At 37.5% G+C, this 65,404-nt stretch overlaps 2 protein-coding genes across 2 annotated transcripts in view; both read left to right on the forward strand.

Annotated features, from left to right (window-relative positions):
* Positions 1 to 7,166, forward strand: part of LOC108681982 (insulin-like growth factor-binding protein complex acid labile subunit) — a 44,449-nt gene extending 37,283 nt beyond the window's left edge. Inside the window, exon 2 of the mRNA XM_018171069.2 lies at positions 2,070 to 7,166. Coding sequence (XP_018026558.1) covers positions 2,083 to 4,278 — 2,196 coding nt within the window. The 5' untranslated portion in view covers positions 2,070 to 2,082 and the 3' untranslated portion in view covers positions 4,279 to 7,166. The remainder of the gene's footprint in view (positions 1 to 2,069) is intronic.
* Positions 7,167 to 23,763: 16,597 nt separating this feature from the next.
* On the forward strand, positions 23,764 to 60,689 carry LOC108681983 (phospholipid-transporting ATPase IF). Its single transcript, XM_047881793.1, has 31 exons — positions 23,764 to 23,845; positions 26,007 to 26,129; positions 28,858 to 28,947; positions 30,589 to 30,753; positions 30,974 to 31,039; positions 33,046 to 33,198; positions 33,887 to 33,967; positions 34,398 to 34,536; positions 35,498 to 35,579; positions 36,057 to 36,223; positions 36,352 to 36,821; positions 37,454 to 37,484; positions 37,869 to 37,984; positions 38,805 to 38,957; positions 39,395 to 39,588; positions 40,416 to 40,519; positions 41,192 to 41,337; positions 43,307 to 43,396; positions 46,728 to 46,874; positions 48,047 to 48,189; positions 52,692 to 52,784; positions 52,953 to 53,022; positions 53,282 to 53,384; positions 53,881 to 54,086; positions 54,436 to 54,508; positions 54,654 to 54,710; positions 54,747 to 54,944; positions 56,124 to 56,272; positions 56,797 to 56,900; positions 58,403 to 58,523; positions 59,090 to 60,689. Exons 1-31 carry the CDS (start codon positions 23,822 to 23,824, stop codon positions 59,156 to 59,158), a joined length of 3,927 nt encoding a protein of 1,308 aa, XP_047737749.1. The 5' UTR covers positions 23,764 to 23,821; the 3' UTR covers positions 59,159 to 60,689.
* The last annotated feature ends 4,715 nt before the right edge of the window (positions 60,690 to 65,404 follow it).

The following is a 65,404-nucleotide window of genomic DNA, read 5'->3' on the forward strand; positions in this document are numbered from 1 at the left end:
TGAATCAACAAATTAAATATAAAATTTTAGTTTTTGTTTGAATTTCCTGAAATTTACTAGTTATATCTAAAAATTTGAGGTCACCTAAACAGAAGTAACTTAAATCTTAGTTGCAAAACCCGCAGAGTTGCAACATCACTTGTCGATTTGGCATCGTATTAATGTTTTTTCGATTTTTATTTAGGAATCAGTTACAAACTGCCATAAATTTAATTTGGCGTGAAAAATTTGCTTTTTTGCCTAATTCTAGTTGAAAGGATGAGTAATTGTATCATAAAAATACACGCAAACAACTCTCGGAAAATCAGCGTGTCAGTCGAAGCCTCGCTTATAATGAAAACAATATAAATTTTGGCTCAATCAATGCAATTGAGAGATATTTGTGGAATAAGATTAGGGTTCGCATGCGTAGTTTTAGTAATTTTTATTTTCGCGGTATTTTAAACACATCGACTCATACTCTTCATTTTGAAACACAATTACGGAGTGGAGCCATTACAATTACACGAGTCTATTTCACTACGCATGCAAGCCAACATTCAGTCAGGTAAAATAAATTTGCATAGATAAAGCTTCGTTGGCATCAAAATGGGTGCTCGGTTCATCCCATGCATAATAAATGCGGACTTCCTCTACACGTGCGCGATTTTTCCGTAACAAACGAGTATCTCTTGAACACAAGTTGGAGTAGGTAGAAAATTGCCTAAATATGTCAAATTTTTAAAAAGCAGTTTAGTTTTAATGTCGAAATTGATATAAACATGCTGTTACTAGTTATATATTACTTTTTCCTGAAAAAAATAGAGTAAAACGTATTTTTATTGTACTATTTCATAGCCTACATAGCGCTAAATTAGTCCTATTGATATTTTCTTTCTATTTTAAAATATTAGGAAAGTGATCATATAGGAATAAATTAAATTCTAATTACACCCACGACGTATATTTGCATGCCAATCGTTCTCGTCATGGGCAATCAAAAACAGGAAACTCGTCTTATTTTTCGGACATAATTTTTCGTGGACTTGCAGTTATGGTTCGTCAATCTTCCGAAACTTTATATTAAAGAATGCCCTGGAGGAGCCCCACAGATATTAGGAAAAATCTGCCTCTAGTTTTAATTAAAATAGTTTGGGCGATTCGATTTCGATATTATGGGATCACTCGAACCCTTAGCTAGAAAATTCAGTTTTTATTCTATTCATATGAGCGATGCACTAAATATTTAGATTAAGGATGCCCTCGGAATATCAAGGATACTGCAGGAATATTCTGCCGATACAGTCAATTGTTGGAGGAAATGTGTCAAGGGAAAGAAAGAAATAAATAATGAGGAAATCTCAATAAAACCAACAAGATTAAAAAGTTTCCTTGAATGCTAGTGATGATAAAATAACAAATATTTGGGTAACGAAATGAAATGAGAATTAATAGTGCATGTCAGGCATACCACAATGAATATCTTAGATGCTGGTCTGACTTGCACCCTGGATATCTGAGATACCATAAAATATCTCCTTTCTTTGGTTTCTCCGGAAAAGATAAAACCTCAGACGTCAGAGATCCTTTTTCCAAGGAGAATAGCAGCAAAACGCTGGTTTTTCCCGCCTCAAGTAAAGCCTTCGCTAGAGTTCTCTCCGGTAACACTCTTGTGGGAAGTTTTGTCTTGCGCTGATGGATGAAGTCAACTTTTCTTTGTTATCGATATTGGGCCCATTTTTTCTGCCTTCGATCAGCGTCTGTTTTCCTTGAAGTTATATAAAATGTATTGAGTGGCTATCGATATAAGAGAATAAAAAATGCCCAAACTTACCCGTAAAAATAATTAACGTATTGTTAGAACAAACTAGGTTGCTGCTGTCAGGGCAACGTTCATTTAATTTCTTTTCGGACTCCGGCCTGTGTCCCATATGTTACGAAATTTACTCTGTTAGCTAAATATATTTTTGCATTGCAATCTTTATTAGCCATGAATTGAAACAATGGAATGTCTATTTAGGGCTATAACAAATTCTGATAAATACCAAAACCATGTTCGTTGATATAACAAATGCCCATTTTCTTTCCAGACCCGTCTCCGAAATGGCAAGATTTTTCTCGGGATTGTCGCCTCCGAAGCAACTGCTCACATCATTTGTGCTCCTGCTGCTATGCGCCGGACAAACTTTGTCTGTAAAAGAAGACCGACAATGTCCAGGAGTCTGCAGATGCTCGACAAACGAGCATGGCAAGCAAAGAACACTTTGCGAGACCGGAGGTCTGGTAGACCTGATACCCGTAGCTCAAATCGCACCAAACACCCAAGTCTTGATAGTAATGGGGTCTGAACACCTGCCGAATAACTTGAGTCTTGGCCCAATATTCAAGGAGCTCAAGGATCTCGAAGAAATTCATCTCACTTGGTCCGGGATTCCATCAGTTGGTGAACACAGTTTCTGGGGGATGAACAAGTTGAAGGTGTTGAATATATCCCACAACTCTCTCACTTCCATCGTCGACACTAATTTTCGAGGAGCCAACTCTCTTCTTCGCTTAGACTTGAGTCACAATGAAATCGAATCCGTGCCATCAGCGGTATTCAGACACATCAAGTACCTGAGGTACCTCTCACTGTCGAGCAATATTATACCTAAACTAGTACCTAGAATCTTCTTTGGACTTTCACGTCTTAGAGAAATGGACCTCTCGTACAATCCACTGGGCGACCTCCAACCAGAATTATTCAGTGACGTACCTGTATTAGAAAAGTTTTCGTGCGCAGGTTGCGGATTGATGTCAATTAGCGGTTCTCTTTTGAGTATGATGTCTCACCTAACGTACCTGAACCTTCAAAACAACCGATTGACTCAGATCCCGCACAAAATATCATTACTTCCCAGCCTTAACGTTCTTTTGTTGGACGGAAATCACATCTCGTTCGTTGAGACAGCTGCGATATCGGGGTCACCGATGAACGAATTATACTTGAGCAACAACCACATCGTTCGAGTCGAGTCACAAGCTTTCGCCAACTCCAGTATTTCAATCTTAGATTTATCCTATAACCGTTTGTCCAGCATCGCCCCTGAAAACTTTGACAACTCCATCGACCAAATAAGTGACTTGAGACTATCAGGCAACTCACTACGCATTGAAGACCTGCTGGAGATTCTTCCCATGGCTGAAAACCTTCGTCGCCTTAGTCTAGGTGACATAGGTCTTACCCTTGTACCAGCCGGCCTGATGCTGCACAGTTACTCTCTTCACTATTTGAATATGTCAGCAAACTACCTATCCGTACTCCCATACGACCTGTTCACTTCTTCACCAAATTTAGTGGAACTCGACATTTCGTTCAACGACTTTCGTGGTCTGTCAGAGGAAGTTTTGACTGCGATCGGGCGGGCTAAAAAGCTCAGAAGAATTGGTCTGAAGGGAAATCCGTGGTACTGCGATCAGTGTCATATCACGCCGCTTATGAGATGGCTCCAGAATTCTCCGGATCAAGAATCAAACTGCGATGATCCGAGGGTTTGGTCGTGTTTGACGTGCGTTGGACCAAAGACATTCATGGGAGTGAGCCCTAGTTTATTGCCAGAAGGAGACTTGCCCGAATGTGCCCGACTGGGGGAAATTGCCGACTCTGTCAACTCGCACGCCCCGGGACGCTCCATAGTCCCATCATCATTCTCTGACAACCCGGCCGACCCTCAGAGTCCATTGAATCGAAAAACTTTACAGAATTTCACAACTATCTTCAAAGAAAAGCTTCCCATTTTCGTGATCTGCTTGTGTACTTTCATTGGTGTTATTTTGTGTGTGGTGATAAGTGGCGTAATTTTCTATAGCCGACACTCCGCTTTCTACTACACCAACGAAAAAGAGCTCGAAAACACGAGCTATTTTGTCTCATCTGAGACACTGAAGTCACCGCGCTGGAGAACAAGTCGTTCAAACGGAAAAAATGGCTGCAGTGACGCTCTCGGTAACGGGTCAAACGCCCTCGGGACCGGATACAACGGGTATGAAGTCTTCAACGGCCCCGGCAACGGCTCCTATACGTCAAATAACCTTCATCGTCCCACCAGAAACAACAACACTAAAATTCCAGAGCGTCCCGCGGTTCAACAGGACACAGTGGCCATAGCCACCATTGAAGAGCTTGCGGATATCGCTGGCTCTTCGGAACTCGTTGACTCGAGATGGCCATCTTCTTCACTCCCGCCGCCGCCACCGCCGCTTGCTGCCGCCACCGGGATTACCATATTGGAATCTGAGCCCCGGCCTGGCAAAGCGTAGATAACGCGCCAATTGTTGCAAAATGCCACGCGTTTAAACGATCTCGAGGAAGTGGGATATCTGACTGCGGTCGTCGTGGCTTGCCATGTCGTGGAGAAGCTCGAGGAAAATTGCTTTTGTGATGGCACAATTGAAGCTTGGAAATTCTATTCAAATGCCATAGAATTTTGATGTGAACATATCTAGATGTAGTGTGGTTCTGCATGGAATCTATCATAAAAAGATGTTTAAAACGAGATTGAAAAGCGGTGTGATTTTGAAGTGAAAAAATTAGATTTATTTCTCGGAAAAGTACATCAAAAGAGCATTTTTTGCATGAATTTATTGAGAATTTTAATTTTTTTAGAAACAACTTTTTATGTTTCACTTTATACGCACCGGAAGATGTGAGTGTGAATTTATTGTATTTTTATAAGTGGAATAAAAAGTTGCAGCGAATTTCTAGATGAGTATGCAAATCGATATCACGCGGGAGAATTGAAAAAATAAACAAGTTTGGATTGGTTGATCGGAAACAGATAACAATTTTCGTCCAATTTCCTTTCAGAAAAATTCCTGCTTCATTAAATTTGGCACTTTTTCAGAAATTTGATACCGTCTACGTAGAAATAAGAAGTATTTTGTTCAACGAAACTTAGACAATATGAGGATGAATTCGGTTCAACCATCCATAGCTTTAATCATCTAGTTACTCGTCTAGTGACGATCAACATAGACAATAAGAGAAAAAAGTCCGTATACATAAGTTTTAAAAACATATATTTTCTTCCTCTTTGTGCCAATTTGATGCTATATTGATAAGTACAGTTTACAATTAGCACAGCGGTATGAGGTAGTTTAATATATTCATATGAGCTTTACTTGACATCAAATGCTTTTATTTAACGCTAATGCCATCATTCCATTACTTAAATTCTATGACCTTTTGCGCTGAAACAAAATTCGATCTGAATTCAAATTATCGAACAAAATAAATGTTGAGTATCACCCAAATTCGAGTGAGTTACATTTCAAAGTTGAAGGCACATGATGCGTAGAGTTTTCTTAGTGAAGAATACAGAGTGTTGAATAAATAGAAGCCCCATCGTCTGTCCATTTTAATTCAAAGTTGCCTGTGAAAACTCGAATAAGTAATTCAGTAAACACACATGATATTCAGTATAAGTAATTCAGTATCATGTGTGTTTCGAAGTATTCTGCGGGCGGTGTAATATCCTGCGTGTTGCCGTATTCATGTGTAATTCAGGACAAAGTATTGTTGCTTCTAGTACAAAATTCTGTGTGCTGCAGAATGATGAATAAATTAACTAGATATTTTTTGAATCTATTAGTCTGTTGTTGTACAGATTATCAGTGTACGATGACCGTTGTAACTAACGACCATTCGGAAACCTAATAAATATTTTATAGCTGAAAATATTGAGCACGAGGCTGGTTATTGTAAAAGAAAACTCCAGTATATTCTGTGAAATAACTCAGTTTTTTGTTAGGCTTTAGACAAAATAGAAATTATGTGTGGTGGGTTCATTGTATTCATGAGTCCTGAGATAAACGATAATACTAGTTTTATGACGAGTAAAATAAGTTTAGTTACTAAAATAGATACTGAGCTGACTAATAGAATTAGTCACGAATAAGTGCCAAAATTTGTGCTGGAACTAGAATGATATTAAGTAGAGCTCGTAGTTTTAGGTGGCGTGCTTGACAGATTATGATTTATATTGTTGATGTCCGGGTACTTTAAGAGACCCAGGGGCTCTAGAAAAATAAAGCATCTATGAGACCTAGCGGCTCTGAAAAAATTTGTCCAATCGGAGAAAAGTAAAACAGATTGGATAAATTTGAATTATATGAACCTGGGTTAGGGTGGTCTAAGAAAAATGGGTGCTCTTTGAACCTGGGTTTCCCAATTTCACATGAAATTTTGTAGTGTTATTCTTAACTTAAATTGGTAATTTCTGGAGCTGGCTGGCGACCAAATCATGGATTTGTATGTATCGTTTAAGGGTTGATGCTCCAATAATTGGAGTCTGGATAGATTCAGGATATAGATAGGATAGATTCAGGATAGAGATAGGATAGATTCAGGATAGAGATAGGATAGATTCAGGATGTTGTCGGGATGTAATATGAATGAAGTCAAGATGCAGTCTGGCTTAAGTCTTGCTGGAGTCAATTTGGAGTCAGGCTAGAAGTTTGCATTCGGTCCAGTAGGTCCAGCGTCGTGAGTGCAGTGAGGCTCGCAGCTCAAGCCCAGATCCTTAATTGTGCAGCGCATTAAAATGTTATTGCGCCTCAATTGTGCAGCGCATTAAAATGTTATTGCGCCTCAATTGTGCAGCGCATTAAAATGTTATTGCGCCTCAATACGATATATCTGATGGCCAAGCGACCATGCCAACGCAATATTGGGGCGTTCATATTGAATCTTATTGACTTATATTGCCTAGAGCAACCAATCAATTGTTGAACAAAATTTAGAATAATTCATTGGCTTCAATATTGCAGGACATTGATTGGTATTGCGTAAGACAGCTCATAACATATTGACTTCAAAATGCATTGCCTAAAAATTTAATTTTGTTCATTGCTATTGCGTGGTAAAGATAAACTTTAGAAAAAAACGATATTTCTATGATAAAATGGATGGTAATACGCCGCCTCATAGACTGGGTAAAAAGAAACATATGCATAAGATTTTTACCAACATAAAAAAAATTAGGCCGAACTGCCATGTTGCAGCCGTAAGCTTCACAAGACAATAAACAATAGATTTCTGTAAGTCTGATGATTCTGGTCAGAAATAATGCCAAATTTATGTATTCTTAAATAGCTTAAGCTTTCAGTCTACGAGATATTAAAACATTTTAATAAATTAATTTGGTCTTGAGGTATTGTTTTATTTAAACATTGCAATTAGAACAGGTCTTGAAATGGAGGAAGAGTTATCAAAAAAATTATAAGCCAAGAAAACGCCAAGTAAATCCGTTACGTCCTGAACGAAAACTTTCTGTGAAAATGTAAATAATTTACCTGAATTTTTCTTTGCTCCTGAATTCTTGGCAAACTTTTGCGATTTAGACACTAATGATACGAGAACTGGTCTTATAACGGAAGAACTGGCCGAAACTCTGAGTAATGTGTCAAAGCTTCGAGGAATACTTCAAAACTTCATGGAATAGGTCAAAACTTTAAAGAATAGGGCAAGGTATCAAGGAATAGGTCAAAACTTCAAGGAATCGGTCATGACTCCAAGGAATAGGTCAAGACCTATAGGAATAGGTCAAGACCTATAGGAATAGGTCAAGGCTCTAAGGAATAGGTCAATGCTCCAAAGAATAGGTCAATACTTCAAGGAATAGGTCAATGCTTCAAGGAATAGGTCAATGCTTCATGAAACAGGTCAAGACTTCATGGAACAGGTAAAGACTTCATGGAATAGGTCAAGATCTCAAATAGTAAGCCAAGACTTCGAAGAAATAGGTCAAGGCTTTAAGGAACAGGGGCAAAACTTTGCGGAATAATTCTAGCCTTTGAAGAACTCGCTCAGAATTAGCAACAGAATTCGAAGCGGAACCAGAAGTTCGGGACGGAGTTCTCAGAGTGTCGGAGATTCGCAGGGATCGGCACTCGGTCTCGCAGGAACTCCCAGCCAAAGGGAATCTCGATCCTACATCCGAAGGATCTGAGCGGCAATCCTTAGATCGGTCTTCGTCTGAGAGACGAGGACGATAAAGTGTGACGTGATGGGGGAGGGAATGAGGGGCAAGGCAGGGGGTCGAGGTAAGTGACTCCCAACCAACCTTACCTCCCCATTTCAAATGTTTATCATTATTATATTCAAAATTTTACCATATTTTTCATTATTCACTGTATTTTCACATTACTTTGAAGTTTTTCTTTCATTGCTGGTACCTTCGAAAGTTGCAAGCAAGTCATGCCAATGTCTTACTACTCCGGCAAATTTAAGCTGCCTATTTTATAACTCTAAATCCCCTCCTTTTCACCATTTTCCCCCTTTACCTCACCATGCACCCTTCCCTAAAACGAACGAAGATTTAACTAGTTTTTGCATTGTCCGGTATTTCTTTTATTGTTTCATTTTCTTTGTTTACTTTTTTATACCATTTTATCTTTCTCTCGGGATCACAGGGCCAATCAATCGAGACGACCGGATTAAGGTCAACCGGACAAGTAAATCTTGTGAAAACTAAGCCGATTTTTTCACTCTATCGGTCGGATAGATTCGACCTTTATCGAGCAATTGATGGCTGTAAATCTAATGTCTTAGAACGTTCCCTAGTAAACTCGTAAATTAATCAGAAATAATACTATATATGATTTTTCATCGTTCATTTACAGGAACAAAAATATATATACCAGATGACTAAGTGAAAAACTTCGCAAACATCGCATAAAACGTAAAGATTACGTAATAATAAAATAAAAAGATGACACCATAATCGATGGATAAATAAATTTTTTCAGTAAAAAGCACAAATAAAAGTTGCCAGATGTTGGTTTAGGACCATCAGCAGTTATACAAAAGAAACTTGTAAAATTTGTAACCGCGAAAGATTTTTCAGAGGATATAAATACAGCGCCATATCATATCAGATGGCTGTTTACGCAAACAAAATCGAAGAAGTTCAGAGAAGTCCTAGACAAGAAAAAATATGAAAAAATAAAGAAAAATTTTAAAGCGACTAATGGATTGAATTATTTGTCTTCACAGGCCAACGTTGAAAAAATTCTATGAAAATTACCATAATCCACTTTGCAATCTACAAAAAGTATCAACTTACATTAAATATTCTTAAAAAAAAGATAAGCGCGTCCCTAAAACTCACCTGCCACCACATAAAAAATGTGCCGATGTAGAGTGACATGCTTCACTGTTGAAAAAAACTTGAATATATAGAAAACCTGGGATTAGGAAAAAAGTTATAAAACAAGATGTCCTAAAGAACCATTGCCAATTTTACTGCCTATTATAGTAAAAGCCGTCAGAAGGCTTCATTTTAACTTATATTCAATTATAAAAGATTTCACTCATAAAAGATGGTTGTATTTACAGGGGTTGCGAAATTTGATCGAAGCATTAAAATCTTGTCAAGCATCACAATATCACAAAGTCAACTATATATACTATTGTTCTTATGACAATCACACGTTTCTCGTATTTGCTGTCCTTCAAGGGTTTACTAGTCGTCTATTCAACGCATATTCATTACCTAACATTTATTAAGGCGGGGTACGAAAGTAAACCCTCAATGAAGGAGATAACGTCTGACGTAAAAAGCAATCAGTCGAACCCGCTTCAACAGTAAAATTTATATATATGAATAATTATTTAGTAATGATTCCACAGTACATTTCTTTGGATGATGAGAGCCGAGATAGCGCATCAAAAGAAAATTTTGAACGTCCCAAATGGAAACGACGAACTAACGTCCCGAATGGAAACGGTAAACTAACGTCCAAAATGGAAACGATTAACTGACGTTCCGAATTGAAACGGTAAACTAACATCTCAAATTCAAACGATGAACTAACATCCCGAATGAAGGCGATTAACTGACGTCCCAAATAGTAAATACGAACAAACGTCCCAAATGGAAACGGTAAACTAACGTCCCAAATGGAAACGCAAACGTCCAGCATTAAATCCTATTCTGTTGGTCATATCTTCCGTCCAAAGACGCGTTGTGCGATATCCGTGCATCGCAGCAGCGGCGGAACATTGTCTCGAGGCTATACAGCTGCTGAGCTACATCGTTACCAGGCTATACAGCTGCTGAGCTACATTGTTACCAGACTATACAGCTGCTGAGCTACATTGTTACCAGGCTATACAGCTGCTGAGCTACATTGTTACCAGGCTATACAGCTGCTGGGCTACATTGTTACCAGACTATACAGCTGCTGAGCTACATTGTTACCAGGCTATACAGCTGCTAAGCTACATTGTTACCAGACTATACAGCTGCTGAGCTACATTGTTACCATACTATACAGCTGCTGGGCTACATTGTTACCAGACTATACAGCTGCTGGGCTACATTGTTACCAGACTATACAGCTGCTGGGCTACATTGTTACCAGACTATACAGCTGCTGGGCTATATTGTTACCAGGCTATACAGCTGTGTGCTACAGGGAAGCTCTCCCAGCCCAAGCTATTAACTTCATTTGAACTCCTGTTACGCCGGCCCTCGGGTGCGAATGTTAGTGAGGAGTGAAGAACACGCCTACTGAATATCATGAGGGAATAAATTGCATAGTTATTTGTATTGAGTGTTTACTTCTTTGGTTCGCTTGGGTTAGAGAAATTAAGGATGAAAAATATTCCTCAGTACTCACTGCAGTGAGTGACTGAGAGCGCATTTTCTCGTCTGTCCGTCCGTGAAATCACGGACAGATGGACAGACGGACGGACGGACATGACGAGCGCAATAGCGCATTTTTTCCATAAATGAGAAAATGCGCTAAAAATTGAAATTTTTCCGTATGAGAGGAAAGCGAAGTACGAAACAATGAAGAATCGGACAATAGTGAACGGAAACTTATTACCAAGTTAAAGCAATATAAATTTTTTTAAAGTTGTCTGCGATATTTATGAAAGATACATGATTAAAAAAATATTTTTAAAATAGATGTTCAAGTAAATTAAGAGGAAAATGATTGAAAGTGAAAGGGAATCGTATTTTCACTCAAATGCTTGACCTCTGAAATATTCACAAATATATCAAAATAAACTAGACGTTCACATTCATCAAATCAAGAGAAGAGCTTCCAACGCGTCACTCGACTCTCTCACAAAAAGAAATCTTTTGCACGGGAAATAGCCATAATGAAGAATTTCCTCAAAGAATTAGCCATGAGAAAAATATATTTTACCTGTTATTATTTTATGACATTAACAATTTTTGAACAGATTTTCATAGGCGGCAATTGTACCGGAGTAACTAAGACATGTGGGACTACAGTGCTGTGACCGCGCAGCATAAGTATAGTCAAGAGACATAGATCGTCTCTGTGTCAGATACGTGTCGGCTTGTTACTGGAAATACAAATCTCTGCTTGTGTCTGTGTTTGTATCCTGGCTGAGCCATACAGCAATATAATCGATTTATTTTTTTGATGAAAGTAAATTAATGGACACAAAAGAACAGTTTTCTTTCATAACATGAACACGTTATTAAAAATGAAAAAGAATTAAAATTCTTTGAAATTTTCCAAGAAGGTGAAGATTTCATAGAGAGGAATCTATCAAACTTCCGATCATAAATTCTATCAGTCAAACTTTACAGAAAATAATCATACCGCGTATATATTCCAGGCTGTAAAAAGACGCATTGATATGCTATACTGTTTCCTAAAATTACGCTTCTTCCTTTTCGGGAAAACACGAAGGGTATTGCAAACTTCAATAAATTTAATGCCTTCGAAACGTGAAGGTGAGGAAGATGCATGGGTCACTGAAGTATTTTGCAAGGCAAAAGTTTTTCCGCGAATCCCATCCGAATGGAAGAATCGAACGAGACCAAAAAAACTCGCAAAAATCCCAAGACATGCAAAGCATTTCTTTGTGAAGGCCAGGAAGATGCATGCGTTATTTAGGCACATTGGTAGCGCTCTTGAGTCTCTTAAGGCAGCTCTTAGCAGTGATTGGATGAGCATCTAGAGGCCTTATGACCACTTAGCGCAGTCATCCAGAGAAAACTGTGCACAACACCGGGCAGCTTGCAAGTGTTCAGCCTCCGTCATACTCACGACTTCCTAGAAATATGACGACTATTTCTTACGTCTGAGACGCCGAAAACTTCTTACGACTCACGCGTAAATGCATTCCTACGTCTCACACACAGACGATTTCTTACGACTTCTGCGCTAATGAATTCTTACGACGAGTGTTCGTTCCCCAATTTAGAAGCACTAATTGCACACTTCTGGTCTACAACACTTCTCTGTATATACTTTGACTGACATTGGGTGGAAACTTTATAGCATAAACAATCATTTGGTATTTTTAATGACAAAGGGTTGTCCTACGACAAGCGATCATTAAGCTTTTTTACAGTCGAAATTGTCTTGTACGATGAGCATTTATTTACGCTTGGTTTAATTTGTCATGACAAGATTCCTTACCCTATGTTTATACCCTAAAAAGATTCGAACACCTAATTAATTTTCGAGTTAATTATCACTGGAATACAAATTACTGTTCGCTAAGCAGTAGTTTACTGTTTGCTACGCAGTAATTTACTGTTTACTACGCAGTAGTTTACTGTTTGTACGCAGTAGTTTACTGTTCGCTACGCAGTAGTTTACTGTTCGCTACACAGTAGTTTACTGTTTCCTCCGCACTAGTTTACAGTTCACTACGCAGTAGTTTACTGTTCACTACACAGTAGTTTACTATTCGCTACGCAGTAGCTAACTATTTGCTACTACGGATAATTCTGTTACATTGTAACTCTTTACATCGCATTTCATGGAGCCTAGCACCCCACATGTCGACATGGAGGCAAATGACGCCTGACAAGCGTTGCGCCGAGTCTTGTGACTGATGACTGCAACATACATGCCTCATATCACGACCATGTGGTGGTGGGGGCAATCCTAGAATGTGGATGGCGGAGGAAATCTTTGATATGCCGAGCAAATGACATGAGCAATCTTTGATTAACCGGGTGAATGTAAAAAGCAACCTTTGATTTGCCGAGTGAATGATGAATTCAATCTTCAATTCAATTTACTGTGTGAATGACAAGAGCAGTTTTTTATAAACCTAGTGAATGACAAAAACAACCTGATATTCCGTGTGAATGTAAAAAAATAATCTCTGATTTACCGTGTGAATGTTAAAAGCAATCTTCGGTATACCGTGTGTACGATTGATATCATTATTCAATCAACAACTTTAAACCAATGTTTAATGATATACATGCATAGCAAAACATTCCAACATGACAAGAGCCGTACATTTAAATATTCATTTAATCTACAACGGTCCAAAATATGTAATAATTAATCTTTTTTTAAATGCTTGTACAAAATTTGTAAATTACATGTACTCCACTAATTTTACCCAATTATACTCACCGAATTCCCCTTTCTACTTTAATATATCACGTGATTATTGCTGCTCCACAAACACGATAAGTCTCACTTATTACAATATTGCTTGCAATATTGTAATTACAATATTGCTTGCCTGTCACTCACCGCTGAACGATGGGTGACAGGCAACCTTTATTTGAACTACTTTATTTGTCATCAAAACATCAATCTTTACGCCGAAAATTTAGCGTAAACTTTATACACGTCTTGTGTCGTCTCTAACTTTGTCTTCATTTCTCTAGCGCAGCTTGCTAATGAATATGAATGGATCTCCTCCGGAGTATAAGGAATAAAAATGAATTAGTTTGAATGAATTTGATTGACATCATTCAGTGAATTTGGAATAAACAATGAAATTTTATGAATGGAAATGAATGGATATCCTGCAGTGAATTTTGAATGAAAAACGAAAAAAAATTTATGAGGAATGTGTGTCGTTACATACATATATAATTCACTAAATAATGAGATTATACAATAAAAAATGAATCAATCTGAGTATATATATGTACGGATTTCCTTCCAATGAAAGGAGGAGTAAAATGTGTATTATTGCTCGTAATGAATGAACCCTGACATTAAATAAAAACGTCTCATTTATTTAAAATGAGAATAAACAGGAATAAACTAACGTTTATAAATTAAAAAAATAAACAGAGCCACTAATATTGGACCGAAGGCATCAGGCCATAGTTTAAAATTTAATTATGAATTAGATATTTAGAGCGAATATCTAATATAATTAGGGCAAATATTCTGCACAGGCGATATTAACCCAAACTCAAACGAAAAGCATAGAACAGAATTAATGAATTTGTTTAAAAACATGGGTATCATTATTTGGAATAAATTCTATATTATTACCCAGTATCATTTAATTAATGCTTAGGCAAATTAATGTAGCAATTCATCACTTAACAAAACAATAAAAAAAATTGCCTAGGCATGAAAGTGATGTGATCCACTTCAACAAAAAAAATGTGCTCAAAACCATACATAACCCCATTCATACGTCATTTTATGATGCCGATAAATTAACTACCGCTGAACAACATTTCTCTACTTACACGCATTGCCTTCCATGTATCAATAACTAATACGATTACCCGGCATTTCTCAGACAAATGTGACAATGAATGGAATATCCATTCAATGTCATAAATATAAGTGCATGAGAAATAAAAGTAGAGAACTGCGGATAAACTCTTCATAGTTTTATATACAAAATAATTGGAAACGGAGAATTTAATTAAAATTCTCATAAGTGGATAGCAAGATTTTATCTCATCATGAATTTATGACACTTGACGGCATTTATATGTCAGTAAAATTCAAATAAAAGACAATCGTAACAAAATGCATATAAAATGAATTCCGTTGAGAAGATCAATAACACACGACAGAATCAACTCAATGCGCTCAATAACCTGATTAGATGAGTGGCAATATCTGAAGTCTGAAGCTACTCACTAATTAAGCTTCGTTGAGCGCCATTATGATGGGTCGGATGAATAGACGCTTGAGATTAAATGGATTCGTGCGAATAAATGGATTCGAGCGATTAAATGGACTCGTGCGATTAAATGGACTCGTGCGATTAAATGGACTCGTGCGATTAAATGGACTCGTGCGATTAAATGGACTCGTACGATTAAACGGACTCGTGCGATTGAACGGACTCGTGCGATTAAATGGACTCGTGCGATTAAATGTACTTGAGCGATCAAGTCTATCAAGTACTTCATTGATATTTTTTTCACTGCAGTATCCGATTTGGGTTCAGTTTGTTGCTCAGTAATGAATTTAATTTTGTATTCCTTTTCCCGAATATTTACTTAAGGCAATTCTTCTCGCCATTCTAAATTCAGCTGACAATTCCAGTGTCTAAGCATCACTCAAAGCAGCAGCTTAGGAAGCTAATTTCTTCCATATTCATCTACCCGTTCAAAAGGTAAGTCATGCCCAATTTTTGCTCAGTGATGCGTAAATGCTGCAGCGGAAAATAGTGAGATGCAAACTCATTAGCAAAGCTCTTAGTATTCCTTTGGTCCGTGTGCACCACTCGAACTCCATCCATCCTACAAACTTTCTACATGAATACCAAAGCAGGGCGCAATTTGCATGCTTCTCAGCCCTGAGCTCAGTACTGAGCACAAGAAATTCACAGCGCGTATAAATGCTATGGATTATTTAACCCTTTAGCGCGCAAGTTATTATAGATGGCCACTTTAAGTCCCCTTCTAAATAGACCCACATTAGCCTCCAGTTCGCGCTATGTTGTCGATTTATGTTAATGAATTTTGTCGATTTATGTTAATGCTATGTTATCATGTCGCAGCAATTACAAATTTCCTGACCGTTCCGTACGCAGCATTGTCCCTACCACACGAAAGGATTAAAATGTGTGAATATGAATGAAAATTTTAACTGGAATTCAAAGTTGACGCTCTTTTCACATCACTTTAAAAAGTGGAAGTAGCAATATCTAATCAATTATTTAAAGTAATGATGAAATTATAGTGAATTTTAAGTTACTTATTTACCGTTTCCATTTCCATTTTTAAATTTAAATTGTTTCTATTTTTAATAGCATACTGACCATTTTAAACAAAATTTTCAACTGCAATTTACTCCTTTTATATGTAGAATTCCGGAAAAATGTATTTTAAAATAGTTGCAACATTCTTTTCATGGATTTAGAAAATTAAATTTGTGCAAATTTCAATGCTTACTCGTGAAAGAGTTAACTAACCTTAACTTAACTTGGGGTAAATACTTTGTTTGCTTTCTTATGGGGGCTAAGCTCTACGTGGGCACCAATTTAGCCTAAGTCAAGAGGGAGGGGGTAAAGATTTAACATTTAAACCTTCCCCCCTAATCAACAGGCACGCTGTTGTAGAGGCTATCATGTTTAGAATGCTTGCATTGCCTTTATGGGACATGAAATATTTCATTAAATTTAAGTCATAACAAATGATACGATAACATTACGGAATAAAACTGATACTCCTTAAAATAATGATGAAAAATCCCTCAACCTTTATAGATCTTGAACAACATTCCGGTACGATGTATCCGTTACCATGAAATGACCGAATTTCGAACACTCATTTAACCAATGAAATGGAATATTATTACTAAAGGTTGGCATGGGTTGGGCGGTCAAAACTTTACACGGGGTGCGGAAAACAGATCATAAATCTGCGTGTCGGATGACGTCAGGAAGTTCGTAGCCCAGGGGACTTGTGAAGTTTTGTCTCAAGTTGAGCACGGTAACAAGAACAGCAATGCGACGATCCTGCAGAATAGCTGTGAAGTTGGGGGGAACGGGAGGATCCTGCAGAATAGCTGTGAAGTTTGGGGGAACGGGAGGATCCTGCAGAATAGCTGTGAAGTTTGGGGGAATAGGATGTGAAGTTTGGGGAACGGGAGGATCCTTCAGAATAGCGATAAAGCTTAAGGGGATACGAAGATCCTGCAGAATAGAAATGAAGATTGGAGGAATAGCAAAGAGACATGGATAAAGCGTGTCAAGACTTAAAATCGAGTCATCAGATCAGAGTGAAATTATTCGTATTCGGACTATTCCAAAGCCAGTAACACAGGAAGAGAAACTCTGAAACAACTACAAAAATTCCAGTGATTTTCTTAAACATTATCAATTAAAAAAACAGAGGAATTATACCAATAATTTGTCGGCTGTGCTTTGGTGACTGGAAAATTCTTATCGAAAATCTGTTTGCTCACCAGCTTTTGACAGACACGCTGTCTCAAACCAACATGACGACTAGACTAACAGACTAAACAAACTGTCTACTAAACTAAAGATTTGCTGTCAAAAGTATGAATTATAAAGACTTGCTGTCTAAAGACTTACTGTCTAACGACTTGCTTTCTAAAATCTTGAAGTATAAAGACTTAAAATTTATATGCTCTTCGTATGAAAACTCACTTCCCAATAGAATCCCAATCTGGAGACTCGGTGGCTGCAGACGCTCAGTCTGAAGACTAATGGTCAGACGGCAGACAGTTTGAACACTCGCTGATTTTCAGCAACCGAACATAAAGATTATTAGTGTTAAAACTATTCGTTAGAAGACATAAAATTTAAAGACTTGGATAAAAAAAAGTCGTCGAAAGGTTCTTCGTAAAAAGTCATTGGCAGAGGGCTAATTTGTCTTTGTACTTTTCGTCTTTAAACTTAAGACTCTCCGCATTAAGACTCTCCGCCTTAAGACTCTCTGCCTTTAAGACTATCCGCCTTAAGACTATCCGCCTTAAGACTCTCCGCCTTAAGACTCTCCGCCTTAAGACTCTCCGCCTTAAGACTCTCCGCCTTAAGACTCTCCGCCTTAAGACTCTCCGCCTTAAGACTCTTGGCTGCGTCAAGAACTTGACGAGAAGTTGTGCCGGGGCCGAAGTTCCCTCTGGGTGGGAATTTCTGGGGCCGAGGGGGGGGCGGGGCGCCGCCAATCAGCCGTTCTGTATAGGATCGCTCGCGCCGTTTAATCCTTTGTCTACGGATGCATTAACCGCTGTCGATGCTATTCGTACGTACAAGCCTGATAATGAGAGTTGCGGTCAATAGAGCAACATTTATTATCGCTACCTGCAGCTATATAACTGATAAAGGGAATAACCGCGGCGACGGAAGCATTTGCCCGAGTCAATGCTATTCGTACCTAACTGTTGCGGTTTAGTTTTGTTTTCAGTAATCTGGACAGAGCGTCGCAGAGCTGACACTCCGGGCAGAGCGTCGCAGAGCTGACACTCTGGGCAGAGCGTCGCAGAGCTGACACTCTGGACAGAGCGTAGCAGAGCTGACACCCTGAGCAGAGCGTAGCAGAGCTGACACTCCGGGCAGAGCGTCGCAGAGCTGACACTCTGGGCAGAGCGTCGCAGAGCTGACACTCTGGACAGAGCGTAGCAGAGCTGACACTCTGGACAGAGCGTCGCAGAGCTGACACTCCGGGCAGAGCGTAGCAGAGCTGACACTCTGGACAGAGCGTCGCAGAGCTGACACTCCGGGCAGAGCGTAGCAGAGCTGACACTCTGGGCAGAGCGTCGCAGAGCTGACACTCCGGGCAGAGCGTAGCAGAGCTGACACTCCGGGCAGAGCGTCGCAGAGCTGACTCTCTGGACAGAGCGTCGCAGAGCTGACACTCCGGGCAGAGAGTCACAGAGCTGACACTCTGAGCGGAGCGACGCAGAGCTGGCCAAAACTTTAATTTAATTTGCTGCAGGGATTGTCGTAATTGTCGGCAATTCCAGAAAAACGGCGTAGAATTTCTTGGCAATTGCTTTAAAATTTGCGAGACGCGAGTGCGTGGAAAAAGGGAATCGTTGGCAGCCGTGCTGACGCTGTCTCGGAATAACTTTACGTCTTACTTGATTGTTAGCATCCATTATACCCTTCGTAGGTACTAATGTCATTGTGAAATTTCAAATTTCGAATGTTGCAAAACTCTTTACCTACAGTACTTTACCTACTGTACTTGTTGAATATGTTGAATGTTGAATATTCGAAACGCCGTAAATTAAATTTATTATGAAATTTACCTTGGAAACCTGATTTTCGAAATTTTTATTCCTATAAAAATAATGTTTGGCCAATTGTGAAAAGCAATAAGAAAATTGTTAATAAAAAATACTCTCTGGCCTTCAGTGAAACTTGTTTCAAAATATAGAGGTTTGTGCATATTAACCTCATTTGCACTTATTTGTATAAAAAACGTATTATACAAGGTTAAGTAAATAAGAATGATGGTAAAGTTTTATGATTTTCGGACCCTGAGAGCATGGATGAATGAGCAGCGCCGAGCGTCACTCAGTGCGTGATGGAGAGGCTGGAAACTTGAGAGCTCTTTATGAAGTTCAATAATTCTGATAATTTATTCGTTGGGCAGTCATTTTGGGGCCGTGATGAAAAAAATCCCGTACTGTATGCCGTGATTTGGGATTTTTTAATCACTGAGATGTTCTAATGACAATTGTGATGAGGAAATTTCAATAATAGAAACTTGTAACACCAAATTTAAACGTATAATGTTGAGAGTAATTGACTGAGGAAATCATTTTTGAAACAAATTATGTAATTAAACCGTACGATTTTAAATTTTAACGAACGTAAAAACCATACGCTAGATAGCTCTAGAAAGCGATCGATGAATGTAAATTTTTATTATGAAGATTTATTTAAGAACAATAATTAATTACCTTTCAATTATTTGGTAACCGATGATCAACGTTAGTTTTTTTCAATATACTGGCAAAGCGACTATACAGAGTGACTACAAAGACTACAATTTAATATACAGAGTGACTAACACACAAACAATTCGTTGATGATCCCGTAGTATCGGTTATGTCATTCGACAAAAATACAAAAGAAATACAAAAACGTAAGAAATATCTTATCGCGTCTTAAGTACTTGACTTTAGATAAAGAAGAAATTGCTTCGATGCTATTTTAGTATAAAATTTTTGATATGGTATAATATGTGAGAACGGCTTAGCAAAGGAGTTCGCGACTCAGAAATGCGTTTCCATAGAAAAATTGTTGCAAAGCTGATTCCTGGCTCAAAACGGACTCCCGACTCAAAAATTCATGAATTCAAAGTCTCGAAAATACAGTCGCCGTTCAGAGAATAGACGTTTTCCACACCAAAAAATAAAACCACCCTGAAAGGTGAACGCACTATTTCCCAGTTCCGTTGCGCAGTTTTACTTGCGGTCTTGAAAGTAAATATTTTCCACACCTGTATGGTATCACAGACTGAGTTAGGGTGGAATAATAGAAATGGAAGTATATTTATTCATGATTGAACCAGCATGGTAACTTGGTCAGTTAAAGTATATCTTGGAATGGATTTTACAAAGATAAACTTGTAAAATCCAATAAAATTGCACCTTGTTTTAACAGGCTGAAATTCAAGGATAGTACGTAAAGTTTACGTCATTTTTGGGCGAAAAACTAGCCCTTTCCAGCTGCGATGTCATCCACTCCAGACTGGGATTGGTTGGTGAGATTGTGATGTCATCCTCACCAGACCGTGGTTGGATGTGCCAAAATATGGTATTTTTACGGCTCAATTTAATATCTATCTAGAATTCCACACTGCCAGTGGTTTATGCCCAATATATGACTACTTGTTCACATATTAACCTCAAGAAAGTCCACATTGGGATCAGTTTCACAAAACAAATGTTGTCAAAGTAAATAAAAACGCTTGTATACATACCTTAGTCTCGATGTCAGCAATTTGACTTGACCTGATTGACAGTACGATGTTGAAGGTTGTTTGCTGTATATATATATATACCTGTTCATAGGTCAATAATTTTTACCAACACAACACATGCACATCTCACGTATGATAATCATTTTGCCGAAATAATTTAATTCTAATTCTTCTCGTGAATGACTTGCTACATGTTTAACATTTTTCACAAAATAATGGAGAAGTTTCACTGTGCACAACTTGCACGAGCCAGAGGCAGAAACTGAATCTGAATCTCGGAACTTCCATGGCCTCGCATAAAATTATGAATGTAGTTTCATAGGAATATAGTAATCATGAATATAGAATATCAGTATAGAAGAATATAGAATATAGGATATCATGAATATAGGTTCATAAGAATTACCAAATATATAATTTATATTTAATTTATTTCAAATTGTTCTAAATAAATTGTTATTTGTGAAATTTACCATTTGTAAGAAACGTCTGAAAATGTACGGTACGGGGTATCTTTCATTTTTTATGAAAATCAATCTTCGAAGTGCGACTAAGTTTCATTTGTTCGGAAGCTAATGATTGGGTGTCTAGCTTAGTGGCTATCACCGGGAGAAATATTTACCATTTATTTCTATCCAGTAGCCCTGTTATGGTAAATCGGCCTACCAAGATGACATAGGAGTTTACATAAGACTTAATGTGATGTAAGATGGGAATTTATATTCGCAAGAGGGAGAGTTTTGGAAACAGAATAGAATTATTTGCTTCGAAATTGTGTCATTCATGTGATGTGAAAAACCCTACTCATTGGCTTTTTTTCACATGAAAAATTCTACATTCGTAACTTGGGTCATAACTTGTTGGGCGGAAGCTCCAAGTCTGAACGTTGAGACTGCAGCTCTCAAATATTCGTGCAAAAATGCTTGATGTGTCTCGACTGCAAACTTATAGCTAGAAAATTTGCTATGTCGTATTTTTAATTTAGGGGCTATAGACATATTTTCACAGGCATTTAATTATTCTATGAATAAAATGCATAATTTTACACTCACGTATAGCTAAGTTTGGAATGAAATGATATGTCCACCCTCTAAATTCGACCCTATATAGTGCCCCGTATTCATATATCGCTGTCAAGGTTTTTTGCTCACGTCTAGTTATTAAAATTGGACGAAAAAATAACTTAATTTCTGTTCAAAACTGTAATCCACAAAGCTAGGGAAATATTACGATCTTGAAACGCCGGACGCCGGGCTTATGTGTATTTCGACGAGATTTTATTTATTTCTATACACCGTACACATTATGTTAGGGTTGATGAATGTGACAAAAGCCTGTTAAAAATTTGACAAATGAAGAATATTCCGAATTAAGTTCGAGTAAGCTTATATAAGATCGACTTGAATGTAGGTTGCAATAGGTAACCTACATCCCCAAGTTTATTGTGTGGAACGAGAAAGTAAATTTTATCTAAATAAATTTGTTGATTTATTCTGTGAGTTAGTTAGATTCTTGTACATAAGAAGGTAAAATCGATCTACATTTTTTCATTCAATGGGTTAAATAGTTATACTTTGATGTACATATGCTGGTAAAGCTAACCTTCATTCACACACACGTGAACGGACAGCTGTCCTCGTATGTCTCTATGATAGTAAAAACAAAATACGATATCTCGTGGCCACTCTGGGGCATTCACCAGTGGTCACGATGTCACGTATAAGATAACGGCACCATATCTGTCTTATCTCTCGCTATCGCTAGAACAATGTTAACATAACGAAGGCTCGCGCTGATAGCCTTGGCTAGTTGCAATTCGCCCGTTGCTCTATGCACTCTATTTAGCAAAAGATAAACGTGGTTATTTTAAGACTGTTCATTAACTTACAGGGCATTAACCTTCAGAATTTAAATCCTATAATAGAAAGTGTTATTTTCGTGTATGCCCTGAGATGTTGTCAGTATCCTTCTCATATCCTATCCAGAAATCCTTATACATACGTGATCTGGGACAGAGACATGCCTCACATGTCCCATTCTCAAGGGACAGACATGCTTCTTATGTTACCGCAAATACAATGGTCAAAAATACCGCAGTGGAGCGTGGACTTATTTGGAGCATGGAGATGTTCAGTGCAGCATGGAGATGTTCAATGCAGCATGGAGCTGTTCAGTGCAGCATGCAGATGTTCAGTGCAGCATGGAGATGTTCAGTGCAGCCTGGAGCTGTTCAGTGCAGCATGCAGATGTTCAGTGCAGCATGGAGATGTTCAGCTGAGCATGAAAATGTTCAGTGGAGCTTGGAGGGGTTCATTCTGTTCAATGAATCATGTAAATAAATTTAGTGGAGCATGAAAAAGTTTAGTGGAGATTGAAAAAGTTTGGTGGAGCATGAAAAAGTTTAGTGGAGCATGAAAAGTTTAGTGGAGATTGAATAAGTTTAGTAGAGCATGAAAAAGTTTAGTGGAGAAAATGTTCTATGCAGCTTGTAGATGTTCAGCGTCTTTTGAAAATGTTCAGAGGAAACTTATGTGCGTATAATTTTCCTAGATAATTCGAAATTTTCTGACTTGGAAAATTTTTACTGAATTCAAATGCTCCTCGTCGGAAGTCTTAATTTTCTAGTGATTAATTAGTAAAAAATCTTTTAATTTCTCCACACGAAATTTAAGAAGACAAATGCTCGCATGTAAATGGAGCAGAATTTCAAAAAATTCAACCAAAGGAAATTACTGAAACGTGTGTCTGAAATATTTGCAAGTGTTCTACGTTTGTTAATCATGAATAATTCGGCCGAAAATTTAGAAATCGAATTTCGTTTCACGAAATATTTACAAACACTCAAATTTGCGCATTCGTGTATTGAAGAAACACGACAGGAAACGATCGTATTATTGTACCATGATTATTTTGGAAGAGCTGTTTTCCTTCACCGATGAAAAGAAATAAAGAGACATAAAACGTACATGCTCTAAAGAAAAAGTATTTAGATTATGCATTTCAATTCCGACCAAATTCATATAGAAAAGATTATTCATATTCTTTTTCCTTTATCCATTAACTTTGTAATATTAGTGCTTATTCATTTTTCCCAGTCTCTATCTGTGCGCACGATTGATCATTGATTAGCCGAAAATATCATGAACTTGCAATGAAAAATTAATTGAAAAAGTGAAATGTTTGGTCGGATCAGAAAAAAGGTGAGTTCTGTTGTTCGTAATACAAATTTTATGTTGGATTTACTGAAGAATATGCCCTCAAATATGTTTATTTGATGGAACAATCAATATATTATATTTCAAGATAAAATATAATATATTGATTAATAGAATTTTTAGTACATTTTATTAACCAAACAAAAAAGTGAACTGCCGTCAAGCAACACAATGCGTTACTGCAATATATCTGTCATTTAAGAGAATATTAAGGAGTTCAATGCAATGTTACCGAATAAAAAGAAATATTTGCAAATTCAAGGAAATGTAATAAATAAAACGATAAAACGATATAAAAAAATGTGTACACAAATCATAGAAAATATTAATAAAATTTGGATAAATTATTGAATTTATTTAAATGTTGTTGTATATATAGGGTGTAATACACGGATAACAAGTGTTCGGGCGGCACGACCAGCATAACTTGGTTGAAAGGCCCTCACACGTGTAACACCGCTAAAAGACTCCCGGAACAACCCGCCACTGACTGACGACACATTGTCACAGCGAGAAATTCGCTAAATTAAACATGAGAAAACATGACAAAACCTAATGAATTAACGAGGAAATACTTAAATAACCAAAATCATATTAAGATACAAGGCTAGCGTGAGACAGGCGAACTCACAATAATACAATATACAAATGTTAAAAATTTACACCTTACAACAATGTTATTTAAAAGAACAATTATGAATACGCATTTAATATGCACGACATTATTTGGTAACGAGCCCATAAGTAATATGGCCATAAAATTAAACAAATATTCGAAAAATAAAAACTGCATAATGGACTCGGGCATTGAATTTTGGTACAAATAAAAATGAAAAATATCCATGAAACGAAGAAACTTTTATTTGACCCCAAAAGATGTGGAGGAAAAAGTCATAGTTATATCAAAAAACGTTGTAGTTGCTCACTCTGCAGGAAAATAGGAGGATATCGGTATAAGTACATATATTAAGGGTTAATTTTAACAATAAAGGAATGAGTAACGGTTACAAAAGTTTGCAGTCTGCAATTTAGTAGCCGGTTATGACATTGATGCGGCTGGGTTTGGAGGCCAGTTGCACGGAGCAGCGGATAGGTGCTAGGTGGATTCTTAGGTGGACTCGTATCTGGCAAGTAGGCTACAGATACTCAGATTGAGAAATCTATCGAACAGTACATTCATGAGATTGTTCAATGCTGCCAGTATAATATAGTAATCAAAAGTATAAACAAATTTATTACCTCTATATAGCTCTTTTAATGGAACTATATAAAAGAGTTCTCATAGAGAACTATTAGAATGAAATAAGGGAAAACAGTTTGAGGTGTGTCCACTCGTTGACGGCCTTTCAAGCAAAATCCACCAATCATAGGACAAGAAAATAGAGCGTAAGCACTTACGTTAATTTAGCGAGTTTTGAAAGTATGGACCCTGGGCCATACTTTCAAAACACGCTAAGTGAACGTAAGTACTTACGCTCTATTTTCTTGTCTATGATTGGTGGATTTTGCTTGAAAGACCGTCAATGATTGGCTGATAAACTTACGATCTCTTAACTTTTTTTGAAAGTATAGGCCGTACAGTAAATTTAAACGAGAACGCAAGGGACGCAAACATTTTTAACTCAAAATCAGTAACAAAAAAAGCAAGATTTAGCGTAAGTAGCAAATGGTTATATTCGCACAGTCGTAAGGTTAGTACAACAATAACTTGACTTAGCTAAAGACGATGTGTAATCCTTCCTCTTTATAAGAGACAATCGGAAGTATTATTATGAGGTCAATGAATAATAAATTTTGATACTAGGGCTTCATTGTGACGTAGCTTCATTTTAAAACATAATACCTATAAGCAATTTTTAAAATGACATAATTTAACTTTCCGATACATGTGGTGGGATCCGCAAAAAGTTCCTCCGGGCAGCGCATGGAAAAATCATAACAATTTTCCATGCAGATAAATTTAATTATATACCTACTGATTATAAATTATATTACCATACTTGCATAGTGACTGAGCCCAGAGAAGTTCACAGGCAACACCATTTCTCAAAAGAGACGCGATATTTAAAACAAAAACTGTTCTGGCTGTTCATTAAAGTCATCGTCTTGGACTAAGGAGAAAAATGACCGGCTCTCCATTCCCCAGCGGAAACATGCCACTCTGCGCACCGTGGAGTTCGGGCAGCGGGACCAGTTCTGCACGCTGCCTCTGCACGACCCAGAGCTGAGGCAGAGCAAGTTTGCCTCCAACAGAGTGGTCACCTCCAAGGTTTGTGAAGATGGTAAACATGTGTTTATGTTTACTTGACTGTATTGTATGAGAAATATACAGGGTTATTATTAAATTTTACTGTTTAATTGACTGCATCGTATGAGGAGAAATAAAAATGGTTATTCTAAATGATGGACCTAATTCAATAAATTCGTACATATTTTAGTATAAATTCGAGATAAATAATTTATACACCAAAGGGAAGAGGAAGATTCAAGTTTTTTTTATTTAAAAATGTTCAATATGTCCGTCCCCCTTCTGCTGTATGACAAGCATCTAAAAAGTAGCCAAACTAGTCCCACACGATAAAGCATATCTTCTGTTACTGGGTGCACCGTAGCAGTGATACGGTTCTTCAGATCAACCAGAGTTGCTGGTAGAGGCGGGGCGTAAACAGAGTTGCTGGTAGAGGCGGGACGTAAACAGTGTTGCTGGTAAAGGCGGGACGTGAACAGAGTTGCTGGTAGAGGCGGGACGTAAACAGAGTTGCTGGTAGAGGCGGGACGTAAACAGAGTTGCAGGTAGAGGCGGGACGTGAACAGAGTTGCTGGTAGAGGGGGGACGTAAACAGAGTTGCTGGTAGAGGCGGGACGTAAACAGAGTTGCTGGTAGAGGCGGGACGTAACTGGTAGAGGCGGGACGTGAAGAGAGTTGCTGGTAGAGGGGGGACGTAAACAGAGTTGCTGGTAGAGGCGGGACGTAAACAGCTTCCTTGACATAACCCCATAAGAAATAATCACATGGGGTGAGATCAGGTGATTCTCGGTGGCAGGAGTGTAAAGCCTGATCTTCGTTTCCTATGCGTCCTACCCAACGCTCAGGAAGTGACTGCATATGTGCATTGGAAGTGACTTGAACCTATTAAAATGCGCCCAAACCTGTGTTTAAATATTTAAAAATTGTAAATCTTTCTCTTTCCATTGGTGCATATATTATTTAATTTGAACCCGTAATTAAATAAATAAAATTTTTAAATTGGGTCCATCATTTAGAATAACCCTGTACATTGATTTGTATACAACGAGGCCTGTTGGTACAGTACTGTTTTTAAATTAAGCCGCCGCAGCGCTGACCGTTTAGTGCATGTCGCCAAGCAGCCACATCTGTTGAGAAGCCACAGACGCCACTACTAAACCATCCTAAACCATTTTAAGTTATTACTACTACTACTAAACCATTTTAGGTTATTTTAAAATGCTTCCACCTGTTGAGAATCCAGCAAAATGCGAAGTGCGAGCATCTCTCTGTGCTCCAGGCTCCAAATTCGTTGACATTTATCGCCAAATTAATGAATTGTATGATGAAAACATTATGAGTGATGGAATGTTGCGGAGATGGGTTAGGGTCTTGGAAGATAGGCGCGCAAATACACTGTTAGAAAAAACGGTGAAAAAACGGTCCCACTGGCATTCTAGTGGCCGGTCGCCCCGTAAAAATAAACTGTTTCGCCGTTTTTATCAGACGTTTTACGGATTTTTAGTGTTAAATTAGAATAAAAACGGCGACAAGGTGTTTCTTTTCACGTGCCGACAGGCCACTGAAACGATGGTAATACCGTTAACGGTAATTTTTCTAACAGTGTATTCATGTTGAGGAATGAAGTGGGAAGTCTTCAGTTAATTATTACCGATTATCTGATGGAAATAGTGGACTGTAAAATGAATGAGAACAAACGATTCACATTTTTGCCCTTAGCTGAAGATCTTCCCGCTGTCTTAAGAAGTTATCTTCACGAAATTATCTAATCAGATTGTCACATTAGGCGGCGTTTTTGACGATGACATACGAAATCTTATCCCAAGATATGATAACTACCTTAATATTAATTGGAACTTTGGAATAAATTTACTTGCTGTTTTTAAGTCGAAACGGTACATACTTTAGAAGCATGCCCCTTATATGTATTACTATAAATTATTATATAATTATAAAAATTGTACATTTAGATATATATGTTTATACGGCAATAAAGATCCGTAGTCCGAAAGACCACCTCACATATAATCTTCACAACAATACTCTTAGGCTAACCAACAATGATTACTAGATAATCCTAATCAAATTTGAGCATAAATAAGTACGTGGAAATGGAGTTTGCATCTGTTAATTTGATTAATTTATTAACTAAAAGTGTTTTCGGCGGTAGCTAATGTAAGATATATAACGTCGAAAGTGAAATAAATGAAGATTTGCATTTAGGCATCGCTTTACTTATGAAGTAGAAAGAACATTTCTTCCGAAATAAAATTAATTTAGTCCTCGCAGTAGGACAAGCATTGTGTTAGAAGTTGAACAAACAAAGTCTACGACGTAAAATAAACATAGCCTGTGATGTGAGTAGTGGGAATTTATAAAATAACAAAGATTCATGTACTTTAAACACCAAAATTTAGAAATAAATTGTAATATAGGCAAAGAATCTACCGCAATTAATGATGAGGGCATAGAGTTAGCTTTAATATTATGGGTGCATTGCAACGATGAGGCGGAACTGGAAATAGAGATATGTATTCGTAATTGACCGAATACAAGCAGCCTGAAAGAATCAAACTTTAGAATTTACAAGCATATTCAAAGCTCTGAGTTAAACACAAACTTCAAAATACATAAATTTATTAAAGTGTGTTGTAAATTTTTTAAAAAGTTACTAGACATAATTTTTCGAGTAAATGAACTCTGTTGCATATTCTATGGGTAGCTCAAGTAATCCTTTTGTTGTTTCCAGTACACGCTGCTCACGTTCCTGCCCAAGAATCTTTTCGAACAATTCAGAAGAATGGCGAACTTCTACTTCTTGGTGGTCGCCATCGTACATGTGAGTTTACATATATTAGGAGTAAAGGGTATAGATAAATATGTTTACGTATTACCCATGACACTAGTCACATGTATTAGTAAACAAACATACGTATTACAATAGTCCCAATTGATTTTATGGTAAATGAGTGTACGTATCACTAGTGTAAATAGTCACGTGTGTGAATAAATATGTATGCGTACTGTCCATGTGAATATTAATGTGTTTTAGTTAATCTATACAAGTATTATTCAGCTAAAGAGTTACGTGTATGAGTAAATGTGTTTACTATTTAAATGTATGTACCATGACGAGCTGGCATGTACCATTCGATGGAAACAATGCCGAAGTAAAGTACATATAGAAATAATATTTTTAAACTCTAATACTACTGTACGATTTCAATACAAGAGAATTGAAGCCAATCACCCTTTATTCCCAGTGGTCCTTGTGCTTGTGCTTTTACTAATTTTTTTCCAGTTATCAGTATAAGTTATCCTGACAGATTCTACCGCAATTAAACATATTCGACGGAAGCAATGACAATAAAACTTAAATACAAAAATTTTGTTTAACTTTCGGACAATAGGCATTAAACTACAACTAAAATATTTAATTTGATTTAAATATCATGCAGTTGTTGACAATCTTAACATAGCTAAAATTAGGACTATTCTGCTAATTTTATTCTTATTTAAATTTATTTTAAATTAGCATTAATTTTTTTCAATTAATAATTTCAATTACAGGATACAAGCAATAAAAATGAAAATGAAATTGAGAAATTGTTAAATATACTGGACACTGGCAATCACAATACGATTATAATGGAATTTTTTTTAACTATTGAACTTATGCAATCGGAAAAAGGCTGATAGCTGCTAGCGGTTTCAGCGTTTATTCTTAACAGGTCTGTCGCTGATTCCTAACATCGCAGAACATAAATAAATAGCACTCCACTAATAAATAACACTCCACTAATAAATAACACTCCACTAATAAATAACACTCAATATTAATAATTGTACCAAAATAAATATCAACAACGATTACAGTTAAGCATCGACTCCCCGATCTCGCCCCTGACGATTATCCATTTGCATATAACTACATATAATTTACATATAACTACATATAATTAACATTTTACTACAACAATTCCAGTTGAGCATCGACTCCCCGATCTGCCCCCTGACAAGTATACATTTGCATATAACTACATATAATTTACATTTAACTACAACGGTTACAGTTAAGGATCGACTCCCCGATCTCCCCGCTGACGAGTATCCATTTGCATATAACTACATATAATTTGCATATAACTACATAAAATTTACATTTTACTACAACAATTCCAGTTGAGTATCGATTCCCCGATCTCACCGCTGACAAGTACACATTTGCATATAATAATGAATGTTTGTTGCATTCGAAACGTCGATAATAAATAAGAATTACTTCCTGAAACTTGCCTTTTAATCTACCGTCATCCGAAGAAAAGTTCCACTCACTGATAATATAAATCAACGAATTCTCTGGTCATCGACCGCACGTGTGTAAACAAGTAAATCCTGACATCTAATAATAATTTACATATAACTACATATAATTTGCATAAAACTACATATAATTAACATTTTACTACAACAATTCCAGTTAAGCATCGACTCCCCGATCTCCCCCCTGACGAGCATCCTGCCGCTGTTGTTCGTGGTGAGCGTGACGGCAGTCAAGCAGGGCTATGAGGACCTTAAGCGCCATGCCGAGGACGACAAACTCAACCATGCACCAACCATCGTCGTCAGGGACGGCAAGGAAAAGGTGTGCGATTTTTTCTTTTATAAAAATTTGTGTAATTTTTATATTGAAAAATGTAAGTAATTTTATTTGATTTATAGCGCCACACCGAGGATGACAAACTCAACCATGCACCAACCGTCGTCGTCAGGGACGGCAAGGAAAAGGTGTGGGATTTTTTCTTCTATAAAAATTTGGGTAATTTTTATGTTGAAAAATGTAAGTAATTTTATTTGATTTATAGCGCCATGCCGAGGACGACAAACTCAACCATGCACCAACCATCGTCGTCAGGGACGGCAAGGAAAAGGTGTGCGATTTTTTATTCTTTAAAAAACTTGGGTAATTTTTATATTAAAAAATGGAAGTAATTTTATTTGATTTATTTTAAAATAAATCAGAATTATTCTTGTTATTTCGACTTACATGTAATAATAGAAAAAATTTAGTTCACATATTATCACAAATATCATAATCACGAAATATTGATAAACAATTTCCCTGAAAAAAATCGCAAACGACTTATTTTTTCCTGTGTGTTTTGATTTTGGCATTAAAAAATTTCTAATTCATATGAAAATCAAACGCAAATAAATACAGTGGTAATTATTGTACCCATAATATAGTTATTAGGTGAGGCTTGCCTAATTTATCATAACTCATTAATATTTTACCATCAAACACCACTCCAACGAACACTAAATTATCTCCAATAAATTCCATGATTTCTAGGCCGAACACCTCAATAGATCCACCAATCACAACTCCATCAAACACCATAGCATCTCTATCAAACACTACTCAAACAAATAACACAACACTAAATTAATATCTCTAAACGTAATATTGTATAACAGTCCGCGTAGTGTAATATCATATAATATCTTTCCAAAGCACCACAATATCACCAATATATATTTCATATTGAATACTGGATAATATCTCTTCAAATAAACATAATATCTCCATAATATCTAATATTAAATTATGTAAAATATCTCTTCAAATAAACATAATATCTCCATAATATCTGATAAGTAACATTGTATAATATATCAATACAAAACATCACAATATCTTGACGAGAACAACACGCAGTGTGTATATCACGCAGGAGCCTCCAATTGACGCAGGACAAAGGCTCTGCGCCGGACTAATATTACCTAGCAAGTTTATTGAGCTTACGCTTAATTAACTGTATTGGCAGCCAGCCTCTTAGCTAATGCCGCCCCCTGCAGTATAACCCTTGCTGGGAGCTTTATGTTCTGTGAAGCAAGGCAAATTAATATTGCTCACGCCATCGCAACACGAATACAATGCTTATGTAATAGGTATACAATGCCTTTGCAACAGGTTTGCAATAACCGCAACAGGCATGCAATGCCTAGGCAACAGCAAAATTATGCCTTTGAACAGGTATGCAATAATTCGCAACAGGTATATAATTACCCCTAAACATGTAATTTTCTACAGGAATACGAAGAGTTTTCACCGGATGCATCGTTCCCTTAGCATCATATGTCACATTGTAGCCATGCTATTTGCAACCATAATCTCTGCTAATCAGAATGTCTAGCAATTTGTACAGCCTGTGTCCCCTGGATTAATACGCAGACGATCAGAAGTAAGTCTCCCTAATTAATACGCAGTCCCTCAAAAGTGAGCCTCCCCATTAATTCACTGACTATCAGAAGTGAATTTCCATAACAATACGCAGACTATCATACGTAAAGAGATGGCGATGAGGAATTAGGTTGAGGGTTTAGGCCTAATAAAATAAATAAAAATCCCGAAAAACTATTTTTGTCGAGTGATGCAGACCATCAAAAGGAAGGAGCTTGTGGTGGGTGACGTGGTGAGGTTGAAAGCTAATTAATACACCGACCACAAGAATCGTGAGTCTCCCTACTAATACGCAGACCATCAGAAATGAGGAGCTGGTGGTGGGTGATGTGGTTAGGGTGGGAGCCAATTAACATACCTATCACAGGAATTGTGTCTCCCTACTAATACGCAGACCATCAGAAGTATGTCTCCCTACTAATACGCAGACCATCAGAAGTGAGGAGCTGGTGGTGGGTGACGTGGTTAGGGTGGGAGCCAATTAACATACCGACCACAAGAATCGTGAGTCTCCCTACTAATACGCAGACCATCAGAAGTGAGGAGCTGGTGGTGGGTGATGTGGTGAGGGTGGTGGCCAATTAACATACCTATACAAGAACTGTGTCCCCCTACTAATACGCAGACCCTCAGAAGTATGTCTCCCTACTAATACGCAGACCATCAGAAGTAAGTCTCCCTACTAATACGCAGACCGTCAGAAGTGAGGAGCTGGTGGTGGGTGACGTGGTGAAGGTGGGGGCGGACGAGCAGATACCGTGCGATATGCTCCTCCTGCTCACATCAGACGGTGCGCACAAATGCTCTGCCACGACCGCCAACTTGGATGGAGAGACAAACGCTAAGGTGCACGACTTTGATCCCTTGCTTATTAACGTAATTTGTGTATATTGTTTATTAATTTTACATAAATTTTCAAATTTGTTTTATTTTTCAATGGGATTCACAATAAATTCGTGCTCTTGTTCGCAATAAAACGTGAATTTGTGTATATTGTTGATTAATTTTACATAAAATTTTTAAATTGTTTGATTTTTCAATGGGGTTCAAAACAAATTCGCAAAATTGTTCACAATGAAATTTTCTTTGCCACTGTTGTATCACTATTGTCAGGTTGTTCCAAGTAAATTTTTATTCGCGTGTAGTTTACTGATAAAATAATTTTTTATTGTCGTAATAGATAGAGCATGAGAGTAAACTTTTACAGGACAACCGTTCTACAGAATAAGATTTAGGAGAGAGAGATTTCAGATCAAAGAGATTATCAGATCTCAGAGATTATAAATTATATATTCAGTGAGGCTGCTTGGATACCATGCTTTAAAATGTTGCCAAAGAAAGTTAGCATATCTAAACTGAATTTCCTATGAATGTTCATAAAATTAATGGAATTTTTATTTTGAGTATATTGTACTATTACGGTAAATTATAATCCTATCGAAAACTTTGTATGAATTTCATAGCAATTTGAATTATTCAAATACAATATCACAAATTTTTATTATAGCTACGTCCATTACCCATTTCTCATCAGATGTACGAACAGCCAGAGTCGCTCAAGGAACTAACGAGCTTCCGAGAAGTAGCCAGCCTCAGTGGCATCGTTCAGGCTCAGGTCAGCGTTTAGCGAGTCTCGTCGAATATTGAAACAAAATATTTTATTCGAGTTTTTCAATTTTAGTTTGGGGATCAGTTTTCGGTTACCACGCTAGCGTCATAATCATCAAACCTTAGAGTTCTTAACTTTAATCTTTAAAAATCTTAAATCTCTTAATATGTAAATTGGATTATTTGCCAACACTAATAAGAATTTGAATATAAATGTCTTACCAGACTCTGTATAAGTTCATTCTGCTTGGGCTGAAATGAATAAAAATTTTGTACATTGATTTCAGGACTTGCAGAAAATGCGAATTTTAACTTGTACCTTAAATACTTTTTTTTGCAGTAGGCAAAATCCATAAATAGGCCTACGTTGAATTATTTTCTGCATTAGACATCAAAGGAATTAAATATCACTAACAACAATTAAATTATATTTACAGGCTCCTCACCCGAATTTATACGACTTTAAAGGACAGATGGAGACCCTGGACAGCCGTGCGGCCGTGGCCAGTTGCTCTCTGTCGACTGAACACCTCCTGCTCAGGGGGTCGAAAATGGTTGGTCACCAACACATATACGGTAAGTAAATTGAGGAAGCTCACGTATTATGCAATATACTGAAAACAACGGCAGTGGCAAGCCGTTCCCTGTCGACTGAACACATATACGGTGAGGGAATTGATGAAACTCACGTATGACCATATAATATACTGAAAACAACGGCAGTGGCAAGTCGTTTCCTGTCGACTGAACACATATACGGTGAGTTAATAGATGAAACTCATGTATGTCCATACAATATACATAACACAATAGTTTAATACGGTAGTGGCAAGCCGTTCTTTGTCGACTGAACACATATACGGTGAGTTAATTGATAAAGCTTACGTACGACCATACAATATACGTAACACACTGGTTTAATACGGCAGTGGCAAGCCGTTCCGTGTCGACTGAAAACATATACGGTGAGTTAATAGATGAAGCTTACGTACGGCCATACAATATACGTAACACAATAGTTTAATAAGGTATTGGCAAACCGTTTCTTGTCGACTGAACACCTATACGGTGAGTTAATAGATTAAGCTTACGTACGACCATACAATATACGTAACACAATAGCTTAATACGGTATTGGCAAACCGTTCCTTGTCGACTGAACACCTATATGGTTAATAAATTAATTTTTTTTCAGATTTCGGAGTTAAGATGTTGCCGCGCATTGTAATGTATACAATTAAATAGCCATTGTTTATGGTGATAGTGTAAATTGATTATCAATTAAAAGTGTTTGCATAGATTATGAATTGGGCCTTGACAATACGATGATATCCTACCCATAAAATATCCAAATGTAATCTATTAAAAAAGTGGGATATATAAACAGAATGAAATTTAAAGACAGTCTATTTCTTTCTTGTCACGAATATTTATTGCATACAAATGAATGAATTGTCTTTGTTTATCAGACACTTAATTTCAAAACTGTTTTGTATGTGAGGATAAAAAGGCCAAAACTTAACAAATGTTCCCGCAGGGCTTGTACTCTACACGGGCAAGGAAACAAAGATGATACTTAATACAAAGATGAAAACCGGAAAATTTTCCACCATTGAGAGGCAAGTAATTTAAACCCCCCCAAATTAAGAATTAATAAATAATGAAATAAGCCAGTTAAAATTTTCGTGAGCAATACATTCTAATTTATACGAATAACGTACGGTAATTTGTGAACCTTTCACCGTCAAAATTTTTAATTTACGGCGGAGATTATTCCGCATGGTGAAGTCTTAAACGATTGAATAATAATGACATACGAGCATGACATTAATCATGTGCGATTCCTTAATACCGGCCTACTTTATTGATAAAATAATCAATAAAAAATAATCTGAATTATTTTTCTATATTATAGGTCTGCATCATACTTATTAGATCTGATATATTTTATATTCCATCCCCATTCATTCTTCAATGGATTAATTCATTTGAGGTAATGAATTTCAGTTATAATTAATTCATGTCCACATTATATTATTTGAAATAATTTCCTAGTTCAAATGTTCAAACCAGGTTTAAATAAAGCATCTGTACAGGTCCATGAACACATACCTGCTGCTCTACCTGGTCCTAATGCTCTCCTGGATCGTGATCTGTACCATCTTAAAGTACCAGATGTATGGTAACGATAAGCTCGGTAAGTACCAGATGTACGGTAACGATAAGCTCGGTAAGTACCAGATGTATGGTAACGATAAGCTCGGTAAGTGCCAGATGTACGGTAACGATAAGCTCGGTAATTACCAGATGTACGGTAACGACAAGCTCTGTAAGTACCAGATGTACGGTAACGATAAGCTCGGTAAGATCCAGATGTACGGTAACGACAAGCTCTTTTTAAATACCATATGTACGGTAACGAAAAGTTCGGTAAGTACCAGGTGTACGGTAACAACAAGCTCGGTAAGTACCAGATGTACGGTAACGATAAGCTCGGTAAGTACCAGATGTATGGTAACGATAAGCTCAGTAAGTACCAGATGCACGGTAACGTCAAGCTCAGTAAGTACCAGATGTACGATAACGATAAGGTCGGTAAGTACCTGATGTATGGTAACGATAAGCTCGGTAAGTACCAGATGTATGGTAACGATAAGCGCGGTAAGTACCAGATGTATGGTAACGATAAGCTCGGTAAGTGCCAGATGTACGTTAAAGATAAGCTCGGATATTACCAGATATACGGTAACGACAAGCTCGTTGAGTACCAGATGTACGGTAACGATAAGCTCGGTAAGATCCAGATGTACGGTAACGACAAGTTCTTTTTAAATACCATATGTACGGTAACGATAAGTTCGGTAAGTACCAGGTGTACGGTAACAACAAGCTCGGTAAGTACCAGGTGTACGGTAACGATAAGCTCGGTAAGTACCAGATGTACGCTAACGACAAGCTCGTTAAGTACCACATGTACGGTAACGATAAGAGACTAGCCATGTATGCACCTACTGTTCAATGCAGAGTGTTTTTGGTTCCATTTGTGTGAGAAGAAGTCTTTTAGGTCCAACGATATCCTCTTGAATAGCTTGCTACCTGACAGTGCACCTCTAAAATTATCGTTATGTAGTTAAATGCCATCTATGTGCCCTCGTTGTTCTGGGATAACTGAATCTCATCTATGCCACATCCTAACGACTCCTGAGAGCAAATATCTTTACATGTTACGGTCAACCACACTGACGATATTCTAGGAGAAAATATGTTTCTACTTTGAACAAACGTCAAAAGCCCCTTAATTGCATCACCCTAATAAGAAGACCATACCAGAGGGCATGTGGAGCTACCGTATCATTTTCCCCTATTATAAGTACCCTGTACTAGCCGGCATGTGTGCTCCACATACCTTTTCCTCCTCTAATAAGTACCCTGTACCAGCCGGCATGTGAGGTAGCTGATACCCATCTCCCTCTACGTCACCCTAGGTGGGTAGCTGATACCCATCTCCCTCTACGTCACCCTAGGTGGGTAGCTGATACCCTTCTCCCTATACGTCAAACACTCACCCCATTTTTCGATAATATTTTTCCCATTTGTAAGCAATGCAAATCCCATTTGTAGTTAAAACTCGCCAATTTGTAGGTAACCTTCATCCCATTCTTAGGTAATACTTCACTCACTGTGCAAATAATTTAATTAACGATCAGAGCCTTCCAATTTATTGCGGTTTCTGAATAATGAGATCAGATATTAATAAAAATTGTTAGAAACATACCGTTTCATCGCAAATAATGGATATTATTTATCAAAATTTAAAATATAAGTACATGCAGTAATTTTACGTACTGGGAGAACTTCCGAGATGTATTTCTAATGGAAAATTTTATTCAAGTATGAAATTTTAACAGAAATGCAGAAATTCGGCGGCGCCATGTTCTTTGAGTGGGACGAAGAGATGAGGCAGGGGGAGGGGGGCGACCCTCCTAAGTGCAACACTTCAGATCTCAATGAGGAGCTTGGCCAGGGGGGGGGGGGGGGGCTGCCCCTCAGGTGAAACTCTCTTGATGTTAATGAGGAGCTCGGCAGTTTGAAGAGGGGGTTGGGGGGATTACCCCCCCAGGTGCAATAATTCTCATCCTAATGAGGAATTTAGCCCGCGGATGGGGCGGTGCGACAGCTGCTTGTGGAAGAGTTTTATAATCCTGTGCTGGTAGACACATAAAGTTATAAAGTTATAAACATAAGTTATAAAGGCCTTTATTGTTCGATTGTGATCCATGTCTTTAGTGCGGTGTTTTGGGTGGAGTCTGGCAGTTAGAGTTCTTTCAAAATTCATATTAAATGGGAATAAATATCCAAACTAAGTATACAGGTATACATAGATTCGAATAAGCCTTCAATCGGCATATTTCTAATATAGACGTATTAAATGCAGTTTATCACAGCTGAAACTTTCGCAAAGAAAACTGTACTCGTTCATACAGTATGTACAAAAATTTTCATCATGATAATAATAAACATTTCTTGAATTTTTCCAGTGGCCATCAACAATACTTCAATTCTTGGTCTTTGAATGTTTGTTCTTAGCCATGACTCGAGCGTAATCGTATATTTAACAATAATAAATAAAATTTAGAAAAAAATTTCAATTTAATGAACGGTTATGACAGTGAACGGTCATAACAATGACATTACATGAAATGGTCAACTTTAACGCGAGTGTAGCGAGTCTAGGGCAGAAGCTCACGCACACCGGAAAATATGTTAGAGTCAATAAGCTGGAAAATATGTTTATCTCGTCGGTGTGATAAGAAGAATTAGTTAATAATAAATATTTTGCGCAGATTGAGTACCTGTTCTGCGACAAGACGGGCACGCTAACGGAGAACCGCATGAGCTTCCGACGTTGCAGTGTGGGCACGAGGACGTACGTTCATTCCAGAGGGAGACTGTGGCACGGGCACGGGCAGCAACGCGAGCCCGTCACGTCCTTTACGGTGAACTGCGGGGTTGTATTTAATGGGAGAATATTAAGGCATTGCAAAACTGGGAGGCAAAAGAAAATTCTATGTATATGATGGTAAATATTCATTTAAATCAGAGGGCTTATGAAAAATTTTTCTTCATCTTGAAACGCGAGTTGAATTAAATTTCTAAGCTCCATTTTCAATGTAAGCATGAACAGCTCTTTGCTCCTGCAGTTAACGTGCGCTAGTTTTGCTCTTTTTACAAGTTTCATTATTATTATAACGACATTTATATTATTCTCATTGTTTGGGATAATTCTCAAATTGCAGTGAAAATCGATAACGGGCAAGAAAGGGCAATTCTACGGCTCTATAATAATATATATTTTTATTCATTTTTTAAAATATCGTGTCTATTCTGGCGTAATTTTCATACATAGGATGTTTTACGTAGACTTAATTTGCAGGGAGAAATGGTGCAGTTCTTCACAAGTCTGTGTCTATGCAACACAGTGCAGACGATGTTAACTGAGGCAGGCAGTAACCCTAGCTACGTCCCCGACGTCTCGTCTACTGGACACTCCATTCAACTGGCGGCCATTAAACGCAAGTACATCTCGACGAGTCCTGATGAAGTCGCCCTTGTCGAAACCTGCGCCAAGTGAGTGAATATTTATTTATTTACTGATAATGCTATTTTACATTACCTTAATTACATTAAAATTCATACTAGTACATTACTTTATTTTACTTATTACTACAATCATACTCGTATTTTTCTATACTTCACTTCCTTCCATACCCATACATGTATTTAGCTTTTCTTTACTTACTTCTAGTCTCATACTAGTATCTTACTATATTTTACTTAGTTTTCATACGCAAACTACTATTTTACAATACTTTATTTACTTGCATGCTCATATTTTTAGGTTATTTGATAAAAACAACGTGTCCGACTGAATTTTCATAATAGACTTATCTTAATTTGCAAACAGAATTTTTTAAATACTGCAACCTCATATACCTTTCCGTAAATATTAAAATAATATGTAATTTCTTTAAAATTGAAATGAAAGTTCAACTTATTCGGAAAAAAATGTTGCTAAAAGTTCTCTAATGCACATTTTTTAATCGAATGTGAAGCGGACAGTTACTTAAATAAAGGTTAAATTTTCCGTAGACTGTATGCATTCTTTGAGCAAACTTTCGAATCGACGAAGCAGGTGTTAAGGAAAGCTTTGACAGATTAATTAATGCAGTGCAAGCATTAAATCTCATTTAAAAATGATTAACCTTTTCTTATCAAATCTGCCAGTGGAATTACTTCATTTGACAGCTGGGACTATTGCATTAGAGTCAATCAATGAGTAAGACTTAAGTAATGGACGTAATAATGAGGTAATGTACGGTACGTAATGGACGTAATTGAGTAATTTTTTACTTAATAAGTACTGAAGCATATTATACTACCTCCTAATTACGCAGGTACGGTATTGTTCTACTGGGTACGCAGGAAGGTACGGTGTCCGTGGACGTGCTGGGGAAGAAAAAGACGTACAAACTCAAGCACATCTTCCATTTCCGTTCTGGTGAAAATTAGCTTGTAAATATGCAAATAATTAATATCTTGTAAGCTTTTGAAAATATTAAATTCATGTATGTTGATAATATTATGGAATTTGCATTATTCACGATTTTATGATAAGTTTATAATAGAAAATATCATGTAATATCATTTCAGCAGAAGCGTACAATGTATATGCATTGAGTAATTTATTTTTATTAAAATAAAATAATAAAAAATTTAGATAAAAATTGTTCGTACTTAACTGTGCACGACATTATAACGTATTCAGGGACTTAACAATCATTGCAATCATTTCGTGCCGACGGATAGATGAAACAGAACAAATTTGTCGAGTCACTGCTGCTCAAAATTTGGGACGTTTTTTGAATTAATTTCAAAGTCTTTATTCTTTTCTTTTCTATATTAACTATAGAGAAGAAACGTTAATGGCAAACGTTAATAAAAATATCCTTGGATACTATAACTGATTATGGCTAAAAAACTCATTCAAAATTGATCACGATTAAGAAATGAACTTCTTCAATCTGAAATGTTTATTACGTTTTATTGTTTAGACCACAATAGCCATAAATTTACTGGCAAACTTCATCAATCGCAAATATTAATGTTGCTGTATTATGCATCGAAAATTAAAGTATTATTGTTACCTAAACACGAGAATTTCTGTGTGCAGAGCGGCAGAGAATGTCAGTGTGCGTACAGGCTGAGTCAGGCGACACGTGGCTGCTGAGTAAGGGGGCAGACTCTGCTATTCTGCCGCGCTGCTCTGGCGGGACAAACCTACAGAAAACTAAGGAGCATCTACACAGTTTTGCTGTGGTGAGTTTAGTGGTGAAATGTGGTGAGTTTAGTGGTGAAATATGGTGAGTTTAGTGGTGAAATAAGGTGAGTTAGTGAGGAAATATGGTGAGTTTAGTGATGATATTTGGTGATTTTGGTGATGAAATATGGTGAGTTTAGTGATGAAATATGGTTAGTTTAATGATGACATTTGGTGACTTTGGTGATAAAATATGGTGAGTTTAGTAATGAAGTATGGCGAGTTATGTGATGAAATATGATGAGTTAGTTGATGAAATATGGTGAGTTAGGAGAAGAAATATGGTGAGGAAGGTACTGAAATATGGTGAGTAGGGTGTCGAGATGTGGTGAGTTCTGTTTTAAAAGAAAATGACCATAATGTTTCACAAGCTCAATAATAATGCATAAGCATTATTAGCATAATGTTTAACAAGCTCAATTCTGTGCAATATCTTAATTTGATGAATTGTTCAATTAATAATGAAATAGTGGCCAAATTAGTGTCCTTTCTTCACCACCGTTTACCATTGCTAGAATAGAATCTTTATTCACCTCGTGGATATTAACGTAGTTAATTTTTTAAACAATTTCCATTTATTTCCTTTACATGATAAAATTGTTGGTAGTTAGGTAACATTATTCAAGTTCAACGTTCAAATATTATGATATATGCCTTTGTATTGTTGGGGCTCTCTGAACCACCAACTAGCCTACATGATCGTATAGGTTTATTCATTAATGCACGATAATCAAAACACTTTATTACATAACACTTTTAAATGAACAAATAAACAATAAAGAATAACATCGGCAGATCAACACTAACACTTCATCTTGGATTCTTTGCTTGCGAGCCTAACTCTCCATTTTGGGTGTAATTCTCCGATATGAGGCTAAATTTCCATTTTGAGGCTTTCCTATAAAAGAACCAAATAAAAATAGATAAATAACTGACAGTAAACAAACATTAAAACACATATAAACTCTAAATATTCACAAATCTATCCCGCATCAAATCTATTCACATATATATTTACATATTCACAATCTAACACAGCACATACCTCCGCTCCGGCTTTCCACGACAGAATAATCTAATCACCTCCTCCTTCCGCACTTAGCCTCCCGTAAACTCTAAACTAAAATGACAATTTAAAATTCCGGACTATAAACAAATTATACAATCAATACTCCGATATATAAATAGCAATCATTTCTATCCCTTACAGTATCTACACATATTCACATGTTTTCACTATAATATGTACTTGTAATATCTATTAGTAGTTCAGAGCTGGTGAAATATTATTATAACCGGCACGTTCATGTGAATTTAATGTTTTGAAGAAGAAATTAGAACTCACAATTTAATTAATTTCAGGTCTATAAATTATCTCAAAAACTGATAGTTAATTTCACTTAACTTTTAAGCTCTCACGTCACTGACGACGGCATTGGAAACCTTTCAAAAGTTCTAATCAGTTTTACATTAATTAATAACTTTAAAGTTTCATAAATTGATGATAAATATCTTATAAATATGGCGAGCCTGCAGTCAGAAAAATAAATGCGTCAAAATATCCAAACAGTGGAAAAATTTTCTACCCTCATAACAAGTAGAGGAGATGCGTAGCTTTGATACACCTTTTTGCCGGCCCAAACAGGGTTTGGATGACCCACTTAAGAACAACATGTGCATCACAATTTGGGTTCATACTTTCAAAATTCGCTAAGTGAACGTAAGTACTTACGCTCTATTTTCTTGTCTCTGATTGGTGGATTTTGCTTGAATGGCCGTCAATGATTGGCTGATGAACTTACGATCTCTTAACTTTTTTTGAAGGTATAGGCCGCCGTCTTGTCTATGATTGGTGGATTTTGCTTGAAAGGCCGTCAATGATTGGCTGATTAACATACGATCTCTTAACTTTTTTTTAAGGTATAGACCCTGAACAAAGTATTTAGTTCTGCGAGGGTGTCTGTGCAGGATGGCCTGCGTACGCTGGTCGTGGCCTGCAGGAAGATAACAGAGGCTGAGCTGCAGGCCATATCTCTGGACCTGGCGCAGGCTAACAAGGTCAGACATTTTAATTTCTCTAATAAATGTAATGTAATGTAATTAAAAAATGTAGTGTAAATAAAATTATGTAATACAGTAGGTAATTTTGAGTCATGTGATAATGTTCTTTTTGTGTCATGATGTGATGGATTTTGTGCATCGTTTGATGATAGTTAATGTGTGCCGTTTATTGATGCCTTATTTGAGTTGTGTGATGATAGATATTATGCGTTCTTTGTTTGTTCCGATTCAGTGATAATCGATTTTAGGTCATGAGAAAACTTTATTAGCATTACCATAATATCCATTTTAATTCATTACTTCTAGAATACAATTAATGTTCAACCATTATTGGCTAAGACCATCCTTAATGGCATCATTCCTTATAAATCACTGGTCATTCGTTATCAATTTCATTCCTCGCTCGTTTATAAGATGATTTGAAATCTAATGACTAACAATTAAGTAACAGTTCCCTGGAATATCAATGAAAGTAAATAAAATAATAAACTCTTAATTTCTGATAAGAACATACGGTATTAATGTTAAATTGCCCTGCTGGGAAACTGTGCTGCTTATAGCAAGCTTTATAAAGTCTAATCAAGCCAAGGTCTTTTGCTGCGTCTTTCCCTGGATTTTAATTTGGCTGGAGCAGCGTACACTGAATCTGAACATTCGCAGGGCCTTGACAGGCGCCGTTGTTAATTGAATCTGTCTGGAAGGGGGGATTTTAGCGCCCGGCTAATTCAATTCGAAGGAGAAAACTTTAAGGCGCATAAGCTTGTTAATTTAGCACTGAGATGAAGTCGTCTTAATTGCTTGGATTGGTCGCGGGCTTTTTACCAAATCATGGGATTTGCTCGAAATTCTGAGCTTGTTTGATCGGCTACAGATTCGTCTGAAAATTGTTGCGTCACTCAGCTGCCTGTTGAAACAGGCTGATGCTTGCGTCACTCAGCTGCCTGTTGAAACAGGCTGATGCTTGCATCACTCAGCTGCCTGTTGAAACAGGCTGATGCTTGCGTCGCTCAGCTGCCTGTTGAAACAGGCTGATTGTTGCGTCGCTCAGCTGCCTGTTGAAACAGGCTGATGCTTGCGTCGCTCAGCTGCCTGTTGAACTAGTGGTTTCGCAGTTTTAAGGTCGAAATGAAATCATTCGATGAAAATTATTCAACACCGTAATTACATTTCTTCTTTTGTAATGGAGAACTGAATTAAAATCGAATTAAGACTGGAAACAGTTTATACAAATGATCTTCTTAGAATTATGGATGAAGAAATGGTTGTAAAAAAGCCACTCGTAATCGATATTACTTTATTTTGCCCCGTAGAAACTTGATAGTTCTAGATGGTTATCATGAAAGATGAAGAAATGCTTTACTAAGAGACACGTAATATAATTGCAAGAATTTTGATTAGCATGCAGGAATTAAGAACAAAGTTTAAGCGCCATTTATATCAAAAAATGTCTCTGTCTTTTTATTTGATGCAGCTTCGTTTTTCTGTCGTCGGGGGCCATGAACGATGTTCAAATTTTTTTATAATTTGAAAATTGCACTAAAATTATAATGAGTTGCTTTGAGTCCAGGGATTATTTATAAAAGTTCAGTATTCGAGATTTTAAATTTCGCACTAAATTAGTTCCCGCTAAAAACGTGTCCGTCATCGTTCAATTTTCCAGTTAAGCCTTTGATCTCAGAGGCGCGCTCTCTAAAGGCGTCGCGCATTCTTCACGAACTTCAAAGACAACATGAAGAATAAAAAGATCTTTGTAAATATTTGTGCGCTTACATTAAGGTAAAGACTACTCAACATTTAAACAAATTTGTTGATTTAAAATGGAATATATAAACAAAAATAATTACTGTTTTTCCTGTCTTATATTACAGTTTTCTTGCTTAATATTTGAACAAGAAGGAATAATTATTAACTGGCAATACTTCAATAGAAACGTTAAAAATTGGGTATAAACAACATTTTAAATATTAAATGTTTCAAATACCCTGTTTCCTATTAGAATGTATGTTGTCGAACTTATTTTAATTTCTTTTCGTAATTAGAGTTGCTTATTTATATCCACGTTCTTCGTTGTTACGAATGCAAGCACAGAACGACGCGTACCGTGTAGGTCATTACAGTTAGAAGTTCCTTCCGAATTTGAATATTTTGAATTGTTCAAACTAAGTTTATTTTACTTTGGTCGACCGAAATTACGTACAAGAAAGTATACGCATTTATTTCTATAGTGTAATTTTAAGGCAGAAATAGTAGTAAATGACTTTACTACACTATATAGGTATAGTAAATGACTTTACTACACTATATAGGTAGAGTAAATGACTTTACTGTACTCACGGCAACACAAAACAACACATGACTTATAACACATCCACCGCATGATAGTGATAGTATACAGGATAATATTAGGCTGTATGCTAGTACATACCTGAATCTTGCACAGTTGCAGTGTTCTGTATACTAGCATACTCATACACGCCTGAATACAGTTACAGTATTCTGTATACTAGCATACTCATACACGCCTGAATACAGTTACAGTATTCTGTATACTAGCATACATGTCCACGCCTGAATCTTTCAGAAAATAGTATACAGGATTAGAGTATAATAAATGGGGTAAATCTAAATCTCTCACGCGCATTTTGCTAATAAATCCGTCGTTTCACTGTAAAAAATTTCCAGCTAACTTAACTTATGTATTGCTTAATATCATTAGCATAATTATTTTGACCAAATATCTGAAATAATTGATGACTTAAAAATATTTCCTTTGACAAAAAGGAGGCGCGCGTGTCTGCGTTTTACGACAAGTTAGAAATGCGGCCTACATCAAAAATACGTGTATAATTATAATGATTTCATTGAAGACCAGAGAATTTGTTTTATTCGCAATTTTCTTATTAGTTTTTTCAATATATATTAAAAATTATATTGGAAAAACTAATAAGAAAATTGCGAATAAAACAAATTCTCTGGTCTTCAATGAAACCTGCTTGAAAGAAGAAATTCTGCCAACCTATACTAATTATAATGATGTGCACTTGGATATTTCACAAGCATTTCGCTTACCAATCCTTTCCTTCACTGAAAACATTTCTCCTTCTTCTTCACCTTCAGCATTAATTAACGCCTTTAAAGTATCTTTTCTAACCAATAGGAAGTAGAAGACCGCGAGACGCGCGTGTGTGCGGTGTACGACAAGTTGGTATGCGGCCTACAGCAAAATACGTGCTTAATTATAAATTTATAATCATGTGCACTTGAATCTTTCACAAGCATTTCGTTTAGTATTACTTAATGTCTTTAAAGTATTTCTTCTAACCAATAGGAAGTAGAAGACCGGGAGGCGCGCGTGTCAGCGGTGTACGACAAGTACGAGCGCGGCCTGCGGCTGCTGGGGGCGACGGGCGTGCGGGACGACCTGCAGTCTGACGTCACCGCGACGCTGCGCGACCTCAGGGCTGCCGGTATCAAAGTAGGAATTGTCCCATGATATTGCTACGGGAGATTAAATTGTTACCATTATCCTATGATATTGCTACGGGAGATTAATTTATTGCCATTATCCTATAATATTGCTACGAGAGATTAAATTTATTGTCATTTAACCTGTGATATTACTATGAGATATGAATTTATTGCCATTACTATGATATTGCTTCGGGAGATTAATTTATTGCATTACCCTATGATATTGCTACGGGAGATTAAATTGTTACCATTATCCTATGATATTGCTACGGGAGATTAAATTTATTGTCATTATACTATGATATTGCTACGAGATATAAACTTATTGCTATTATACTATGATATTGCTACGGGAGATTAATTTATTGCCATTATCCTATGATATTGCTACGGGAGATTAATTTATTGCCATTATCCTATGATATTGCTACGGGAGATTAATTTATTGCCATTATCCTATGATATTGCTTCGAGATATGAATTTAATAAACCCAAGGAAATTTATTACTTGATAAATTATGGTACAGAGTTGTAGCACAAGCGATAAGTTTTAAGCAACAGTAAAATTTAATATGTTTCGTATCAATGTAAATGAAATATGATAGAACGAAAATTTTATTGTATACAACGAATTTCCTTACTTTGGCCAACTTGAAAAATTAGCTAAAAAGTAAAATTTTGATTGTTAAAAGATTTAGGATATCACCGGGAAAGAGAAATTTAAGTAGCGTCTAAGAGCTTCCAGTCTACAAATATGTTACCTCGTTGGTTGACACAAGGTAACCCGTTGTCTACGTATGCAGTACCCATCTTCAATGGTATTCGTACCTAATGGCCCGCTATGGTAACGTTGAACACCATCAGTAGTCAAAAGTTGAGACTTTATCATCATACATTAGCCTTATTCAAGGCAGTTCATATCTACAGGCCTATAATAGCGAGTTACGAGAAATATAGTAGTAATAAGAAATAGTATTCGTGAAATATGATGTTATTGGTACCTAAGGTCATACGTTAACGAGAGTTACCGAGTATATAGATTAATTGGTAAGAAAAATATAGATTTATTTAGAAAGATTGATATTAAAGTCACATGAGATGCGTATTACTTATCTCCCTCAGGCCTGGGTGCTTGTGCTACATGAGCTAAGTATCAAGTATCCCTAACTCCCCCAGGTCTGGGTGCTCACAGGAGACAAGCTAGAGACAGCAGTGAACGTGTCGCAGCAGTGCGGACACTTCCATCATCACATGTACGAGCTCACCGTGACGGGGACCACCAGCGCTGCCCACGCACAACTCCTGCTAGACAATGCGCGGTAACCTTTAATTATTGTTTCCAATCAATTTTAATCATAAACAGATCGATTAATATCGGCAGGGTGGCCCAGTGGTTACAGTTCAGAGTACCAAGATTGGCGCAGAGATCCCAGCTCTGTGCGCCAGTTTCTGGTCAGAATCGGCGAGGAGGCCGGGCGGTTAAGCACAGCAGAATTTGAATCAGTGAGTTGTGAGTTCGAGACCGCAACAAGCTGTGAATGTTCTGCGGTGTTAAGAATCGGCGATAGGCCTACGGCCTACTAACGCTGAAACCGCTATATATGTATAATTTGTAATTACAAACAGATTGAATAATTTAATCAACTATAATTATCATAATCAAATCAATTTACAGGCTTCGTTAGCTCTGATCGACAATGTGTGGTATCGAGACTTATTATTCTTAATCAATAATAATCAACCAATAAGCAGATTTATCAATGATGGATTTACTAAATAATATCCCTCTTTTATCTTCAAGTGCTGAGATCGTCGTCATCTCCTTGTCCATCAAATTTTATTCTCCCATTAAATGAAGCAAAATAGTTTTTTTGGGAAGTCTGTTAAATGTGGGTTTGAAATAATTTCTTTTAAACGGAATTAGTGATTATTATTAAAACTTACTAATAGAATCCGGAATGACGTGATCTATTAATAATTAAAATGAAAAAATTATTGATGCAGGATAACGTCGGGCTAAATTGCCTCTAAACTATAACAAAATATTTGAGTGAGACAATACTAAAATAAAAACTCAGTGATGACTTAACGAGGATTCAAACAGCAATTTCTGCGCAATGAGAATCCTAATTAATTACTTTTTTTAATTCAAATAATATAATTTTTATCAGTGTTTATTGCAACAACGTTCCACTCAATAATTTATTTATCGCAAATTATAACGCGATACGATATTTAAGTAAATAGTAGCCAATGAGGTTAATAGAGTCATTCTTATTAACAACCCGCAAACTCTCAAAATTTTTAGAAGCTTCTAAGTACACAAGATATCGCAAAAATACAAGAATTTACCATTATCCTGTTTTTAGAGGGGTCTCCCCTCGCGGCAGTCTCCCCCTTCCCTCGATAATGGCAATTTAGTCGAATTACCGACAAACAAACCGCGCCTCGAACACCGCGTCAAAACATCCTTATTATTTCTTAAGAAAATCAATGAACAAAATCAATGGAGACCCCAAGCGAGAAAACAAGCGTTAGGCCCTCGTCCCCCCCCCCCTACCTCATCTTATTTGTAGTTCCCACCCTTAGTTGTAGTTAAAAAATAATTACAGTCGGTCTACCAAAGCCGATAATAACTTGAAATGATACTCACAAATATTATATTATACCTTGGCCTCATAAGAATAAATATGTTAGTAAAAGAAATGCTTATTTTACCAATTCTCAAAAGTTGTATTTTACAGACACTAGTTACTTAACAACAGTCGTGTTTCATCAATATGCATGTTTTATCGACACTCGTGTTTTACCAACACTCGTGTTTACCAACACTCGTGTTTACCAACACTCGTGTTTACCAACACTCGTGTTTAGTGTTTACCAACACTCGTGTTTACCAACACTCGTGTTTACCAACACTCGTGTTTACCAACACTCGTGTTTACCAACACTCGTGTTTACCAACACTAGTGTTTACCAACACTCGTGTTTACTAACACTCGTGTTTACCAACACTCGTGCTTACCAACACTCGTGTTCATGTTTACCAACACTCATGTTTTACAGACGTCCATATTTTATTGGTGGTCATGAAGCAGCTGAGCTCGTAAAAAATATCGACCGCGTTTTATCGACCAGAAATTAGCAGAAACTCGTCTTCTCCATCAAAATTTCTTCATATTTCGATTTTCTATTTCGACCAAAGCGCCAAAACAAGCCAAGCAAAAACTCCAATAAGAATTTTTCGGCTTCGTAATTAATCTGGACTGATGAACGGCGAAGCGCGTCAGTCGGCGACCATGACTGATGATCAGACATTTCTTTGTGTTTGTTCTTGTTTGTGCGTCCTCAGTGACGTTTGATTTTGTGTGTTTGTGTATGTTTGTCTGTGTTTGTTGGTCCACTGTGATATTCGTTTTTGTATATATAGTATTAGGTGGCAGAATAAGCTTGTTTAAACACGAGTTTTTAATGAACAGAGAATTCATTGATTTTAATTTTCATGGTCAAACAATATCCTTCAGATGACGTTTGTTTATCAAAATGCAGGTTTAAGGAAGTAATTTTAATTTATTAAGAACATTTCAAATGATACAAAAAACCTTCGAGTTTTATGGGGCATTGAATACAGAAATTTCAGCGGAAATAAGTACATGATACACTTAAATATGATACAACACAAAAATTTGTTACCGTGAAAATAACTCCAAAACAATCTCAAAGTTCAGAATATACGGTGGTTGTGAGATAGATGCTGTAGTCCAATCCGTAGAGATGAGGGCTTCACTTATCGCGGGTCGGATGGTGTCTGGGCGCTGCATGATCGAAGACGATGCTGGTGGGTTCCTCCAGCACAGTGCGAGTGACAGTCTTAGAATAGAATAGAATAGAAGTGTCGGCACTGAAGAAATAGGCCCATGGCCTGTTGCCGATTCTTGTTCATAGAATATAATAGAAGTGTCGGCACTGAAGAAATAGGCCCATGGCCTGTTGCCGATTCTTGAACTTTTCGTGACTTGATTCACAAGGGATCCGGCCTTTGGAACCCGATCTTTCCATAGCTGACGATTGATTGAGATAGCTTGTCTTGTTGAGTTGGACGTTGTCAAGGGTGTCACAGAGCCTGCTGAATTCATTGCTGATCTTGAGATGAATTTGCTCGAGTGAAATAATTTGCGACACTTCTAATATGATATCAAAGTTTCCAAATTTCTTATTTCTGAGGTCACTGTTGGCTAGTGTGGTTTTTAACGGAATTAGTTCAGCTCTGTGTCTCAGAGTTATCATTTCGTCTCTCGCTGCCTGGTCATGCTTGCAGAAATTAGCATTAGATGGCAGGATTAATTTGTTTAATTAAACACGGGTTGTTCATGAGTCACCCGTGAGACTTGAGAATGTTTTGGAGTTATTTCACAGTTTCCAAAATTTTTGTGTTGCATGATATTTACATGAATCATCTAATTATCTCCACAAAAATTTCGTAAACTGTATTTATGCATGTTTTTTAACGTTTGTGCGTCTTCTATGACGTTCGTTTTTTGTGTACTGTGTGTGATTGTCTACGTTTGTGAGGAGTAATATACGTTTGTTTCTTGCTTGAGGTTGTTTGTGCTTATTTTTTATTTGGCTGTGTTTGAATTTCTTCAGTTGTGTTCGTTCTTGGAATATTTTGTATTTGCGAGTTCTAATTTCCGCTTGTTTTCTTTTTGCGACAGTTTGTGGATATTTTTTTATATGGTTGTGTTATTAATTCCTTGTATTGTGTATGTTTGATTGTGTTTACCTATGTTTGTACGTATTTGTTTCCTCTACCACGTGTCTGTGAGATAAAGTTTGAATTTCATTTGGTTATAAAATTAAGATCGTGCTTGTTTTGGTGCTTAGAAGTTTGTCAGTGTTTGAGGGAGCTTTTGTTGCTCCAAGAGTTTCTCCCTGTTTGTTCGGGAACTTGGCGTCCGTTGTAATGCAAACAGGATTGTGGTACAAACAGGAATTCATTAAAAACAGGAATATACTACAACAAGAATGTAGTACAAACAGCCCAGGAATGTATTAAAAACAGGAATATATTATAAACAGAAATGTAGTACAAGTATAGGAATGCAGTACAAACAGGAGTATAAAAGAAATAGGAATGTAGTATAAAGAGGAATACGTATAAACAGGAATGTAATACAAACACAGTAATGTATGGCAAACAGAGGAATGTAGTACAGACAGGAATATATAAGAATATTATTCAACAAATGAGACTTGCATTGAGAATTCCTAATCATGCAAGTGAGGAAATACGAGTAGGCCTAATTTGATGAATTCGCTACTTATTTGGAGGAAAATTAATTTGCTTGTATTTAAAATGGAATTTTCCCATAAATGATGAAGTTTGATTGCTAAGTATTCTGAAGAATAACGAATGAATGAATTAGACTTTGACTTAGGCTGGTGCTCTAATATCTTTTCTGACGAGATTTTTTAAAACTAAAAGTGTCGAAAGTAGCTCAGTTTCACATGAGCTTTTTCTTATCGTTCAGACGTCGCAGAAAACTGAATAATTTCGAGTGTAAACTAAAATATCATTTACACATGAAGCTCATGGCTAGATAAGTTTGCTGCTTCATAGCGATTATTTGACATTTTTACAAATATAGGCCAATGTTTAGCATTTTACCCTGGGCCCATACTTTCAAAAAAAGTTCAGGTCCGTAAGGTCTTGCACATCAACATTAATTGTCCGCAACACCGACTTTATCGTCCACATTTGAGAATTTATTTTGAAGTATTTTCCGGTAATTAAATTGAAAATATCTCGTGTATTTTTCAGGCAGGAAAGTGCAATGTTCTTTGGACGAGAGAAGAGGTTGATCGTAGACGGAGTTTCCCTCGTCCATCTTCTCACGAAGGATCACATTAGAGCGTTAGTCTCATCTGTTGATAATTTCACATTAACGGGCACTACAATAACTACGTTAAGTGTAGTGAAGCCACTCTTCCAAATAAGTATTTATAATGTCTACATACTGAGTATAAATAGGTAGCGAGTCAAGATTTTGTACCGAGAGTTTAATTATTGAATTTTCTTCAGGTTCCGCGATGTGGCCATGCGGTGTGAAGCTGTTCTGTGCTGCCGCTTGTCTCCTAAACAGAAAGCCGAGGTGTGACACGATCATTATATTTTAATTATACTATCTTAACGATAATTATATTCAAGAAGAATTTTTGGGTAAATAACGTTCAAAATTACATGCACTTCAATCCATCGCCTGAATTAGTTCCTAACTTTTCGTTTCTAGTCATTAAAATATGATATCATCATTCTATATCATTTCAATTTTCGTTAATATTTAACTGAACCTATTGTTTTTTCTACATTATCACCCCATAATCCCCATTAAATTGATCACAATTTCCTAGGTCGTGCGCATGGTGAAGACCTCCTACAGGAGACCAATTACGGCCGCCATCGGGGATGGTGCTAACGACGTATCCATGATACAGGAGGCACACGTCGGCATCGGTAACTCAATTAAATTGTGGCATGTTCATGCTCGGAGACACAGTTCATGCCATCATTTAATGTTCACACAGTTCATGTTATTTGTTATCACAGTTCATGTTATCACAGTTCATGATATCACAGTTCATGCTATCACAGTTCATGATATCACAGTTCATGATATCACAGTTCATGAATTTCATGATATCACAGTTCATGTTATCACAGTTAGTTCATGATATCACAGTTCATGATATCACAGTTCATGTTATCACAGTTCATGATATCACACTTCCTGATAGGATCGATTACAGTAACAAACTGATGAGCCTTTTGCCACATAAGGGTGAAATGTGCTTCGCTATTTGAACAACGTCTCACTCATTTTAATGAGTGTTTTTCCTGTATATCATAACGGTTGACGATGACCTTACACTTATGGAGACATACGCAGTTAGAAAACACAGTTAACTGTTGTATGTTTGGTAAGTCTAGAACCTAACTTTATATGTTGCAGGTATCATGGGTTCTGAAGGCAGGCAAGCGGTTTTGTGTTCAGACTTCGGGTTCTCGCGGTTCAAGTACCTGCGTAAAGCCCTGCTGGTACACGGCCACTGGTACTACGTACGCGTCACACTCCTGGTACATTACTCCTTCTACAAGAACGTAGCATTCATCACCCCGCAGCTCTTCTACGCCTTCTACAGCGCTCTGTCAACTCAAGTATCTCCTGCCATAATATTACAAACATGTTGTGTATACGGGGTATGTATATGAGGTATGTATACGGGGTATGTATACGGGGTATGTAAACGGGATATGTAGACGGGATATGTGTACGAGATGTGTATACGGGATATGTACACGGGATATGTGTACGGGATATGTATACGGGATATGTGAACGGGATATGTATTCGTGATATGCACATGGGATATGTACACGGGTATGTACACGGGATATGTACACGGGATATGTATACGGGATATGTCTATTTTGTACTTTCACTGTCACATCGCCAGTTGGTATCTGGCGCTGTACAACCTAACGCTGTCCACTACAATCCCCGCAGACGGTGTATGCCAGCTGGTATCTGACGCTGTACACTACACTCCCTACAGACGGTATACGCCAGCTGGTATCTGACGCTGTACACTACACTCCCTACAGACGGTATACGCCAGTCGGTATCTGACGCTGTACACTACACTACCTACAGACGGTATACGCCAGCTGGTATCTGACGCCTGTCTCTTATACACATCTAGATGTGTATAAGAGACAGACCTAACGCTGTACAACCTAACGCTGTCTACTACAATCCCCGCAGACGGTATACGCCAGCTGGTATCTGACGCTGTACAACCTAACGCTGTACACTACACTACCTACAGACGGTGTACGCCAGCTGGTATCTGACGCTGTACAACCTGACGTTCGCTGGTCTGCCCATCCTGGTCTACGGGCTGCTGGAGCAGAACTACTCGCAGCAGCAGCTGCTGATGCGGCCGCGCCTCTACAACAGCATTAGCAGGGACGCTCGGATGACCTGGGGCGCCTTCCTGTTGTGGCTGGTGCTAGGTGGGTGCTGGGAGGTGCTGGGAGGTGCTAGGTGGGTGCTGGGAGCTGCTAGGTGGGCATTAGTTGCATGATAGGTCCAATGAAGTAATAGGCGGGCCACCGGTGAATGATACGAGGTGAGAGCGTAAAATAAGTTCCACGGTCTGCCGATGGCGCTAGGATCGTTTTCTATGCGCGGCTATGGCAACACAGGCAGGTTGTTTGATTCCCCAACTCCAATCCCTTACCAAGCCAGCGTCCCTGCGACGCTTGGTCTTGCTCCAGCAGGCGTCAGCGATGGAGCTTCCTCTTGCGTCTTCCGCCAGCTGCGAGTTGCGGTCTGTTACTTGTTCCCTGCCGCTCAGGCGAAATAGGCGATGGAAATTCACGTAAAACTTCGTCAAGTGTATAGGGAAAAGTGTATGAGCTCCGGGATGGTGGGCAGATCCAAGCGTTGCAGGGAGGCTGGCTTGGTATGGGATTGGAGTTGAGGAATCAAACACCCTGCCTCTGTTGCCCAGCCGCGCATATAAACGATCCTAGCGCCAGCGGCAGCCCGTGGAACTTATTTTACGCACTCGCCTCGAAGAATGGGTACTCGGTAGTTACGTAACGATCGTTAATCGTAAGTAAATTGTGTAGGTTGGAAATATACAAGAGTTGGACAGAATAAGGAAAGCCCCTAACATTTCGAGATCTGTAGTGTTTGAATATAATATCCTAGTGTATAATCTCCTAGCTGAGAGATATTATAATTCCTTTGAGATTATTAGGTGTAAATCTGTCTTTTGTCACATTGTTAATACCGTAAATATTCACGATGCTAGTGAACTCTGGCTGATAGTCGTAACAAGTAAACTAAAATAAAAATAATCATCATTGTAAGCCAGTTAACAATGGCCAGTTTTGATATTTATAGATCCGATAGTTTTAAGATTTTATAATAACAGTTATTTTGTGTGATCATAGTTGACTCTAAAACAAAACTAAGGAACCAAGCGCGATGGGAGCAGGTATATAAGATGGGAGCAAATTAGATTGCTAAGTAACGTTCTACAGCCTCAAAACCACTCATTCCATGAACGACAGGATATCTTATGGTATAACCTATTTCAATGGTTCATATCAAACTTTATTAGTAGTATCTATGGTAAAATACTATCCATATATCAACCATTGACTACTGAACGTTGCTTGTAGCGCTGTGGCACGCTGCCGTGATGTACTATGGCCTGTTGATTACCGTGTATCCTGGAGACACACCGGTCACGGTATCGGGACAGACACTGGGCATGGACCCTTATGGTACTATGCTGGTTACCATGTGCGTCATAGTCGTCAACATGAAGGTAATGTATGTCTCAATCTGTTATGACGCTGTTACACTGTTAGAAAAATGACCGTTAACGGTATTACCGGCATTTCAGTGGCCGGTTGGCACGTGAAAAGAAACACCGTTTCACCGTTTTTATTCCAATTTAACACCAGAATTCCGTAAAACATCGGATAAAAACGGCAAAACAGTTTATTTTCATGGGGCGACCGGCCACTAGGATGCCGGTGGGACCGTTTTTTCATCGTTTTTTCTAACAGTGTATAGTCATCAACATGAAAATAGTTTATACCGCTGTACTCTGCCGTGTATTTTATTGTCGTGAACATTATGATCCTAAGTGCATAGTTTACTGTTATTTTCTTCTATTGATGTGATAAACATGTATTGAGTAAGTAAAATAGTCATTGAACATTCAGATTGACAATTTTCAAATATTAATTAGTATATACTAGATATAATCGGTATCCAGTTATAATTGATAATAGTATATGTTGAATAAATAATTACAACTTGTAACTTTAAAATATTGTTCACTAGCTGCTACTAGAAGCCTACCACCTAGACATCCTCCTTGTTGGTTCCTTCATCATCACTCTCGTGGGCTACGTCATCACACTCGCCATCTACACCTTCCCTTTCCCGTGGGTAACATCATTGCTTACGTTATCTTAATGTTCAGTGTGATGACACATGCACTATACAATTGTGATTGTAATATGGGGAGGCTTGGTGGAAGAGGTAGGTAATGTGGGGGAGGCTTGGTGGAAGAGGTAGGTAATGTGGGGGAGGCTTCGTGGAAGAGGAAGGTAATGAGGGGAGGCTTGGTGGAAGAGGTAGGTAATGTGGGGGGAGGCTTGGTGGAAGCACACATTACCTACCCCTTGGTGGAAGGGGTAGGTAATGTGAGGGAGGCTTGGTGGAAGAGGTGGGTAATGTGAGGGAGGCTTGGTGGAAGAGGTAGGTAATGGGGGGAGGCTTGGTGGAAGAGGTAGGTAATGTGAGGGAGGCTTGATGGAAGAGGTAGGTAATGTGGGGGAGGCTTGGTGGAAGAGGTAGGTAATGTGGGGGAGGCTTGGTGGAAGAGGTAGGTAATGTGGGGGAGGCTTGGTTGAAGAAGCTGGTTATGTAGAGAAGGTTTGGTGGAAGAGGCTGGTTATGTAGAGAAGGCTTGGTGGAAGAGGAAGGTTATTTAGAGAAGGCTTGGTGGAAGAGGAAGGTTATTTAGAGAAGGTTTGGTGGAAGATGTAGGTAAGGTGAAGATCACTCAGAGAAATTAGTAGATGAAGATCTTAAATAGAGATGAACTATATGCCCCTGAGTGGGTCATCCTAATCCAGTTTGTAATGTCAAAAGGAACGCATCAGCGTAACGTTCGCATTATGTTTATGCTGTGGTAAAAAGTGTGTAACTATTTCAACAATATGACCAATTCATTTTTTTCTTAGGTAAAGGCTTGGTAAAGAAGATATGTAATTTATTTGAGGAACGTTTTATATGCGAATAATATGTTAATTTGCGTTGAAAGTTAATAATACATTGATAAGGTGGAAACTATAGATCTGTTTCAGTTAATGACCAGAGCATAAAAAATCTCACCTCATGTCACATTATATTCACAGCCTTTTATTCTTTACCGTAAAATTTTCGTATTTAGGGAGTTGCTCGCTTTCAAAATTGATAATAAGATTAGGATTTTAAATTTGTTTGTAAGCGTTGAATCAATTTTCTTATCAATCATTTAATCTCCCGGTGCAATTTTATCTCCAGTTATGTAAAATTTTTGTATTGTTCCCCCCAACAAAATTTATTGATGAAAATTGTCATATAATGCTGATTCTTCTTCTTAATTGCAATCTAACTTCCTTAAATTAATTATCATAGTATGGTGATTAGCACCACAGCACGAGCCTGGTGTGTGAAACATCACACATCAATTGCTAAATATTACTTATCAAGTTATCATAGTATGGTGACTATCACCACAGCACGAGCCTAGTGTGTTAAACATAAACATCACACATCAATCACTAAACATTACATATCATAGTATGGTGATTATGACCACAGCACGAGCCTAGTGTGTTAATCATCACACATCAATCACTAAACATTACATATCATAGTATGGTGATTATGACCACAGCACGAGCCGAGTGTGTGGTGACATGCTGCTCATAGTGAAGTCACCATGTCTGCTCTTCACCATCCTGCTGCTGTGTGTAGTGTCACTACTGCCTGACGCCACCATACTCTCCTACAAGGCGGTCAGTCTCACCATTATTCATAAAACAACCATGACTATACATGACTAAAAAAATTATATTTATGTATAATTTTAATACATACACTTCTGTTATTATCAAAATGATCTTAGCCGAGGTATGCGTGCATTATTCACATACGTGTATTATCTTTAGTTAAACCTGAGCATTTTGAAATTCATGTTCCGATTGTAATGGTCATAATTCAGTATACCGATAGCACTATTATTATCACTTGTGTTAAGTTACTATACCTAATCATTACTCGATTAATTGATAAGAACATTGAAAATTTTATCAGAAGAATTATTCTGTCTTCTTTTAATTTCATAGACAATCGTCGTTATAATAATATAATTAGCATGTATATGTATAAGTTGTTCTTACAGATACATAAACTGCACTTGTTTATCGTAATATGTTAACTGTACATACGAATTGAGTATGTTTTAGTTCCAAACAATAATTATGACTTTCATTTGAATTGGTCTATTTTACATGTCAATTGTACATTATGCCCGAGAAATGTTAACCATTCATTTTAATTTTTTACATGATTTTACGAGCAGATGTTGCGGGCTCGAAATCAACGGCGCGATACGGCGATTACAGACGAACAACATCAACAGTTTTCATAGCATATCGTATTGTATGACAGTATATAATAATAACGTTCAAACTAACAATTCTAATTCAAAGCGCAGTGGCCAGAACGCAGATGGCAACAATTACAATGTTGAGATTAACAATCACGAGATTGAGATAAGGAATCATGACGTCGAAAGCATCAATCACAACATCGTGAGTTGCAATCGCGATGTAGAAATTTACTGTTTTTAAGTCAAGATGTCAATCTTGATGTCGTGTGCATCAATCAGGACACAGTGCAGGAACCACGGCGTTGGTCTTCGCAATTACAGAGTCAAGGTTAGCAATCATCACGTCGTGGAAAGCAATCAAATTTTCTCTAGTAGTATTGGCGGTGCAACAAGCAACAATCATTACGCAGGTGACTGCAATCACCACAAGGAAATAAGAAAGTACAAAATCTGGTTAGCAATCTCCATGCTAATCAGCGGAAGCAATCACCAACTTGCGTGGGTATATTCACTGATTTTACTACTACACTACAGGTTGATAGGTTAGTACAGGTTACTACAGGTTGATTACACCAAAGAATTTTTATCATGAAGAAAGAAGTTTTGGTCCTTGGGAGATTGGTTAAAGTTGTTATTTCACTATTTATAAGCTTATAATATAGCAGATAGCTCTCTGTATATAAGTTGTTGTTTGTTATTTATTTTTCTCGATTGTCAACCAACCAATGATAACATTGTTATTAATTAGTTTCTAAAGAATTTTAGCCGCTCATGATAATTAAATTCATACATGATATATTAGATCAATAATGCATGAAACAGAAATTTTCTCCTATTTTCTAGTGTTTTTCCTATTTGAATCACTTGTAAAATAGGGATTACATGAAGTTATGTTTTCATATTCATTGTACTGAATCCCTTTGACATGATTATTATTAATCGTGTCTGCTTTGATATTGTTGAGCCAGCAGTCGAAAATAATTAAATTAGATTATATTTTATGCAAAGCAAAAAGTTTCCAAAGTTCAGCTTTGATATCGTGTTGAAGAAAGATAATGGATAAGTGAATTGAGATATTAATATTTTAATATTTCTTTCATTATTGATATTATATTCAAATATACTCTCTGTTATTCCTTCGTAGTACAAATATTTTAAAACACTTTTAGGATCAATTTTCACCCGTGACGCACCCACCTAGCTCCTTATCCGTTTCCACCCGTTTACCCCCGTGACACCCGTTAAGAACAATTCATCCGTTTCCACCCGTTTACACCCGTGACATACCCGTTTACACCCGTGACTCACCCGTTTACACCCGTGACACACTCGTTTACACCCGTGACACACCCGTTTACACCCGTGACACACCCGTTTACACCCGTGACACACTCGTTTACACCCGTGACACACCCGTTTACACCCGTGACACACCCGTTTACACCCGTGACACACTCGTTTACACCCGTGACACACCCGTTTACACCCGTGACACACCCGTTTAGGACAACTCATCCGTTTCTACCCTTTTAAACCCGTTTACACCCGTTTACACCCGTTTACACCCGTGTCACAGTGAAGTTTTCCTAAAAAAGTTTTAACTGGAAAAGTTATTTTCTTATCCTATGAGCGCGAGAGCTGTCAAGTGAACGCCGATGGCTGAACAGAAATTAACTTGTTTATTCAGGTGAATAGTTCAGCCCTTGCCTCATGCGGGACACGAGTAATATGATTCAAAACTTGGATCGATCATTTGAGTTGATTAGAGTGATCATTAAAGACGATCATTCAAGTCGATCATTTAAATCTATCATTCGTGGGTATGATGTCGGTTATATTTATGAGTTTACTGTTTCATATTTATTGCAGTTTAAGAATTACTTCTCGCTCCTAGAGCATTAAAAACTCGTTAATATTGGCAGCGCATATCTGGCCCTAGACAGCCAATTAGGGGCTTTTTTGAAGGCACTCTATAAGAATTGATCGCGACAAATTAAGTGCATGAGGGTCCAAATAAAACACTTTTACACTTGAAATTAAAATGGCGAAAATCAAGTTCACATCCCATGTTAACGAAATCACTGCTCCAGGAATGATAATATTGTAAGTAAATTCATAACATGAAATTGATCACTATTGAAACCTCACTCTAAACGATTAAAGCAAAGAATTGAATAAATCACTTCAAAATTACAAATCAGTGATCGCTGTTCGACTTTCCTACTTAAATTGACGTGGAGACGTTCATCCGTAACGAGAGCCCATGTAGTACCGTTGCTATGCCGAGACCGTATCGATCGCTAAAGGTTTATGCTGTAATAAATTTCCAAGTAGCCATAACGTTGTTTTACTTGTAGAGCCGCAATCTCAAAAGATTTTTAAAATTCCGCATTGCCGTAGATTTATAGGCGGGCTCATTTTGAAATGGCAGCGATGGTTTCCACTTTAGTGACGTTGCTGCTAGCTCGTGGCTGAACTGCTGCTAGTATATCCGACCGAACTTTCAGCGTTACTTGAATGGATTGTCGGCGGTGTAATCGCTCATCTTCTGGTTTCTTCTGCAGCTTTCTTGTGATAATTATTGAATAACGACCGCTGCGGCCGTTGCGGAGTTGCTGGCCGTACAGAAATATAGCGACGATGAGGCTGTCACTTGTGTATTGTAGAATGTAGATGCTCTAGCAGGAATAGCAGCTGTATCGACGAGTTGAAGTTTCTCGTGTTAGGCGGCCATATATAGCACCAACTGACTGATTATATATTTCTACCTGAGGACAGGAATTCGTTGACTATATAAGCGCGTGAATGATAAGTAAGACACCATCTCTCTAGAGAACATATCTTGATCCGGAGTGGATACATGAAGGTTATATTAGAGGTACAAGGCTAAGACGTCGACCGTTAGTTACATGGCGACGCGCTAGTTTGTTACTGGGGGCCTTACTAAGGTTCCCAGCCCTTATATAGAATCACGACTTCTGTCCACTACTGAGGTTTTGATCGCGTGATGTTATCCATTCTGACTCAATCAGGGTCAGTACTTTTCCATCAATCTCTATCACGTCTAGTGAATATCACGTCTCAATTACAGATGATCAAATCTTAGAATATAATTATAAAGAATGGAATGAGACGTTCTATTGACATCGGACACTCGCGACTGTTAATGTTCGAAAAAAAGCGTTATTAAGCGATGGCCTCCCGGTCGCGGCCGTCACAATGTCCGCATTTTGCAAACTGTGTTCCGTGACCTCCAAAGAACCAAGAACCAAGAATCGCTCCTTGTATACGTCGCCAGCGCGCACAGTTTGCCTTTGCCCTCCAAAGGGACGCCGAATCCCTCAAAAGATGAAATTTCCCTCGTAATGGTTGCCTACGTTCAACGTAAACAATGGTCGGTCTCTAGAACAATTGTGTCTCACACACACTTCACTGTGTGTGTGAGACACACCCTTAGCCTTCTCAACACACAATCTTTTCATGTAATTCACAGCGTAAGTAATTAATAATTCGCCCTGGAACTACGTTCTATACATGCACTTGTCGGCCGTTCGACTCGATCTTTTACGTGGATCATTTGATTTAATCGTTTGTGTCGCGATCAATAGCGTCGATCAACTGAGTCGAATCACGCCGTTCATTTGCTTACAGTATTTTCAACAATCAATTGCATTGGTCATTTATTTTGATCGTTTGATCTTTAACGATCGAGCGTCGATCGTTCAAGTCGGTTATTTACTGCGATCATTTGTGTCGATTATTGGCGTCGATCGGTTGAGTTGATCATTTGTGTTGATCATTTGAGTCGATCATTCATGTTGATCATCTGAGTCAGCCATTTGTTCGATCAATAAATCCATTAGCAACTGGCAAGATCTTTCAGTCGATAATGCAGTGATTGGTGTAAAGTACATCATTAATCTCATGCACCATCCCATCATTTTAGCACCTTTCGTCATCCAATATAAGCGGCCAATCTTCCCAATTGCGTCTACAAAACAGTCTATCTTATCGGTGGCCAAACAACGGCCATCGATATCTCACCAATAACTCAGCTATGATTCTCTAAGTTGATTAAGTGATACTCACCCTGTCTTGACTTGAACAAAATTTATCGGAGATTTTAGCGCGTACTTCAGTGGCCGCTCTTTATACGACCATGGGCCTCCGGTAAACCACCTCAAATTATTATTGTTCATTTGTGAATACATTAGCAGCATTTGAAGCCAGCCTTATCATTGATATTGAACTCGTCAATAATTCTGGTCTTAAGTTTTTGTCGGTAAGTAGTGAAGCGACTTTAAAGTGAACTTTAGGCTACGTTTAAATGAGACTTTTCGAGAATATCTCTTCATTTCTCGGTAATGCTGGTCACGTGTAGTGCATAAAATCGTTGTTCGAACGCACCAAGCCAATACACATGAACGTTTGATGTCGAACAACTAGAATAGCATTTTCCGGATTCCTTTTTAACGTAGAGCTTGAATGATTTACTTAATCATTTAAAGTACACGCACGACCTGCAAAGCAGTCTGTTAAGAAATGAATGATATGCATGCACTTAAGCCGAAGTGAAAAATACCACGTGAGGAGTTTGAAATTTTTTTTACTCTCTTTCATTCGATGCGCATAAAAAATTTCACATGGTCTTATTGAAATTATATCACGAATATAAATATATCATTTGATATATATATGTATATCTTGTTCAAAATAAATCACCAAAATTTTTATTACAATTGATTTAGACTCGGTAATGTTGTGAAAATCATGCTAAAGTAGTATTTGATATACAAGAATTACCGAAAATTACACAGTGAAGTTTGCTGCAGTTCGCTGTCAAATTTAAATAAATTGTGGTGCCTTGGAGTTGAATTAACTTAACGACTTCTCGGTTGATGGAAGGGGTTAATAAACACCCTTCACTAATGCACCCTTCACTAATGCACCCTTCACTAATGAATGCAGTGATTGGTGTAAAGTACATCATAAATTATGATGAACCATCCCATCATTTTGGCTTCTTTTGCCGTCCACTATAAGCGGCCAATCTTCCCAATTGCGTCTACAAAACAGTCTATCTTATCGGTGGCCAAATAACGGCCATCGATATCTCACCAATAACTCAGCTATGATTCTTTAGGTTGTTTAAGTGATACTCACCCTGTCTTGACGTAAATATAATTTATCGGAGATTTTAACACGCATTTCAGTACTCATACGACCATGGGCCTCTGGTGAAGCACCTTAAGTTATTATTGTTAATTTTTGGATACATTAGCAGCATATGAAGCCAGTCTTGTCGTTGATATTGAACTCGTCAATAATTCAGGTTTTAAATTTTTGTCGATAAGTAATGAAGCGACTTTAGAGTGAACTTTAGGCGGCGTTCAAATGAGGCTCTTTGAATGCTGGACAGTTAGAAAAATTACCGTTAACGGTATTACCGGCGTTTCAGTGGCCGGTCGGCACGTTAAAAGAAACACCGTGTCGCCGTTTTTATTGTAATTTAACACTAGAAATCCGTAAAACATCTGATAAAAACGGCGAAACAGCTTATTTTCACGGGACGACCGGCCACTAGAAGCTAGATCGTTTTTTCGCCGTTTTTCTAGAACCGTTTTTTTCGAACTAGAACCGTTTTTTCGCCGTTTTTTCTAACAGTGTGGTCACGTGTAATGATTTAACTCGTTGTTCAAACTCTTCAAGCTAATACCCATGAACGTTTGATGTCGAACAACAAGAACTGCATTTTCCAAATTCCTTTTTAACGTAGACCTTGAATGATTGACTTAATCATTTAAATTGCACGCATGAACTACAGGGCAATCTGTTAATAAATGAATGATATGTATGCAGTTAAGCCGCAGTGAAAAATACCACGTGAGAAGTTTGAAAATTTTTTCCTTTCTTCTTTTCGTTGAGCAGAAAAACTGTCAATGGATCTTATTCAAATTACATATCATGAAAGTCATTGAAATCAAAAATTTTTAATACAACTGATTTAGAATCGAGTAATGCTGTGGAAATAATGCAAAAGTTGTATTTGAAATACAAGAATTACCGAAAATTACACAGTGAAGTTTGCTGCAGTTCGATGTCATATTTGGATAAATTGTGGTGCCTTGGAGTTGAATTACCTTAACGACTTCTTTCTTGATGGAAGGGGTTAATAAACACCCTTCACTAATGCACCCTTCACTAATGCACCCTTCACTAATGTACCCTTCACTAATGCACCCTTCACTAATGCACCCTTCACTAATGCACCCTTCACTAATGCAC

This window comes from Hyalella azteca, unplaced genomic scaffold (genome assembly GCF_000764305.2).
Source record: "Hyalella azteca isolate HAZT.00-mixed unplaced genomic scaffold, Hazt_2.0.2 contig1199, whole genome shotgun sequence".
NCBI classification, from domain to species: Eukaryota; Metazoa; Arthropoda; class Malacostraca; order Amphipoda; family Hyalellidae; genus Hyalella; species Hyalella azteca.

Coding starts and splice junctions, on each gene's coding strand:
- LOC108681983 (XM_047881793.1), top strand. CDS start 23,822: ATGTTTGGTCGGATCAGAAAAAAG. Junction 33,199..33,886: donor ATGGAGAGACAAACGCTAAG/GTGCACGACTTT, acceptor ATTTCTCATCAG/ATGTACGAACAGCCAGAGTC. Junction 33,968..34,397: donor GTGGCATCGTTCAGGCTCAG/GTCAGCGTTTAG, acceptor TTATATTTACAG/GCTCCTCACCCGAATTTATA.